The sequence below is a fragment of the Gopherus evgoodei genome, chromosome 6 (genome assembly GCF_007399415.2).
Source record: "Gopherus evgoodei ecotype Sinaloan lineage chromosome 6, rGopEvg1_v1.p, whole genome shotgun sequence".
In the NCBI taxonomy this organism is placed as follows: Eukaryota; Metazoa; Chordata; order Testudines; family Testudinidae; genus Gopherus; species Gopherus evgoodei.
The window spans coordinates 93,407,222-93,479,310 of NC_044327.1; the positions used below are offsets into that span (position 1 = coordinate 93,407,222).

Genomic DNA, 72,089 nt, shown 5'->3' on the forward strand with positions numbered 1-72,089 from the left:
AGGTGCATGCCAGTCTTTAGAAAGTGCTTGAGCACAATGGGTTTCAAACTTTTCTTCTGGTGGCCCAGCTGAAGAAAATGGTTAATGCCCGCAACCCAACAGAGCTGGGGATGAAAGGTTTAGGGCATGGGAGGGGCTCAGGGCTGGGGCAGAGGGTTGGGGTGCAGGAGAGGGTCAGGTCTATGGGCTGGGGGTGCAGGTTCTGTGGTGGAGCCAGGGATGAGGAGTTTGGGGGGCACAGGGCTAGGGCAGGGGATTGGAGTGTGGGGTTACCTCGGGCAGCTCCCTGTCAGCTGTGCAGCGGGGGTGCAGAGGCAGGCTTCCTGCCTGTCCTGGCACTGCAGCCTGTGCTGCACCCTAGAAGCAGCCAGCAGCAGGTCCGGCTCTTAGGCGGAAGCACGCAAGTGGCTCAGCGCAGCTCTCGCCTGCGGGCAAACCCCCAGCTCCCATTGCCTGGGTACTGGCCAATGGGAGTGTTGAGCTGGTGCTCAGGGAGGAGGCTGCACATGGAGCCCCGAGCCCCATGCCCCCCTCCGCCTAGGAACTGGACCTGCTGCTGGCCGCTTCCAGAGCGCAGTGTGATGTCAGAACAGGTAGGAACTAAGGAGGGGACGGGAAGAGGGGGGCGCAAGGTGGAAGTTTCACCTAGGCCACAAAACATCCTCGCGCCGGCCCAGCCTGCCCTGCACCTTCCTTCATCAGGACTCCCACTTCTCCAGAGTAACCTGCCTCGCCCTGTATGCTGGGCTTTGCTTAGTGAAGCTTGGAAGCACCACAGGAGTTACTTTTTGGCTTGCAGAGCTGCTAAGCTTCACAGGAGTGTGGCTATAGGTTATCTGAAGGCAGAGGCGATGCTTGGGGGGGGTGGGGACATGTGACCCCATGTGCCCCCCAGATTTCTGCCAGGGTTTATATGCCTCATCCTGAACCCTGCTTCATACCACCAGAACCTTTACATTGTGCCCCCACACACACACACACACATACACACCACCACCAACAATTAAATCTCTGTCTGAAGGTTTCAGCTATCCTTTTTGAGACCTTTGGAATATCAGGTCTTATAAAGATATTGAAAATCACTAAATTTTCAGAGTAACGTAGCCATGAACAGTAAGCAGCATAGGTTAATAAAGAATAAAACTTGCCAGACAAACATGATTCCTTTATTGATAGGATTAAAAAATTAGTGGGAAATGGGAACACAGCAGATGTAGCGTATAGCAATGTAGTGAGCTGGGTTTAAGTGCCTAGCAGCGTAACACAGGGCTTGTTATTATGCTCATCTTATTTAACATCTCCATTAATGATCTCAATTAAAGAATAAAGAACATTCTAATGAAATTTGCAGATAATACTAAATTGGGTTCAAAAAAGAACTAGCTAAGTTCACAGAGGATAGGTCCATCAGTGGCTATTAGCCAGGATTGTCAGGGATGCAAACCCAGGCTCAGGGTGTCCTGGGTGACAAGGGATGGATCACTCAAAAATTGCCCTGTTCTGTTCATACTGCTCAGAGGGACCGTTGGTCTGACGCAGTGTGGACATTTTTATGTTCTTATGGGAAGAGTTGCAAACAGCAACAAGACAAGAAAACAATGCAAAGGGACCTAGAAAAAAAGAGGTTTTCTTCTTCCTCTCTAATTTCTATGATTCAGAAACACTTGTTTCAAATGACTGAGCAAATCTTTTTCAGTAGATACATGGCAAAGGGTAACTGGCGCAGACGCCTGAAAACTGCAGGCATCACAATCCACAGGCCAAGAACCATTGTTCTGGAGCCTGATGCTGCAAAACTGGCTGATCAAGAGAACCGTGTCTGCTATTGCTACTCTTGTTATAAGGTCTTTATTTATTGTTCAGGAGAAGCTATTGGTTGTAAAGTTACCAGTTCACTCATTAAGTACAAGGAAGAAGTGGAAATAGCATGCGGCAACTAAACTAATCCTGTTCAGTACAATGAATAGTTTTGTCAGGTTTCAGAAATTCTGTCCTGTCTTTGAGGAAGTGTTCTTTGGCTAGATGCCACCCCAGTAATGGACAGAGCAATCTCAGCGGCAGCAATGGTAGAAGGCTCATCTACGTCAATCAGCTTTTATGCATGGCGGAGAAAAAAATAGCACAGACTTTACCATACTCAAGCGCTGAAGCACTAGTGTTTGGGCACAAGTGGAGCCTCGCCATAAAGCCTAACAAATGCCATGGCTGCCTCTTCTCCAGGCCATGCCCGAGACAGCAGTGTGGGGCAGCCCTAGGGCTGGGAATATGCCACCAGCACAGGAGGTAATGGACTGGGGCACCAGCATTCCCGCCCAATGGGGAAACCTCTGAAGAAGTCCCAGTGCTGTGGATTGGGAGGGGAAGCCCAGGCAGTTCCTACCTCAGGCAGGGCAGCAGCAGGAAGTGGGGGCTGCAGTCCAGATGCTGGGGTTTTCCATTGGAGAGAAAGAGTGCTGAGTGCCCTCATAGTTGCACTGTACCTCCTTCCAGGCTATGTCCTGCCTGGGCACTGGTGGCCTAGGCTCCCCATGCCTCAGTGTCTCCTTCCCCAGCTGCAGCCCTGGGAATCTGCTTGAACTGGCTCTGCCTTCAGCAAGCCACGTGCCAAGCCGTGGCATGCCCATGCAGCACTCTGCCACCCACCATCTTCTCCATCCTGGGACTGGTGCCCTGCTGGAGAGGGGTCTTGTCTCTGGGCCCCCTCCTTAGGAAAACTGTGGTTTTCTTATCCCAGAGTGAGCTGGAAGCACACCTGGAGACAGGAACCCTGCTGAGTGTCTGCCTGCCTAAACCTCTGAGTAAGGAGAGGAGAGTGCCAGCCCCTGGTCAGTGGGGTTGTTGGATCATAGGTGCTTGCGGTGAGGCATAGGGACAGATTACAGCAGCCAAGGTGAGCCTGTGAGGAAAAGGTGGCCTGCTGAGCCCAGTTGGGCTGAAGGTTTGATTTTGGGGGGTGGGGGAGGTTGGGGGGAGGACTTTGAAAAAAGACTCTGTTGCCCCAGAAGGGGTTGGACTGTGCAAAGTTTTCTGGCTGGAGCGCCAGGTTCTCCTACAGCTGGAGTAGGCCAAAGGACAGATAAGGGAAACAGACAGAGTTGCTGTAGCACTACATCTAACGGGAGGGCATGCAATTTTGCTACACTTCCAAGCAGAGCTGGACAGAGGACGGAAGTTCCATTTCACTAAGGATTCAGAGATTTTGAAATCAGACTTTCTTCCAGATTGGAGTGAAAACCAAAAATTTCACAATTCTTTATAAAGGAAAATTCTGGGAGAAGCAAAAGCTTTATTTTGATTTCTACATTTTTATTTTGTGCTATAATATATAATTAAATTAAAATCTTGGGGTTCTTTTTCTAAATGAAATTCTGGTGAAATCAAGCCAGTTTTGAAAAGCATTTGATTTTTGACAGACACACGACAAAATATGGTTCCTTCAAAGTGTCTCTGATCAGCATTACCTCCAAGTCCCTCAAAACACTGAGGCTTCCAAAGGTCCTGTAAAGAACCACCAGTGAAGTGAAATGAAATTAAGGTTGAGAGCCAAATATTTCAGACCAGTTTGCATATTTAATACTTTGCCTCAGCCGTAGCTAGAGGCCTATGTATGCACTGGAATGAAATCTTAAGACAAACAGTTCAGGAAAATATTATTCCTGAAAGAAATACCTGCTTCAATGAGAGTATGAACAAAGAAGTCTTTGGTGATTAAGAACCAGCAGCCACTGTGTGCGCACACATAGCAGATGGGCACCAGACTGCTAGAGCCAAGCTGGGCTTTATAAAATTCATCATCTACTCCTTGTTCTTTACAGGCTGGATCTTGCTAATGTACCTCTTTACTGAGAAAAACCACCAAAGCCACATTCTTTTTAGTGTTGTTTTCTGCCTCCTCTCCCAGCAACATCATGTCATTTCATATTTTACCATAAAACATCTGACAGAGGACTAATTACCAAACCAAGTAGCAGCACACATCAGGTTACCAAGAAGTACTGACTGATAGCTCCCTTTATTTGGCCATACTGCACACCACACAACCTGATACCACATCCTCCAACAACCACACTAAATATAGCACATAATTAAGCAAGGAGCAACAGCCAAGTTCAGAGCTGATGTTGAAAGCCTCTGATGTTGTGAGATTCCAACTTGTACTCAGTAATCCCAGATCTGAATCTGGCACTGTGTGGCTGGCTGCAGCAGCATTACCTTAACCCAGTACACAAGCTTCACTTCTCATTTCCCTTGAGTAGCCTGAGACCCAGAGAAGGACCTGTGAGAACAGCTGCTCTGAAAAGGCTCTGGGTGCCATGGGCTAGCTAAGTGTTTTAGGCTGAGCAAACCCCAGGTCAAGGACTCTTGTTGAATTTATTTTCCTCATGGTAAATGATTTTGAAGAATCCTGTGAAAGATTTGTTTCTGCTCGAAAATCCTGCTGATTACTGAGATTTTATTTCTGCTGAGTCACCCCATCAGTGATTTATGGTTGGGTTTTCATTCCACTGTGGAGTGAGAGTTAAAAATGGAAGCTAATATTGAGGCAGCAGTGGAGCAGAGATGTGCTCCAAACTCTCCTGGTTCACCTTGCCCAATTGGGCAGCTGCCGAGTATCATGCCCATGGACCCTAGCAGCTTACATTAAGAAAGAACCCAAAACCTCACATTAAATATCAATTACCATTTCAAAGGTTTTAGTTTGCTGAGCAGGGCATTTCAGTACAATTCATTGTCTGATGTAAAGTGCTAAGGCACCAGCAAAGTTCTTTGCCAGAGCAAGTTTCAGATACAGAAATCAATTAGGGGGAAGATAAAGTGGGCAATACAAGGTAGGGCTGCACTATGGTTATTCTCACGTCACTGTAACAAAAGCCCAGAAAGTAGCATTTGTAGCCTTCACAACAAGAAAAGTTTCAGTCCACTACTGTAGAGACAAGGTGGGTGAGGTCATGTCTGTCATTGGACCAACTTCTTTTGGTGAGAGAGAGACAAGCTTCCAAGCTACACAGAGCTCTTCTTCAGGTCTTGGAAAGATACTCAGGGCATGTCTACACTACAAAATTGGGTCAGCTTAGGTTAGTTTAACCTACAGCCACCACAGTAATTAAATTGGCTCTTCGTGTCACACTAGGCTCTTTCTGTCGGTGGTGTGCATCCTCACTAGAAGTGCTTGCAGTGACTTAAGTGGGGCATTATGGGGCACTGACAGCTGGAGCCCTATCAGGCTGATACCTGGAACTCCACTGCCTCTAGCTGACAGCTTTTGAAAGTGTTATGCAGGTTTCCTTTGAGGATGAGCACAGACAGGTCAGATACAGAGAGATCACTTTGTGAAAAGTTTCAAAGCGGTAGACATGTTAGTTTGTATCAGCAAAAACAACGAGGAGTCCTTGTGGCACCTTAGAAACTAGCAAATTTATTTGGGCATAAGCTTTCGTGGGCTAAGTGGGTTTTAGCCCACGAAAAGCTTATGCCCAGATAAATCTGTTAGGGTATGTCTACACTACGAAAATTAGGTCTATTTTATAGAAATAGATTTTGTACAGTCAATTGTGTGTGTCCCCACTAAGCGCATTAAGTCGGCGGAGTACGTCCACAGTACCGAGGCTAGCGTCGACTTACAGAGCATTGCGCTGTGGGTAGCTATCCCACAATTCCGGCAGTCTTCACCGTCCACTGGAATTCTAGGTTGAGCTCCCAATTCCTAATGGGGCAAAAACATTGTTGCAGGTGGTTTTGGGTACGTCGTCACGTCCCTCCTCACTCCTTCCCTCCATGAAAGCAATGGCAAACAATAGTTTCTCGCCTTTTTTCCTGGGTTACCCATGCAGACGACATACCATGGCAAGCATGGAGCCTGCTCAGCTCACAGTCATCGTACGTCTCCTGGGTGCTGCTGGCACACGCGGTACTGCATTGCTACACAGCAGTAGATCCTTGCCTTTGCAGCAGCAGATGGTGCAGTATGACTGCTAGCTGCCATCGTCATCTCCTAGGTGCTCCTGGCCAACCTCAGTGAGGTTGGTCAGGGGCATCTGGGCAGACATGGGAGTGACTCCAGGTCATTCTCCTCTTTAATTTACATCTCATGGAGATTCAGTCCTGCCTGGAATTTTATGCGAGCTGGAGGCTTCTGCCTCAGGCTGCTCTCCCAGCCGACAGCACCACATGGTCGCAGCGATCCCAGCCTGCCCCATGCTCCCATGGCTAATGAAGCCTGGACAGTAGTAAGGAGCAGTTCAACTATAAGCTGCACAAGTGCAAAATGGTGGTAGAATGTGCCTTTGGATGTTTAAAAGCTTGCTAGCACAGTTTGCTAATTAGGCTGTTTGTGATTAGAAGACCACAGCAGAGCGCACTGCATATCAAAGAAGCTTTGAAAACCAGTTTCATGACTGGCCAGGCTATGGTGTGACAGTTCTGTTTGTTTCTCCTTGATGAAAACCCACCCCCTCGGTTCACTCTATTTCCCTGTAAGCCAACCGCCCTCCTCTCCCCCCTTTGATCACCGCTTGCAGAGGCAATAAAGTCATTGTTGTTTCAAATTCATGCATTCTTTATTAATTTGTCACACTCATAGACTCTAGGACTGGAAGGGACCTCGAGAAGTCATCGAGTCCAGTCCCCTGCCCTCATGGCAGGACCAAATACTGTCTAGACCATTCCTAAAAGACATTTATCTAACCTACTCTTAAATATCTCCAGAGATGGAGATTCCACAACTTCCCTAGGCAATCTATTCCAGTGTTTAACTACCCTGACAGTTAGGAACTTTTTCCTAATGTCCAACCTAAATCTCCTTTGCTGCAGTTTAAGCCCATTACTTCTTGTTCTATCATTGGAGGCTAAGGTGAACAAGTTTTCTCCCTCCTCCTGATGACACCCTTTTAGATACCTGAAAACTGCTATCATGTCCCCTCTCAGTCTTCTCTTTTCCAAACTAAACAAACCCAATTCCTTCAGCCTTCCTTCATAGGTCATGTTCTCAAGACCTTTAATCATTCTTGTTGCTCTTCTCTGGACCCTCTCCAATTTCTCCACATCTTTCTTGAAATGCGGTGCCCAGAACTGGACACAATACTCCAGTTGAGGCCTAACCAGCGCAGAGTAAAGCGGAAGAATGACTTCTCGTGTCTTGTTTACAACACACCTGTTAATCCATCCCAGAATCACGTTTGCTTTTTTTGCAACAGTATCACACTGTTGACTCATATTAAGCTTGTGGTCCACTATGATCCCTAGATCTCTTTCTGCCATACTCCTTCCTACACAGTCTCTTCCCATTCTGTATCTGTGAAACTGATTGTTCCTTCCTAAGTGGAGCACTTTGCATTTATCTTTATTGAACTTCATCCTGTTTACCTCAGACCATTTCTCCAATTTGTCCAGATCATTTTGAATTTTGACCCTGTCCTCCAAAGCAGTTGCAATCCCTCCCAGTTTGGTATCGTCCGCAAACTTAATAAGCGTACTTTCTATGTCAACATCTAAATCGTTGATGAAGATATTGAACAGAACCGGTCCCAAAACAGAACCCTGCGGAACCCCACTTGTTATACCTTTCCAGCAGGATTGGGAGCCATTAACAACTACTCTCTGAGTACGGTTATCCAGCCAGTTATGCACCCACCTTATAGTAGCCCCATCTAAACTGTACTTTCCTAGCTTATCTATAAGAATATCATGCGAGACTGTATCAAATGCCTTACTAAAGTCTAGGTATATCACATCCACCGCTTCTCCCTTATCCACAAGGCTCGTTATCCTATCAAAGAACGCTATCAGATTAGTTTGACACGATTTGTTCTTTACAAATCCATGCTGGCTATTCCCTACCACCTTCCAAGTGTTTGCAGATTATTTCTTTGATTACCTGCTCCATTATCTTCCCTGGCACAGAAGTTAAACTAACTGGTCTGTAGTTTCCTGGGTTGTTTTTATTTCCCTTTTTATAGATGGGCACTATATTTGCCCCCTTCCAGTCTTCTGGAATCTCCCCCGTCTCCCATGATTTCCCAAAGATAATAGCTAGAGGCTCAGATACCTCTTCCATTAACTCCTTGAGTATTCTAGGATGCATTTCATCAGGCCCTGGTGACTTGCAGGCATCTAACTTTTCTAAGTGATTTTTTACTTGCTCTTTCCTTATTTTCTCTTCTAAACCTACCCTCTTCCCGTAAGCATTCACTATACTAGACATTCCTTCAGACTTCTCAGTGAAGACCGAAACAAAGAAGTCATTAAGCATCTCTGCCATTTCCAAGTCTCCCGTTACTGTTACCCGCTCCTCATTGAGCAGTGGGCCTACCCTGTCCTTAGTCTTCCTCTTGCTTCTAATGTATTGATAAAAAGTCTTCTTGTTTTCCTTTATTCCCATAGCTAGTTTGAGTTCATTTTGTGCCTTTGCTTTTCTAATCTTGCCTCTGCATTCCTGTGTTATTTGCCTATATTCATCCTTTGTGATCTGACCTCGTTTCCATTTTTTATATGATGCCTTTTTATTTTGTAGGTCACGCAAGATCTCAAGGGTAAGCCAAGGTGGTCTTTTGCCACATTTTCTATCTTTCCTAACCATCGGAATAGCTTTCTTTTGGGCCCTTAATAGCGTCCCTTTGAAAAACTGCCAACTTTCCTCAGTTGTTTTTCCCCTCAGTCTTAATTCCCATGGGACCTTGCCTATCAGCTCTCTGAGCTTACCAAAATCCACCTTCCTGAAATCCATTGTCTCTATTCTGCTGTACTCCCTTCTACCCTTCCTTAGAATTGCAAATTCTATGATTTCATGATCACTTTCACCCAAGCTTCCTTCTACTTTCAAATTCTCAACAAGTTCCTCCCTATTGGTTAAAATCAAATCTAGAACAGCTTCCCCCTTAGTAGCTTTTTCAACTTTCTGAAATAAAAAGTTATCTGCAATGTAGTCCAGGAACTTATTGGATAGTCTGTGCCCCGCGGTGTTATTTTCCCAACATATATCTGGATAGTTGAAGTCCCCCATCACCACCAAATCTTGGGCTTTGGATGATTTTGTTAGTTGTTTGAAAAAAGCCTCATCCACCTCTTCCGCCTGATTAGGTGGCCTGTAGTAGACTCCCAGCACGACCTCACCTGTGTTTTTTACCCCTTTTAGCCTAACCCAGAGACTCTCCACCCTTCCGTCTCCTATGTCCATCTCCACCTCAGTCCAAGTGGGTACATTTTTAATATATAAGGCAACACCTCCTCCCTTTTTCCCCTGTCTATCCTTCCTGAGCAAACTATACCCATCCACACCAACATTCCAGTCGTGTGTATTATCCCACCAAGTTTCAGTAATGCCAATAATGTCATAGTTGTATTCATTTATTAGCACTTCCAGTTCTTCCAGCTTATTACCCATACTTCTTGCATTTGTATAAAGGCATCTAAGATACTGGTTTGATCTTGCCTCCCAGCTATGACCTGACCCTCCTTCCTCTCTGCCATTATAGCCCGTGCTCCCTCTTGTTTCCAACCCATCTCCCAGGTCTTGTTCCCCACTTACCTGTGGGCTTTTCTCACCTGTCCCCGTCGAACCTAGTTTAAAGCCCTCCTTACTAGGTTAGCCAGTCTGTGCGCAAATAAGGCCTTTCCCCTCTTCGAAAGGTGAACGCCATCTGTTCCTAGCAGTCCTTCCTCAAATAGCATCCCGTGGTCGAGGAAGCCAAAGCCCTCCTGGCGACACCATCTTCGCAGCCAGGCATTCACCTCCACGATGCATCTGTCTCTGCCCGGACCCGTACCGTTAACAGGAAGAATCGAAGAGAATACCACTTGCGCTCCAAACTCCTTAACCCGTACTCCCAGAGCCCTGTAGTCACTCTTGATCTGCTCAGTGTCACACCTCGCAGTATCATTTGTGCCCACATGGATGAGTAGCATGGGATAGTAGTCAGAAGACCGGATAATCCTCAACAATGCCTCTAAAACATCTCGGATACGGGCCCCTGGCAGGCAGCATAACTCCCGGGATGAACGGTCAGGGCGACAGATGGGTGTCTCCATCCCCCTCAGCAGAGCGTCTCCAACCACCACTACCCTACGTTTCTTATCAGTGGTGGCAGCAGACCTCCCAGCCTTAGGGGTACGAGGCTTCACCCCCTTAACTGTTGGGGGTGATTTCTTCTCTCCTCTATCAAGAAGAGCATAATGGTTATCTTTTACCACAACAGGAGGGTTCGCAGCAGCGGTGGAGCACTGCGGGCTGCTAGAAGTAACCAGCTGGCTGTGTCCACCCTGAGCCTCCTCCTCCACTGGTGTGTCAGATACACCCTAAGGCATCTCCTCCTCCACTGGTGTGTCGGTAGTCCTGTCAACTGGGACAGCACCGTCAGCTGTCTCCACATGGATACTGTCCAGGAATTGCTCATGGACATGGATGTTCCTCAGCCTGGCGACCTCCTCCTGTAGCTCTCCCACCTGCTGCCTGAGAGATTCCACCAGTAGGCACCTTTCACATAGGATGCCACCCCCAGCCTGGATATCAGTAAGTGGAAATTGCAAATTACAGTCTTTGCAAGCCCACACCAGAATCTGGGTAAAAGCATCCATGCTTTGGTGCTCTGTCTGGCTACAGGCGCAGGTGGAGGAGACAGAAGCAGTGCTGGCACAGGTGTTGCGGGTCCTCCTCACCATTGTAAGCCTCCCTCTGTCAAACTCTCTCAAATTCCCGTCTACAGCTCCCTGTCCGCTCCTCTCTGCTGTAAACAGAAAGGTTTTCGATGTGGCTCAGGTTATGGGTTCAGGGGACCAATGGGTCACAGATGAGAATGACAAGGGACCCCCCCTCCCTTCCTACTCCCCTTCCAAAACTCCCTGTTAGCAGCTTCTGTTCGCTAAGCTCCCTGGTCGCTTGTGCGCAGCTTTATAAAGCCCTGGCCTGAGTGAATGCCCCGCCCACTGGTTAAGGCTCAGCCAATTACCAGAGGCTTCTAGCTTTCAAACCTTCCTAGTAGCTCCACCTCCAGGATAACTAACGTGAGGGATAACTGCCAAGGTAGCCCAGGAGGGGTGGGGGAGGAAGGAAGCACCAAGTGAGATGGTGGAGGAGGGGAGGTGGGAAGGACAAGGTCACACTGCATTTCAAAACTTATTGAATGCCAGCCTTCTTTTGCTTGGGCTCATCATAGAAGCAGCATGTCTGGGGCTCTGACCCTGAGTGGCCATTTGCCTCGCTGGTTCTTTGGTAGGCTTGCCTAAGCTCTAAGTTTCATGCAGCACTGCTGCGGGTCCCTGTTACAGCCTCTGTCCTTCGTTCCATTGGAGATTTTTTCAACTATTTGGGCATTTCATCTTTTGGAATGGAGTTCTGATAGCACGGATTCCTCTGCCCATACAGAGATCAGATCCAGTACCTCCCGTTCGGTCCATGCTGGAGCTCTTTTGTGATTCTGGGACTCCATGGTCACCTCTGCTGATGAGATCTGCATGGTCACCTCTGAGCTCACCACGCTGGCCAAACAGGAAATGAAATTCACGGGGCTTTTCCTGTCTACCTGGCCAGTGCATCTGAGTTAAGCATGCTGTCCAGAGTTGTCACAATGGAGCACTCTGGGAGAGCTTCCAGAGGCCAATACCATCGAATTGCATCCACACTACTCCAAATTCGACCCATCAAGTTCAATTTCAGCACTAATCCCATCGTCGGGGAGGAGTAAAGAAATCGATTTTAAGAGCCGTTTAAGTCGACAAAAATGGCTTGATGGGGACAGGTGCAGGATTAAATCGATCTAACGCTGCTAAATTCAAGCTAAACTCATAGCGTAGACCAGAGCTCAGTCTCTAAGGTGCCACAAGGACTCCTCGTTGTTTTTGTGAAAAAAGTGTTTACCCACAAGTGATATGGTGTTTTTGTCTTTTATCGTTTTCCTACGTGAGTTCATGCAAGAGCATAGCGATTGTTCAATTCCACCCACATAGCTGTTATTGGAGCATTTAGTGTACTGGAGATAGTACACCACATGTTGTGATAGGTGTGTGTAAGACGCAGGGGTCTTGAAAGATGTGTTGGGGGGGAAGGGTTTGATCATTGTAGCAGTGGAGATATGCCTGCAGGTTTTGCATCTGTTGTTCTGGCAAGGTTTGGTGCCACTTTCAGTTGGTGTGTCTTGCTCTGTGAGGAGCTTGCTTCTGATGAAGAACTTGGAGAAGTTGTGCAGGGGGCGGGGTTGTTTGAAGGCCATTACAACTATCTGTAACCCACTGTTTATCTATGACAACAGAGTTGTTAACAGGCCACTTCCTCTTCAATGGTCTCTTAGCATAAGTAGTTAGCACATTTTCTGAACTACCTGTTTGACCTTGTATTTAGCTGTGACACTGAGTACCTTTCCCAGAACTGAAGAAGAGATCTCTCTCTCTCTCTCCAACAGAAGTTGATCCAACAAACGATATTACCTCAGCCACTTTGTCTCTAATATCCTGGGATGGACACATCTACAACAACAATGCATAGTCAACTACTGTAGATCATTTGGTATTGTTCCCTGGGTGACATTTCTAGTTCACCTCTCTGCTTTATTCATAGTACAAGAAGTTTAAAGTATGATACTACTACAGGGACAGAGTCATTTCTTGTTAAGTAAGAGCTACCATAAATTCTTAGTGTGGCTTATTCCCTCAAGCATTAAAACACAATTAAAGCATTAAAAAATCAATACACATTTTTAAAGTGTAATCTCCATGGGTTCTCTCTGTCTCTGGTGTTTGCTGTGCGGATTCTATTGTGTATGTGAAATCTGACAATAACTCTGGTGCATTCACAAAAATGTCTTGAAGATCAGTCCGTCTGCAGAGAGTAATACAAACACACTTCCTGGACTCACCTTATGGACACGACTTGCAAACTTGGAGTTAAAACACACTTGAAATTACTCTGTGTTCACAAAAAGACAGCTAGTCACAGCTCCTGACAGAGATTCTGGTCAATTAATCACTAGGCCAACTGTTCAACCCTTCTTGGGAATTCCATCTGATTTAAAAGAATAATTTACAAGTGTTGTTTATATTGTGTGGCACTGTTATTTAGACACAATAAAGTGCCCAGTCAAGATTAAGGCTCCATTGCACTAACTGCTGTTCAAACACACATCATCTCTGCCCCCAAAAGGTTTACAATCTAATCTGAAATAAGATGCAATAAGTGAGTGCAAACAAACACTAGAAGGGAAGTAAGAAGGGGAGGAAAGGGGAGAGTCATGAAGATAAAAATTACATGATTATATAGGTTGGCCATTGCATAACTTGATGGCTACAAATCATCTGAATGATCAGATGACTTTCAAACAAGTCTTTACTAATTGGCTGTTTTCTTGTAACTGTCACAGCAGAAGTGGGTCCCTGAGGAGGTTTCTGAAGAAACAGAAAGTTTCTGGTTTATTTCATGAGTGGCAGCTTGGAAGAAAGAGTGGAGGTATTTGAGGGAGTAGCAGAGAAATGGGTATTTAAGGCTGCCATTTAAGGAGTCATGGAGTGAGCCAATAAGAGATGAGTCAATAAGAAAAGAAAGGATGGTCCAATGGTTAGGGAGCTAGTCTGTGACTTGGGAGACCCAGTTTCAGTTCTGACTTCCTGTACGACCTTGGGCAAGCCCATTAATTTATCTGTGCCTCAATTTCCCATCTGGGAAAAACAGGCCTTCTCTACCTCCTGGGGGTGTTGTGAGGCTAAACAAAACTTTTTAAGATGACATTTCAAAATGAAACAATGTCAAAACAAAATGTCAAAATAGTTCATTCTGAAAATATCAAAACCCAACATTTTGACCTTTTCCAAAAAAAATTCCTCATTTTTGATTCAGTCAAAACCATATACCAAATTCAACCTGAATCCATAAATAGTTTGTCACCCTGAAACTACATTTTTTAACAAACTTACAGTTTGACCAAAAATTTCCCCCAGCTCGAGTAAAGTCAAAAAGCTTGAATTTAATGTGGTGGTAAAAAGAGTTTCCAAGAGTAGGGTGACATGGTCAGGGTAACAGGCTCCAATAATTAACGATAATTGGATTAAGTGTTATAGAAAATGAAATGTTACAAAAGGATGAGGTTAGAGAAGCTGTAAACTGATCATATTTCATCATAAGCCACTATTTGAGAAAATTAAAGATTTAGCCTTTTTCATCGTACGGCTAATCCACTGAAATGTAATTGAGAAATTCAAATCTTTCAATTCAGCTTTTCTGAAGAGCTCACTGGACCATTAATGATGATTGTCAATAACTCTTGAAACAATGTGGAAGTTCCAGATGAAGGAAGAAAGGTAATATTGTGCCAATATTCAAAAAGGGTAAATGGGATGACCCAGGTAATTACAGACCTGTCAGTCTCACATCGATCCTGGGCACGATAATGCAGAAGCTGATACAGAATTCAAATAATAAAGAAATAAAGGAGGGTAATGTCATTAATGAAAATCAACATGGTTTACGGAAAATAAATCCGGTCAAACCAACTCAATCTCTTTTTTTGATGAGATTACAAGTTTGGTTGATAAAAGTAGTAGTGTTGATGTAGTACACTTAGACTCCAGTATGGAGTTTGACTTGGTACTGCATGACATTTTGATAAAAAAATAGAATAATATAAAATTAACATGGCACAAATTTAATGGATTGAAAACTGTCTAACTAATAGTCCTCAAAATGTAATTGTAAATGGGGAATCACCACCAATCAGGTGTGTTTCTAGTGGGGTCCTGCAGGGATAGATTCTTGGCCCTATGCTATTTAACATTTTTATCAATTAACTGGAAGAAAACATAAAATCTTCACTGATAAAGTCATCACTGATACATTGAGGAATAATAAATAATGAAGAAGACAGGTCACTGAAACAGAGCAATCTCGATTGCTTCCTAAACTGGGTACAAGCAAACAACCTACATTTCAATACAGTTTGATTTAAATGTATAAATCTAGGAATAAAGAATGTAGCCCACACTTACAGGATGGTAGACTATCCTGGGAAGCAGTGACTCTGAAAAAGATTTGGAGTCGTGGTGAATAATCAGATGAACATGAGCTCCCAGTGCGATGGTGTAGCCAAAGGACTACTGCAATCCTTGGGTGCATAAACATGGGAATCTTGAGTAAGAATAAAGTGTTTTTTTACCTCTGTATTTAGCACTGGAATCGCTGCTGAAGGAATACTGTGTCCAGTTCTGGTGTCCACAGTTCAAGAAGGAAGAGTCAGCGAAGAGCCACGAAAATGGTTAAAGGATTAGAAAACATGTTTTACAGTGACAGACTCAGGGAGCTCAATCTACTTAGCTTAACAAAGAGAAGATTATGGAGTGACTTGATCACAGTCTATAAATACCTACAAGGGGAACAAATACTTAATAATAGGCTCTTATATCTAACAAAGGTAAGTACAGCATGATCCAATGCCTGGAAGTTGAAGTTAGACAAATGTAGACTAGAAATAAGGTGAAAAATATTAACAGTGATGGCAATTAATCATTGGAACAATTTACCAAGGGCTGTGGTATATTCTCCATCCCTGGAAATTTTTTAATCAACGGATGTTTTTCTGAAAGATCTGCTCTAAGAATTATTTTGGGGAAGTTCTACAGCCTGTCTTATACAGGAAGTTAGACTAGATGATCACAATGGTCTCTTCTGACTTTGGAATCGATGATAAACTTGGTCTTCTGTCTGCTCTTGCTATCAAATCATATTATTCCAAATCTTTGGCTCCATTACTATTTGAGATAGATCACTGTTGTTTTACACACACCCACCATTTTTTTCTGGTCTTTGTTTTCTAGATTTTCTCCCATTATCTCCATAATCTATATATATACTAGAAATGCTCCCATGTTATTTAGTCTGCTCAAAAAAAGCATTTTATATTCATATGAGAAAAAATGGAGTGCCTGCACTTACACAACATTCAGTGAGACACTGTTCCTGATGGTTTAATACCAGTTTTATTTTTATCTATACTGCAAGGAACTTATAGCAGTGTAATTAACAAGGCTGTCAATATTACTACAACAAACATAATTAACCATGCCATTATGCTTGTACATCATTGTGACATGCCATCAGTAATACTAGCAATTATGTATATATGTGAAATGAGTCCCATGTCCCAAAGCCTTTGTACCAATGTACAGTACATGCTTGTAATACAATCTGGGCCTGCAATTGCCTTCCAAGCCTAGGAGCTTCTCAACTGGCACAGGCCTCCTCGAGGATGTTAGGGTGCTATTTCAATATCCATATGACTTTGTACCTGTCCCAAGTATCAAGATGTTATTCTGACAGGATGCTGTCTGATTAGAAAAACGTGATGGAGTCGAAAATATCTTCCTGTGATGGTGATGGAATTCGTCCCAAAACAGCTGAGCTATATTTTAAAGGCTATGGGTAAGGTTCTGTGCTGTGCCTCTAACTACAGAACTCCCAGTCTTGGTTGGGGAGGGTAAGGCCACAGCGGTTTTAAGACACCTTTGTGCACTCCTGATCCTTGAATGTTACAATGGCTGGAGAGTCCCCCAGTGTAAGTTAGACAGTCCAGAGACACTGTCTAGTTACAGTGCCTCCCTGGATTGCCCTATGCAGTCCTGACTAGCATCTCTGAAGCCCTGCATACTGAAACCTCACCCTAATATAACCCTCTCACACCCAGCCCCCACCTGAATACACCACCTGCCAGGGTTTATAAGGGGGTCTGAGGAAGCAGACATTCAGCTGTTTTTCATGGTGACAGATACAAGGCTTTCAGATCCATTCTATATTACTCCAGTCTTTTCACATGATGTAAAGGGCTGGAGTGGAGGTGAGGATCACATCCAATATATATATATATTTTTTTTTAAAGATCAGCTTTCATTTTTGCATCCACAAGATTGCAGGCACAATTTAGGTCATTGACATATCTAAGTAACTAACTGTCTCTGGAGATATCTAAATAGTGCCTGCTAAAAGGGAGGCTTGATTAAGACTGGGCTGAAAAGGTGGTCCTAAGATATCTCATCCCTAGCCCATCTATAACATCTTGTGAACTTATACCTAAAACTAGCACTCTGACAGAGAGATAAAAGAAATAAAATGTAAGCAAAAAAGGAGTTCAGGAGAGTTGGCAGTTTCTCAAAGACACAGTATTAAGGGTGCAACTGCAAACTACCCTGTCATGAAGAAAAGATAAGAAAAACAGTAAGAGGACAATGTGGCTCCATCAAAAGCATTCTGATAACCTGAAAAATCAAAGAGGAATTCTACAAAAATGGAAGCCTGGGTACAAAAGAATAGCTCACACGTGTGAAGACAAAATCTGAAAGGCTAAGGCACAAAATGAGTTACATCTACCAAAGGACATATATATAAAAGGCAATAAGAAGAGGAGCAAGAGGAAGAGGGAAAGCGTAGGTCTTCTGCTTAATGGGGAAGGACAGCTAATTGATGACATCCAGAAGACTAAGTTATTTAATGCTTAATTTGATTCAGTCTTCACTAAAAATGTTAATGGTAACCAGATACTCCACATAATTAATGGAGAAAGGAAAACAAGTCAAAATAGGGAAAGAACAGATTAAAGAACATTTAGGTAAATTAGAAGTATTCATGTGAGCTGGGCCTGTTGAAATTCACCCTAAGGTACTTAAGGAACTAGGTGAAGCTATCTCAGACCTTTTACCAGTTAGCTCTGAGAGTTATCAAGGATGCGTCAGGTTCCAGAGGACTGGAGAAAGGTAAACATAATTCTGGTCTTTTTTTTTTTTAAAAAAAGGGGGGGGGGCAGGGGGAGAAGACCTGGGGAATTATAGACCAATCCGCCTAATTTCAATACTTGGAAGGTGACAGGGTGCTGGGCAAGGAGAGCTTAAGCAGCCCCCTGCCACACCCGCCCAAGTAGGGGGTAGATTGGAGTAGGTTGAATAGACCTGTGCTTGCCTGACAACTAGAAACAGCTGCCAGTCTAATTAACCTGGGGTGATCAAGGCTGGGTGAGAGGGACAGATGAGGGGAGAGGCCAGAAGCTGAAAGGGACTGGTGCTTCTGGTCTGCTGCTCGGGAAGCCTGTCTGTAAAATCCCGTATATAGATAGTAAGGTGGTGGTGGGAAATAACTATAAATAAAGTACACTGGTGATTGCACCAACCTGAGGGATCCTTTACTGGTTTGTGAGGGCAGCAGGGACAGAAATAAGAGGGGTTCAACTGCGCTTCTCTACAACAGACACTAGAACTAATTATTAAACAATCAATTTGTAAGCACCTAGAGGGCAATAGAGTGATAAGGAATACCAGCATGGATTGTCGAGAACAAATCATACCAACCCAACTTAATTCCTTTCTTTGACAGGTTTGCTGACTTAGTGGATAGGAAGGAACCTGTAGACATGATATATATCTTGATTTTTGTAAGGTTGTTGACACAGTCCCACATCATATGCTTATAAGCAGATGTCATCTAGATGAAATTTCTTTAATGTGGGTGCAAACCTGGTTGAAAGACCATACTAAATTAGCAGTTATTAATAGATCACTGTCGAACTGGGGGATATACCTAGTAGAGTCCAGCAGTAGTCTTCCCTGGGTCTAGTACTATCAAATATTTTCATTAATGACTTGAATAATGGAGTAGAAAATCTGCTTATCAAATTTGCAGATGACATCAAGCTGGGAGGAGTTGCAAGCAAAACAACCTTGACAAATTGGTCTGAAATTAATAAGATGAAATTCAGTAAAAACAAGTACAAACTGTTACACCTGGGAAAGAAAAATCAAATGCACAACTACAAAATGGGGAATAGCTGTGTAGGCAGTAGCACTGCTGAAAAGGATCTGATGGTTATCGTGGATCACAAATTGAATGTGAGCCAACAATGTGATGCATTTGCAAAACAAAAAAAAAGGCTAATATTCTGGGATGTATTAATAGAAGTGTCATATGTAAGACATGAGAGGTACTGTCCTCACTCTACTCAGCACTGGTGAAACCTCAGCTGGAGTCATGTATCCTGTTCTAGGCATCACACTAGAAATGTGGACAAATTGAAGGGAGTCCAGAGGAGACCAAGAAAAGTGATAAAAGGTTTCAAAAACCTGACCTATGAGGGAATGTTTAAAAAAATTAGGCATGTTTAGTCTTGGAAAAAGGAAGACAGGAGAATGGTGATTGGGAGGGAAAACACCAGATAACAGTCTTCAAATACGTTAAGGGCTTTAATAAAGAGCGGAGTGATCAGTTGTTCTCCGTGTCCTCTGAGGGTAGGACAAGCAATAATCTACTCAATCTTCAGCAAGGGAGGTTTAGATTTTTGTTAGATATTGGGAATAACTTTCTAAAGATCGTTATGCTCTGAATTAGGCTTCCAAGGGAGGCTGTGGAAGCCCCATTACTGGAGGTTTTAAGAACAAATTAGACATCTGTCAGGGATGATCTAGTGCTACTTGCTCTACCAGTGCAGAGGACTGGACTAGATGACCTTTTGTGGTCCCTTCCAGCGCTACATTTCAATGATTCCATGATCTCAGCAAAACAAGGAGCTATTAGAATACAAAAGCCCTTTGGGGCCTGTTCTGATCTTACATGCAAACAGTCTTTAGCTCCAGCTAAATAGGAAGTTATGATTAGCTAAAAACGTATTTAGACAATAAAAGGGAGATTTTTAAAGACACAAAAGGTCCTGGTCTCATTGACTTTCCATGGGAGCAAGGCACCTAGCTGCGATTTGGAGAATCCCCCTCAAAAGTTTTATTGTTGACTCAGCTAACGCTGTATATCAATATATGCAGTATATGCATTCTGGTTGATTCATACTACACCAATCAGTGTCCCATAGCTGAAGTTGGCCAGAGCCTTCTGTTTAAGAGCTGATTTTTCAGTTGACCTAAGATGCTATATTTAGACTGCAAGCTCTTTGGGGAAGACACAATGTCTTTGTATGGCATTTAGTACAATATAATTATTAAATGGTAGTAATAATCCACAGACCCAAGAAAACAGATGATTTAATAAAAATGCTAAATACAGCTTTTACCCAGTTATTATGAATGGACGAGCTATAAGGAATCAAGTGTCTAGTTCTGAAACACAATCATTTGCGGAATTTGAAAAAAATATTTTAAAAGCTGGCAGCTCAGCCATTTGGTCAAGTAACCCCTGACGTTCTCTAGACAGAGGTTTTCAAACTGTGGGGTATGACTCCTTCAGAGGGCATGGAAGAACGTTCAGGGGACGAGCGGCAATGCCTGGCAGGGCTTGAGCCGGGAGCAGTGATGCCCAAAGGGGTCCAGCCAGCAGCACCCCTTCCACCTCCAATTCATCTCAGCAGGCCACCCAGCCTGTGGGTCAGTGTCAATTGCTACAGCTATGCTGATTTCCACTCCTGGCAGCCTCTCTGCTCACTGCTGGCTCTGTCCTTAAAAGACCATCACACATGCCTTCCCGCACCCTGAAAACCTGAGGCGGGAGGGGCAGGTATTGTGTCTATTTTTGTCTGGTTTGGGGGGTGGGCCACGCAACCAAAAATTGAAACTCAAAAGTTTGAAAACTGCAGCTTTAGACACTGCAAACCAGCAACCTTAACACAGATCTGTACACGAAACCCTATTAAAAACAGTGATATGTGTCATGATATACATCCACCATGTCAATCTCGGCATTCCAACAATACACCAAGGACACAGCCAGGGACCGAGAAACCTATATGCCAACACTTCATATACTTACCATTCAGAAATTTCTTCAACCACCTTCTTTTCCAGCACTGGCATAGTCCGTTCCACCTTCAGGGTATGTGAATTGTGTACCTAATGATGAGAAAAAGGGATGTTTTATAAATTCACTATACTGGTTATTGTCAAAAAGAGAGATCACATAGGCTTCAAATGGTACTTTTTCCTCTCCATCAGAGAATTCCTGATTCAGGAAAGCTTCCCTATCGAAATCAGTGGGGCTCAAGCATGGGATTAACGTTATGTGCATATATAAGTGCTTTCTTGAATACAGATGGACTTAAACACACGCTTAAGTGCTTTTTTGAATCAGAGCCAGTCCTCAATTCCAATGGAATAAAATGTCAGATCTACAGTAGATTTTATTTAATCCCTACTTTAAGTGCAAAACTCAATTCATGCTTAACCGTGGAGCTGTGGCTGGCATCTCCATACTATTTTCAATGGGAATAGGAAGTTCTAATATACATAGGACCACACTGACCTCAGAAATTGATGCCATGGAGAATAAGGAGGGCACTTGCCTTTATTTTGCTCTGCAATGTATAATACAAATTGTTCCAAATTACAGCAGGCATCAGCATATTTTAAAGTCTAATTTTCTCTAAAAACCACCATACCAAGAGCATTTGTTTGAAAGAATTCATGTAAATTAGTTTAAAAAACCAAAGCTATATGTCTGCAATACTTACCTCATTCTACAAACTAAGTGGGGATTTTACACATTCTGAACAAGTGTGCACACCATTATTCTATGAAATATGTGCAGGTGTCACATTCCATTGACTAAGTTTAAATACTGCAATAATAGCATATTTTTAAAGACATCTGCAAAACTATTTGAACATGCACAATTATTAGATAAGTCCAGGTAAATTATTTATTGATCAAATGATTCCAATATTTCCTCTCCCTTCCACCACCATTTTATGAACTGAAAATTAAAAAAACCAATGACTATGATTACATCTTATACAGTGCCAGTTAACAGGAATGAGCAGGCATAAGTAGTCAGGAACCAAAGCCGAGGGGTAACAGTGGAGGACAGGAATGGGATACCAGGGCCAATGGGTCTAGCTGGAATCTGTAGTCAGAATGCAAAGCCAAGAGTCAAATGGGAGAGCAAGAACTGGAACAAAGAGGTTATCAGGCAAGGAGGGGTTCAAGGCAGGGACAGGACAGAGGCAAGGCTAGGAGCAAGGCAGGACCAGGAGGAACAAGATCACGCAAGAGAAGTCAGAGGGATAGGAATGAGCATTAAGAAGCCAGCAAGCTGCTTCCTTTGGCTTAAGAGCCAGTCTGCTGGCCCCTGCAGCCAAACAGGTGACATGGTTAATCAGGCAGCCTGCTGCAGGCCAGCTGAATTGATGAGGGGACCTGGAGACTAGCTTTGTTGCAAGCCCCGATTCCTGGGGGAGGGGAAAGGAAAAGGAAGGTAGCAAACCACAGATACTAACATTCGAATGACAAAGACTTCTGAATAAATTCCAGCCACCAACCATGTGATGTGTGTAACATTTCCACTCTGAATCACATGTAGAAAAAACTGTTATGAAATCACAGGCATGAGCAAGTAGGCGCACACACACTCAATGGGCTTACAACACAAACAAAATGCTAGCTTTTTTTTTTAAGCATTAACCAAGTTTCAAGAAAGATTTTTCAAGTTTCACCTGAGATTGGGTCAAGCTGGCAATGTACTTCCCTTGCAGGGGCACCATAGTTTGGATATTTGAAAGGTACAGCCAAGGAAGGCATGGAGCCTGTCACAGCACATGAAACACCCACTTCACAAATGAGGGTAATCCTCTTGGATCCCGAACATCCAATCCCATTCTCTCTCCCTTAAATAATCATTAGCTTAAGCCACACATCCAATGTGAGACCAATAGAAAGTCCAAGCAGTCTCCAGCACAGACCTTTCAACCCATTGCATCATTTATATTGTAGTTTACCAGATTTTTTTTATCTTCCAATATAACATGAAAAAGTATCCACAGCACTGTTTATTACCAGTTACCACATGACTCATCTTCTCTTTGACCATGGCTTATGTGAAAGAGCTCCTTCTAGTCTGTGGCCATGAATAAAGGCTGTGAGTCTTTCATGGAGATCACAGAAGTCACAGATTCCACGACTTTCTAGGACCTCCGGGATTTCTGCAGTGGCCAGTGCAGCTGACCCCAGGGCTGCATGAGCAGCTGGGGTGACCCCAGGGCCAGTTACGCCAGCTGTTACTTTGGTGGCTCCAGGCAGCTGGCCCCAGGGACAGCTGGAGTAGCAGCAGTCCCAAGCACTGTCCCAGAACAGCCATCTCAAAACAGCGGTAGGACCTTGGGCCACCCACACACTCCCTCCCACTGGGGCAGCAGCAGCAGGTCTCTGGAAGGCCCCCCCCCCCGCTCCCCGAGCAGTAGCAGGAGTGCCAGAGCGCTTCCCCCCAGAGCACCTAAGATTTAGTCAGGAGTATTTATAGGGTTACAAATACTATAACAAAACTATATATTTATAGTCATGGACAGGTCATGGCCTGTGAATTTTTATCTATTGCCCGTGACCTGTCCATGACTTTTACTAAAAATACCCACGACCTAAGTTCCCTGTAAGCTGGTGGCTGCACAGCAACATATTTAACGCCATGCAGGAGCCCAGGGAACCTGTCCAGAGACCTGCCACAGCTGGAGGAGAGGTGCACCACTCCCCCAGCCCCAACCGAGCCCAGCCCCCAACCTGCCGGGATGGCGCAGCCCAGCCTAGACTCAGGCATGGCCGAGGTGCTTGGTCCCAGGCCTGGCCCGGACCCAGGCCCAGCCGCCACTGCCCCAGCCCTGAGCTGCCACGGCAGGGAGAGGTGCATCTCTCCCTCCATCCCCCCCAACACCCCAGGTGCTGCTGCGGGGAAAAAGAACTGGGGGGAGTCCTCCTGTCATAGTCCCGGAGCCAAAGGCAGATTTACAGTGAAACACAGGGTGCCTGGCATGGGGCCACCCAACGACGGGGGGTCCCAGGGCTGGGCAGTTGCGGGGGCAGAAGCTTGGTCCTGCCAGCTGCTGAGGCTCCTGCTGCAGGCTACACATCCACCGGCAGCCAAGCTCCTCCTTCCCCTGCTTCCTCCCCCGAGCTGTGTTCCCACCCCCTTCCAGAGCTTCTCCCGCTGCCAAACAGCTGTTTGCCAATGCTCAGGTCATTCCAGGAGGAGGAATAGGTGGAGAAGAGGCAGGGGCGGGGCCTTAGGGTAGGGGGTGGAACTGGGGCACCGTGAAGCAAAGGCAGGTCCCTTGCAATCCGCATACTCCTCCCCAACCCCCTGCCGTGAGCCGCTCAGGGCAGCCAGCCTACACCCCGACCCTGTGCTCTGACTTCTGCACCCCCTCACATACCCCCAGCCCCTGCCCTCCCTGACTCCTGCACCCCCCTCACCACCAGACCCCTGTTCACACTGACTCCTGCACACACACCCATAGTCCCACCTGCATACCTCCCACCAAACTGGAGCTGCCCCAGGTAAGCGCTCCACACCTCAACCTCCTGCCCCAACCCTGAGCCCCCTCCTGCATCCTAACTCCTGGCCAGACCCTGCACCCCAACATTTTTTTACATTTTTTTTTTATAAAGCGCTCTTATCCAAATCATTTTACAATAGTTAGCTAACAGTACAAATAATATTTAGAAAGGTCATTAACTGGTCCACCGACACCCCTCAGCGATTTTCAATTGGTCTGTGGAAAAATAAGTTAGCCTACATAAACAATCAAGGTATCTCACTTTATTTTCATTTACTTCCTACTAGTTATAGGAGGAGGATGAAGAAAAAAAGAATGAAAAATGGGGGTGTGAGGGAGATAAGAGACAATGCTCTTTTGCTTGGCAGGGTCCCAAGGAGGGGCCCCAAAAATGAATCTGAGCACAGGGCCCCACTAGCTCTAAATCTGCCACTGCCCAGAGCACTCTCCTGCACCTCAAACCCCTCATCCCCAGCCCCACCTCAGAGCCCTCACCACCAGCCAGAGCCCTCACAACCCTGCACCCCAACCCTTTGCCCAGCCCTGAACCTCTTCCCACACTCAGAACCCCTTAATAAAATTCATGTGGTAGGGATGGGGTTATGTGCACCAGTATGAAGGTGATATGTCACACATCACCTCCATACTGGTGCACATAAAATTCATTCCGCACATGGGTGGGAAAAATTAGAGGGAACGCTGCCCATGACTAAATCGAAGCCTGAGCTGTGAACAATCTCCCCTTACCAATCTTTTTGTGGCTGGCTACCTCAGGAGCTGATATACGAGTTGCTACCTCCCTTCCCTGCTTTGTTTTGGCCACCTGCCTGAGGCAGGGACCTGTACGGAAAGAAAATTATCCAGTTTGGCTCATCAATTTTTCACCTATCCCTTCATACTGGAGCTAACATTCTCTGTATTTCATTCTCACACAAAGTAATCAGTCTGTTCCCTACCATTATCTGGGCAGCTCTCCCAGAGGCAGATTAAGGCAGGTGCCTTGGAATCTGGCTAGGTGGTGTGAGGGAATTTATACCATAGTAAATCAAGGAAAAGCTAAGTAAGGACTGGATGCATGCACTTGTGTCTGCAAAAATGTGTGTGCAATCCTGAATTTAATTTTCCATGCACAACTGCACATGCACATTTGTATGTGGACATGCTGATTGTCATTATGCATCAACACTGCCATTTGTGTGTGTGTGTGTCTAATCCATATGTACAGTTGTGGTAATACTATATACAAATTTGGTACACAAATAAGTACGCACAATTGTGCACACATATTTCTAAAAATCAGGCCCTACTTAGGGAAGCTAAATAAAGGAAATGTAAACAGGGCCTGCTCTAGGTTTTTTGTTGCCCCAAGCAAAAAAAAAATCACCCCCCCCTTTTTTTTTTGGCTTTTACACGTTTGCACTTTTCAATGTCTTGTTTTTGACTGTTTAAAATTTTATAAAATGAAAACAGAGAATTTGTAGTTAGTGAAATAAAACAATTTCCTGCTAGTGTGCTCATTTACTCAGTGGGCCGGCCATGGAGTGAGCTGGGCTGTGTTTGCCTGGGCAGAGCTAGACCTGCCCCTGCGCCGGAGGCCTTGGCATAGGCAGGACATCAGCACCAACACCAGGGCTCATATGGTCCATTGCAGATGGAACCAAGTCACGCTGCTGGCAGGCTACCCAGCCTGGCTGTCGCTGCAGAGTAGCCGGAGGAGCCTGGAGCTGCATGGGAGACACCGAACAGCTCTCCCTCCCAGCAAGCATGCCCAGGGGATTGGCGCTGCCCTCCAGAGTTGAGCGTCACAGCCCCGTGCTGGTAGGAGCAAGCAGCGGACATTGGGCGGGAGCTGGTGGGGGCTGAAGGGGCTGCCCGGTCCCTCCAGCCAGGGCACAAGCACCTCCACTCCCCTGGCGCCAGTCCCAGTCTGAAATGGCTGTAGCAGCCCTGCCCGCAGTCCCACGTCTTGCTATGAGAAGGGAGGAGGGGAGCAGGCTCTGAGAGCAGGGTTCCGCCTGGCTCCCACACAGGCTAGGGCCCCCATGGCGAGAGGGGCAGTCAACCCCAGGGAGCCTGGCTTGGGGCAGCCTCAGCAACACCCCAGAGTCCCGGGCAGTCACCCCACGGCGAGGCCGGGGACACAACCAACCAGGCAGGGGGCACTGCCTATAGCTGTCACACGGAGTGAGCTGGGGTGGCTGCGGGATTCAGCTGCTGGGGCCCAGGGCAGAACAGCCAGCGGCTTGTGATCGCAGGGCAGCATGTCCAGGCCTCCCGCTCCCTGGGATCCCCATGAGCCAGCCACGGGCTCAGGCTGTGCAGCGGCACGAGTTCTGCTCAGTCCGGGCTGCCACTCCCAAGGCAGGAGGCGGCGAAGTAGGGAGGAGGAGGAGGAGAAGGAGAATGCAGGGACAAGCCAGAGGAGGAGCCTGTAGCTGGTGCTGGAGGAGCGGCCCGCCCAGCCTCCATGTTCCACCACCACCCCTTGCACTCCATAACCAGGGCAGGGCCACGCTACCAGCTCCTAAACTGAGGGGGGCTGGCCGCTGCCCGTGGGAGAGTGGCAGGGACACACTCCCCACTAAGCCGGCTCCCCCTGCCCTGCCCACACAGCCCTGGTGGCACCCGGTTAGAGAACAGGGCAGTCAGGATCCAGCCCAGGACACTGCCTCAGGTCAGAGCTGGGGCCCCAGCATTATGCCCCCTCTGGTAATTTGCCACCCCAAGCACCTGCTTGTTTTGCTGGTGCCTAGAGCCACCCCTGAATCTAAAGAGTCTGTTGGGAAAAGATAGGAAGAGTTTGTCCAGGGAGAAGGGCTTGGAGAAAGTCCATCTGAGGGCTTGACAAAGGAAGATCAAGGAGTTCAGCTGAGTGAGAAGGCTGGGGGCGGAGGAGGTTGCAACATTGCAATAATCAATCTGAGCCCTATGTAGCCTTTAGGGACTCCATGCAGCATTCCTCAGGCACTACAGGATGTTCTTAGGGTGGCATGCACTAAACATCCAGCCAACCTACCATTTTCCCAGTGAGAAGCAGGAGCCAAAGTGGCTGCTGAGCATAGATCTATGTGGCTAAAACAAATTCAAGACCACCACCACCCATGTTTCTTAAGAAAATGCAGAGATAAATGTTGACATTTATTGTGTCTGGGAGCTGTACCTCATCAGAGTATTACATTTCCACAATAGATTCTTCTATCATATGTCACTAGTTTTTTATTTTTTGGAAAAAACAATAATTATGGGCTGGGCTTTTTTAAGACGACTTGGAAAAAATGTTTATGGACAAATTAAAGCCCTTGCAAACTAAGATTTAAAATGGAAACTCTGGCAGATGCTGCTATGATCACACACTGTCCTAAATACCAGTCCCATTTATCCCCCATGATATCTATCATACCATCTTCTGCAACAAAATAGCATAAGTAGCTGTGATCAACTTTACTGCTGCTGGCAGTGGGGGCAAAGGGGGGAGCCAATAACCTTCCACCTTCCTGGCCTTTCCTCAAGCATGAGACCTTCTGTCCCACCTCTCAGTCCACTTACTGTACTATCACCACAGGAGCACAGCCACAGGCAGTTACGTATTTGCAATGTCAGCTTTTTACCCTGATAGTGTTTATCTTCTGGCAAACGCGTCCACTGGGTCTGGACGATATTAGCTCCTTGTGACAGTGTCAGCATCACACCAAACAGAGCACAATACAAACAATGAGTAATACATTTCTAGCAAAGCAAACTCCTTTTACAGCACTGTTGATATTAAACATTTCCATTGCAGTAGTGCTCCGACAGCCTGTTAAGCTGGGCCTTGTGGAAACTCCCAAAACATGGTTTCTACTCCAATGAATTTGCAGGCTAATTCAATACAAGACACAGCCAGTGTGTAACAAACCATAGAGATGGAGGAGGAGAGGAAAAGTTACAAGAATCTGTGTTGTGGTTACAAACGTGACTTGAGGGTGACAGATCATTCAAAAGAGGATCTTAAAATATATATTAGGGAAATGTTATTTTAAATGTTTTGCTGGCAATGTAACTATTTACAGTGAGGCCAAGCCTGGGTTTGCGGGGACAAAGCAGACAGGGAAGAGGCTGAGAGTTGGGGGGTGGGGGTGGGGTTGGGGTTGGGAAGAAAACAAGGGACAGGGAAAAGGATAAGACTTGTCAGAAACATACATAAGGGAGGTGCTATTTGGGAATTATGTCCATACCATCAGCAAAGCAGCTTTACGAAGGCAAGGCCGGAGAGGGTAGGGGGAGAGGTGTACTGCTAGTGCTAGGGCCTGCAACATCACCTGGAAGTGACTCTAACCTGAGCAGGCAACCATGCAGTCTCTCAGGGGCAGGCAGGTTTTATCTGTGTCAGGCTGGAAAGGGAGCAACTCACACTCACCCCTTTATTAATTATTATTATTAGTGATGCTGCAGTGAAACCCAAAGCTCTCAGTCAGAATCAGGGCCCCGTTGTTCTAGATTCTGTGGCTGCAGCAACAGTTGGAGACCAGCTTCACCACAGCCACCACCCACTCACAATCACATTTCTTGTAGGACCAAGATCGAACAACCCAAGTCCGTGTCAACTTCAGTTTTTAACCCTGCAGTGAATAGGGCCCCATCAATTTTCAAGCAAAACTAGACACTTCTCTTGAGAGACCAGACTTTGGACTCAGTCTGAAAGTTGATTGCACTGACAAACTTTACCAATCATTCTGCAATTAGGAATGGAGTATTGCTGAGCTGATCGCAAGAGATCTGGTTGGGATTCAGACTGCTAGTGGTTTCAGAAATGGACGGTTGATTTCATTCATTAGAAGCCTCTTTACAGTGCTACCTAAAAAAAAAAGCTTGCCTACGTTACATTGTTTTTCTGGATAATTATTTTGTGTGGAAGCATATCCAGTTAAAAAATATCTCCATAGAAATAGAATATGTAATAGTGTTCAGTTTTCATCTCTCTGAGTCTTTTTTAGGATACATGAAAAGCATAGGTCTGATATGTTAGAATAGCGCCATCTTGTGGAAATAAGTTGCAGAGGCCAGGGTAACCAACAGTAAACTGGAATTACAGCTGCAAAAAAGGGCGATTTTTCTTCTCGTGGATTTGTGCCAATATCTGATCTGGTTTCCATCTGCAGAAGTTGGAACAGCCCCTTCCTTCCCAGAATTTCACTTTGAGTAGCAGGTTTGAATTAAGACAAAAAAATCTCAAAGCAAAGCCCCACTAAAACAGCAAATGTTGCACAATTTCAATGTCACTCCGAAATTGAGCATGTTCACTCTGGAACCTACCTGGAGTTTGGCACAAAGATTTAAGAATGGGCTGGTTTCAGGTTTCAGGAAGAATATTCTACACAGCTTTCCCCAGCATTCTTCCAAAACCCAACCAGCACCACACCTATACACACTGCCTTCTCAGTTAATATACAGCTGCACCCTGTACCCATATTCAGCAGTATTTGGCTCTCTCTTTGCTTTGCAGCTTGCTGAATTTGAGGGATCAATGTTACAAAGGAGTTCTTAATCACAAATACAAGCATCTAAGTATCCCTGTGGCGGGGAGATGACTCACCGGCGCAGCGCCTCCTGCTAGTCATCCTGTGAATTAGCTTTTCCAGCCTCTGGAGCGCCCTCTGCAAGCCAGTGTCTTGTCTGCCGCTGGTTCCCCATGTCCTTCCTGGACCCCAGTGCCCTTTACCTCAGGGTTCTGCTCCCTAGCAACAACCCACAATCTGGGTCTTCCCACCTCAGGGAACCCTAAACCCCCTATCCCCACCTCGCCTCAGTGGCTACTGCCAGTCATCATCTAGCCCTCACTCCCTGGGGCAGACTGCAGTCTGTAAACCACTCATCATCGGTAAGGAGGGGTTGGACCAGCTGCCTCTGCCTATATCTGGGTTGCCCCTCTGCAGCCCTAGTACCCTTAACTCAGCCTGCAGCCTAGGGCTTTGCTAGGCTGGAGCTCCCCACCCAGGGCCGTAGCAACAAAGAACGTGGCCCCCTCCGAACATATGTCCGGGGCCCCTTACAATGCAGAAACGATAAAAAACTAAACAACTAAATTAATAACATTTATCCGCCTACCGCCATTATGAACGCAAATACACATTCTTTGAATGGGTCCAACTAAAATTCGAAACTGACCGACAGACAACTGATGTAGCCAATAGCATTATGATGTATCATAATGACTTCACGGTTTTGTCAGTAAAACCGACATGGATTGTGCAATAGCGTCAATAAATGTCACTTACCTAGTTATATCTTACATTTTTTTTGCCACTTTTAGGGGCCCCCTTCCTTGCGGGGCCCCCTCCGGTCGGAGGGTACAGAGGGCGCTCGCTACGCCTCTGTCCCCACCTCCCTCTGCCCTTCCCCAGCACTGCTCCACCCTAGGTGCCTTCCTCAGCTTCCTAAGCAGCCAGGTCCTTCTCTCTCAAAGACTAGAGAGTGTGTCTTCTACAGCCCCTGGCCCTCAGCCCTCTTATAGGATCAGCAGTGGCCAAATTGTGGAATAGCCCCAGCTGTGGCTGCTTCCCCCAGTCAGCCTAGCTTTACCAGCCACAGCCATCTCCAGGCTGCTTTAACCCCTTCAGGGCCTGAGCAGGGTGATCACCCCGCTGCACCCCCCAACAGGCATTTCCAGTTGGATACGTTACATAATGTAAATGGCTGAAAGGAATTAATCATACAGCCTTAGGCCATGGATAACACTTTAACACAATAATTAAGCCCCAAAATGGTATGAATAGCTTCAATACCTGGCAACAGAAGACTCTGTTCATTCATCTACCTCAAGCTTCTTCCCCCACTCCTAGGAGCAGCTGATAACATGATTCACACTGCAAGGCCTATCTAATCCATGTTCTGTTGGACAAGGGAGAAAAGCAAGTTTCAGAGAGAAGGACCTGTCCCCCCTTCTCTCTTTCAGACTAGGGGTTATTAGCTCAAACACCTCCATTTACCAGAACTCTGCAGAATCCACTAATAAAATAAGTGTTCTTGAGGGATTTATAGGTCAAAACCCAATCCTGTAAACTCTCCTAGGAAATAAACTGGCAGCCAGTGTAGATCACAGTGCACCGATGTAACGTGCATCGTGTATGAAAATTCATTCAGACTCTGAGTCAGCAAGATACTTAAGTATCTGCATAACTTTATGCACCTGAGTAGGCTCCTGGACTTCAGTGGAACTACTCAGGGTCTTGAAGGTACAAGTTACATGATGGAGTACCTTAGTGAATCTGAGCCTCAATGAGTGGGCTACAGCATTTTGCATGGCCTTTCATTTCTGAATGATCTTGAGGTGTAACCCTATGGCAGTGACACTGTACAACCTTGAGGTGCCAAAGACACGGCTGACTATGGTGAGGTTCACATCTTCATATTCTAAGAAAATGATGCTGTCTCCTTGCCAAGTGCAAATGATGGACTCATGGTAAATGCTGCTATTTGCACATCCAGCAGCAGCTAAGGAGCCAACCAGACCCTCAGGTGATGAGCCCCATAGCACCTGCCAAACATAGGCCTGCAACAATAGGCAATAATATAATCTTTGCCATATCCTCTAGCTGCTTCCCGAACCCTAGCATTGCCTGTCTTACCCATGCTGAGCTTTGGCAAGTGAGCCCTCCTCCATGCCACACTTACGGATAGATGCTGGAAAAGTCACCCAGCCACTCTAGGTAAATCAGAATTTGGGCCACTGATCACAGAACATGTTGCCGTTTGCACCATTCACGCAGCTGAAAACAGAAGAACAGAGTTAGTAAAAATAAACGATGGGCTGGAAGAGTAATTTATGGACAGTCTGTGGGAAAGCTCATCTGCAACACAGGCATTTCTTTTTGTACTTTATTTTTCAAACTGCTATTAATCACTAACTTCCACCTATGTGAAAGGCTTTTCCCTGTGGGGCTATTGTCCCTCCTTTCATTTAGTCACGGCAAGCCAACCCTGAGCTGGAAATGCTTACCACTCACAAACAACATATTAAAGGGCATTGATATTCCGTTCACATCAGCACCAGACAGCACAGAGGTACTCAAGGAATTGTTTGCTTGTTTATTAAATGAGATGTCCATCCCCCTAGCTCCTCTTGTATTTCCTTAAGAGCCACTTTTCATGCGATGTAGTTCTGGTGCCAAAATGTATTCAAATGGAGCTTTGCAGATTGACAGACACTTGTGTCTATTTGACTCAACTCCATGCTTCTGGCTTCTCTCCAGCTCTTCTGAGAATCAAGATAAGGCTTGTATTTGGTGAGAACTCATGCCTGACAATGTGTGTGCGCCCAGCTAATCAGCGTGACAGTGTAGCAAAATACAATTAATGCACCTGCTGGGGGACACTGCTTTAAGCATAGTTTTGTTTCTGTGAGCTGGAAACTCAGGCATATGAAGAACCGCTAAAAAGCTGAACATATAAGAATCTTGGAAAATACAGCTGATGGGAAAAGGGCCAGAGTAAGGATAGTACAAATACCTTACAGGATGTAACTCAGAGGAAAGGGTTAATTATTCTCACTAGTCAAGGATGACAGAACAAGGAATAACAGAATTAAACTGGAGCAAGGAAAATTTAGTTTAACCAATAGGACAAATTTTCTAGCTGACTGCAAGCATAATTAGATGATGGAACACACAGCCAAAGGAAATGCTGACATCAACAGATAGCATCCAGGCTAGACTTCATAATCATTTTGTTATAGGATATTGGAGGCCTGCCACAGCACAGCAAAATGAACTACATGACCCACTAGTAACCCTTTCCTTTTTCACTAGGGAGAATATCCACATAAGAAGGGTTCCCAGGCCATCCCTGCAATTTGGTATAATGTTCCAAACAGTACATCCATTGTATAACTACTATACATTCTGCAGGGAGAGATCTTGTGCAGTTCTAGAAATTTCTTGGGCATTCATGGGAGATAGCCTCAGTCGTTCTGCCAGCTGCTTCAAAATCACTGCCCAAAACCAAAAAGAAGAAAACAATATTGCTTGCCTGGTGCGCTAATTCAACATGAATATTAAATAAATGTCTAATCTCATCTTTGATAGCACATTTGATTATCCTTGGCTAAATATGTTCATAAATCAAAATTTATTATTTAAAATTGGAGGATATATATTTTTCAGGACACCTTAGGTGTCTTAGTAACAGAACTTCCTTTTAAGATACACCTCTCAAGAGACCTGTGCCAAAAATATTTTAAACAGACATAATTTTCAGTTGAGTTTCTTAAGCTTAATCCTTTTCTTTATCTAAATTTGATTTCGTGTAATCAAGAGTTTAATCTCCAAAGGCAACAGGAATAAGATAAAATACAACTTCAAGCCATCACTCCATGTTTCACTGTAAACCAGATCACAACAAAGGAAAACAGGATGCTCTTCTTTCACAAATGCACTGTTGGTCAATCTGCACCTGCAGAGTGGGAGAATGTTACTACTACTTCTTTTTTCTCCTGTGGGACCCACTCAGATCTCAGACAGACATACAAGTGTGACTCAAGCTTTCTTCCTGTCACTCCCCATTTCGCTGTGCAAGACTGGAGCAATCCTGCTCTTAGATTCTGTGTACACAGTTCCACCAGGCCTTATTAGCAATAATAAAAATCCCTATTTTATTACCGTTTTGCCATGTCAGAATGCTATGCACAATTCTGCTACTGCTCAATCTTGACTTTGGAATTAAGGAGAGTCCAGCATTACCTCACACAATAGCTAAAGGAATTCTATTCAAGGACTGCGGTATTCAAACATATTTTTAAATACGATTTTTGAAAGGCAACCGCATTCTCCTCATTGTCTCCCCAGCAGCTATCATGAATAATAAGAAGAAATAGTATTTGCAGGAAAAATTTAAAAAGAAACATAGTTTCCAGCTGAAATTTGAACGTTTAAGATGCCAGTAATGATGTGGCTACTAATCCCCATCAGCAGTTCCCATCCCACTCACCAGTTTTATTCTGGCTATTCTCAGTTCCCTTTTACAATTTTACACTTCAGTTCCTGTTGTTTGTTAGGAGGTCTTTCACTTCCCTGACGATGGTGCACTCTAACTTCCTGCTGACACACACTACAGGATGTGTGCTCAGTTGCTTTTGGATACAACATCTCTGAAGTTTCTGGCGAACTGCAAGTGTTAGCTGTAAACTATTGTCTTTTTGCTAGCTAATTGAATTGATTCCCCCTCCTTCCCTGTGCCTGAAAATGAGGCTTCAATGGCTAAATGTGCCTGCAGGGAGGCAGTGCCATCCAACTATAAATCCACATCAAAGCTGCCACTAAGTGAAGTTGAGTAATCCTGCTGGATGAGAGGAGTAAGAGCTCATTTTTATTACATGGAGATAATTACATGTAAAATGCTAGAGCCATATCACTCCCTGTGAAATTAATCACACAGAGGGAACAAAAAGACCTTGGGCTTTGACCATTATTCTGGGGCGGGTAAGAAGGCCTCACCCTGCTACCACATTGAACAGATGGGTATTGAGCCTGCAGAAACTGCAGATCCATGCAGAAGCCCTGTGAATATGCCCTACATTAACCTTTCTTCTATGTCAGTATGGCTCTAAAGAAATCACACGTCCACCAGCTTCTCAGGGAAGGGGAGCAAAAATAATGAATCCTAGTTATAGGAAAGGATGATCCAAGAAGTCCTCCAGCCCTACCGCTCCCCACCAGCAGATCCCAACCACTAGAGTGTTTGTGGAGGGGCTCCCACAGGGTCAAACCGAAAAAGCAGGAAGGATTTAGGGGAAATCGCACTTCAACCTTTTTTCTGCATCCCTCCCTAATCACAAGGTGGAAAAGGTGTTCGTCCCCATCTGCAGGAGGGACCATACTGGACGGTGGCAAGAGCACTCATATGATACCTGTAATTCTCAAACACTCTCCAAGCAATTCTGGACACCTTCAGTATCAGTGGCTCTGTGTACATGTTGAACCTCACTCTGCATTTCATTCCATACCTAATGTGACTGTTCATGGCAATTGCACCTGTCCCCTCAGTGATTCAGCAAGGGCACCCACTCTCGGCTTCCAGCTCCCCAGCCATTGCCTTTCTGGGATGGACACCCACATCTCTCTCTCTCCTGAGCAGGGTATTTCCAGGCTGAACAGTTTCCTGCCTTCTCTGTGTTATTCTCAGAAAAGGACAGTCTGCCTACACAGGCCTGCTTACTTTCTCTTCAGGGATTAACACCAGAGTAATAAGTTACCACTCAGCACTTCCTGTGCAAGCCTATTTTACTCTTAAGGTAAAAGCACTACAGAGAAAACATTAAAACAATAAAATAACCTACCAATGCATCAGATTCGCCACAAAATATCTTCAACATGGGTTCTGGCAGGTGACTCCTTCAAGCCCCCCTCTCGCCCCCAAAGGGAGGGGAGTTTCTTTGTGCTCCCAAGGTCATAGCAGCCTCAGCTCAGAATTAGCATCCAATCTTATTAACTCTCAGTAAGCCAAGTCCTTCTAACCCTTCCCTAAAGAGTGGGGCCCTCCATGGAGTAGAGGTCCTGTCTGTTTCCTTTCCATTTGCCTTGAGCCTGTTTGAAACCTGGTTAGTTATCCAAAAATATTTTCCCTGTCTGTTGGTCCCTGCAAAAATCCAGTTTGACCTAGTATATGCAAACCTCTCCAAGGGTTGGGGATTATAGCCAAAGGAATTACATTAGCATACCCAAAATTACATACAGTCTCACAGTAACAACAAACAATTGCATTTTAAATGCAATGGACCCTAAAGGCATTGGACTTAATTCAATAATGTTTATCTTAATTCCATAAGAGTTGCAGGATATTGTCATACCATTCACTCCTAATTATTTTATAGGAACAAAATAATACATTTAAAAAATAACCTGCTGTTAATAAAAATGTACACAATACAGCAATCTTGGCCTTAAGGGACCATCCAAACTTGGTTCCCTAGCATAATCAAGGCCAGAGTCATTCCAGGATCATCTGCAAATCTTCATTTAACAACATGCTCTCCACATTTTGTAGCAGTTTTTAGTATCAGGTGTGCTAGTAAATGCACCACTTTCCCTGAAAATTGTGTTGATATTCTAAATTTAAATGTGTTTTCTATCTTGCATGAAGATATAGAGCAGATTAATAAATACACCTTTTCTGGGGGAAAGACAGGGGGCCTTATTATTCCACCTTTGAAGGATTTGCTTGCCTAAAAAGTGGCAGCCCCCGTTCAGGCATCATTTCTGCAGGGAGGGTGATGGGGTAAGTTAGAAGTGTTGCCACCTTGCACAAATCACCCAGTTTGGACCCCACTTGGAGCCAGTCTGCTTCTGATGATAGAAGCCCCAGTTTTCAGGGGAATTCCAGACCTGCCTGGGAAAAGCCTCTTTTGAGTGGCTGTCTTCCACATTTCCTCACCTCCTATACAAGTGCAGTCAATCAGAGCTACCACAGGAGACAGTGCTCTCTATGTCCCTCCCGTCAGGAGCCAACAAAAGAGTTTGTGTAGTGAATGGGGAGAGGGAGCAGCCAACATCACTTTCACGATAGGGGCTGGGGACAGGAGGTGAAAGAACCCAGCAACTCAGGCCTCTCTGTGTTCCTCTCCCCTCCCCAGTACCACTGCAACCCCAGACTTGGGAAGGGGGCAAAGACCACCCTGCTGGAGCTGAACCCCAAGCTGAGGCCTAGAGGGAGGGTAAAGAGCCCTGAAAGCTGGCCCCCACCCATCCCCTCAGGTCTGGAGGCAGGGTGAAGAGCCCCTGAAGTTGCCACCCTGCCCATGGGAGGGTGAAGAACCACCACAGCAGCAGGTGGAACAGAACAGGGCAGATGTGGGGTTTGGGTGTGTGGGACTGTTGTGTAGCTGGGTGGGAAGAGTTGATATTGGCCTGGGGCAGATATGAGGGCTTGGGGCACAGAAATAATTGAAGTGGGGGATGATGGGTGGACAATTAATTGCTGGCCTGAATGGGTGTGGGGTCGGGAAGAGAGGATAGAGAATGAATTAACTGGAATTTGTGGGCTTGGGAGGAAGCTGGAAGCTCCATGCCATCAGGCAGCACTTTATACAAATTTGTGTCTTCTGGAAGGCGCTCCCACCATGGAGTCAAACCCACATGACTCACTATAGGTTAGTGAGAGCTGGTAACATTAACTGTCACACACAGATACTTGAGAGGGGCAGACTGTGCTCAAAATCCAGAACATGCTTCTTAAAACTTTCCCTCAAAACTCATGCTTTGGAGGTCTAGCTTATGATTTTTTAACTATTGGGGTTGGCAATACTAAATTAGGTACAACTACCACACTCCATCCCCTTTCCTGTACCGCACCATAACTCATTTAGGACTTTTTGGAACGCATTACACAGCATCAAGCCCCAGAGATACTGTATTGAAAGCCCTGTTTGTAGGTGCTTCATAGATAAAAGTCCCACATGTTTGCTTAGTCACAAAGAATTAATTCACAAATATTGTAAACCGTATTTGCAATACCTTTGAATAACTTTTATAGATTTCCTCCTTTCCACTTCAGTTACACATAGCACAAAGGAAGATTTCCACATAAATATTTGTGTTTCTGTATTTTAGAGAAACAAGGTGGGCGAGGTAATACATTTTATTGGACCAACTTCTGTTGGTGAAAGTTACAAGCTTTCAAGCTATACAGAAAACTCTGTAGTGTGACCTTAAAATGTGGCGAGTATATGTTACCTGGATTTTTCTTCAGAGCTTGAGAAGAATGGCAGCATCTTAGTTTTATTCCGTACACTTCAGCCTTGCCAGCGAACAAAAATGTAAGGTTCCTCAAAGGCTTTAGCATTTTAGGCCTCAGGTTTATAGTTGGCTGATGAGACAGGAAATATGTGGCCTGAATCCAAAGTAGTACAGGTATCTGGGAGTACTGGGATCAGCATAGAAAAGATCGATTTCCCTAGATTTTTGTAAGTCTTTCTTTGGAGAACTGTCTTTTTACCATAAGTTCAGCTAAGTCAGTTCTCTGAAAACGTCTGCTCAGTGTGAAGCAGCAGTCAAAAAATGAACAGAATGTTAAGAACCACTAAGAAAGGGATATAATGGCACCATATAAATCCATGGTACGCCCACATCTTGAATACTGTGTGCAGTTCTGGTTGCCCCATCTCAGAAAGAAATAAATTATAATCGGAAGAAGTACAGAGAAATGCAACAGCTTCCATACAAGAGGAGAGAAAAAGATTGGGACTGTTTAACTTAGAAAAGAGGCGACTAAGGGGAGGATATGATAAAGGTCTATAAAATCATGAATGGTGTGAAGAAAGGGAATAGGGAAGTGTCATTTACCCCCTCACATAACACAAGAACTAGAGGTCTCCCAATGAAATTAATAGTGAGCAGGTTTAAAACAAACAAAAGGAAGTATTTCTTCACACAATGCACAGTCAATCTGTGGAACTCGTTGCCACGGGATGTTCATAGACTCTAGGACTGGAAGGGACGTCGAGAGGTCATTGGGTCCAGTCCCCTGCCCTCATTGCAGGACCAAATACTGTCTAGACCATCCCGCATAGACATTTATCTAACCTACTCAAATATTTCCAGCGATGGAGACTCCACAACCTCCCTAGGCAATTTATTAGGCAGTTTAACTACCCTGACAGTTAGGAACTTTTTCCTAATGTCCAACCTAAATCTCCCTTGCTGCAGTTTAAGCCCATTGCTTCTTGTTCTATCATTAGAGGCTAAGGTGAACAAATTTTCTCCCTCCTCCTGATGACACCCTTTTAGATACCTGAAAACTGCTATCATGTCCCCTCTCAGTCTTCTCTTTTCCAAACTAAACAAACCCAATTCCTTCAGCCTTCCTTCATAGGTCATGTTCTCTAGACCTTTAATCATTCTTGTTGCTCTTCTCTGGACCCTCTCCAATTTCTCCACATCTTTCTTGAAATGCGGTGCCCAGAACTGGACACAATACTCCAGTTGAGGCCTAACCAGCGCAGAGTAGAGCAGAAGAATGACTTATCGTGTCTTGTTTACAACACACCTGTTAATGCATTCCAGAATCACGTTTGCTTTTTTTTGCAACAGTATCACAGCTTGTGGTCCACTATGACCCCTAGATCTCTTTCTGGCATACTCCTTCCTAGACAGTCTCTTCCCATTCTGTATCTGTGAAACTGATTGTTCCTTCCTAAGTGGAGCACTTTGCATTTATCTTTATTGAACTTCATCCAGTTTACCTCAGACCATTTCTCCAATTTGTCCAGATCATTTTGAATTTTGACCCTGTCCTCCAAAGCAGTTGTAATCCCTCCCAGTTTGGTATCATCTGAAAACTTAATAAGTGTACTTTCTATGCCAACATCTAAGTCGTTGATGAAGATATTGAACAGAGCCGGTCCCAAAACAGACCCTTGCGGAACCCCACTTGTTAAACCTTTCCAGCAGGATTGGGAGCCATTAATAACTACTCTCTGAGTACAGTTATCCAGCCAGTTATGCATCCACCTTATAGTAGCCCCATCTAACTTGTGTTGCCTAGTTTATCGATAAGGATATCATGCGAGACCATATCAAATGCCTTACTAAACTCGAGTTATACAACATCCACCACTTCTCCCTTATCCACAAGACTCTTTATCCTATCAGAGAAAGATATCAGATTGGTTTGACACAATTTGTTCTTTACAAATCCATGTTGACTATTCCCTATCACCTTACCGCCTTCCAAGTGTTTGCAGATGATTTCTTTAATTACTTGCTCCATTATCTTCCCCGGCACAGAAGTTAAACTAACTGGTCTGCAGTTTCCTGGGTTGTTTTTATTTCCCTTTTTATAGATGGGCACTATATTTGCCCTTTTCCAGTCTTCTGGAATCTCTCCCGTCTCCCATGGCTTTCCAAAGATAATAGCTAGAGGCTCAGATACCTCCTCTATTAACTCCTTGAGTATTCTAGGATGCATTTCATCAGGCCCTGGTGACTTGCAGGCATCTAACTTTTCTAAGTGATTTTTAACTTGCTCTTTTTTTATTTTATCTTCTAAACCTACCCCCTTCCCATAAGCATTCACTATGTTAGACATTCCTTCAGACTTCTCAGTGAAGACAGAAACAAAGAAGTCATTAAGCATCTCTGCCATTTCCAAGTTTCCTGTTACTGTTTCTCCCTCCTCACTGAGCAATGGGCCTACCCTGTCCTTAGTCTTCCTCTTGCTTCTAATGTATTGATAAAAAGTCTTCTTGTTTCCCTTTATTCCCATAGCTAGTTTGAGCTCATTTTGTGCCTTTGCCTTTCTAATCTTGCCCCTGCATTCCTGTGTTGTTTCCCTATATTCATCCTTTGTAATCTGACCTAGTTTCTATTTTTTATATGACTCCTTTTTATTTTGTAGGTCATGCAAGATCTCGTGGTTAAGCCAAGGTGGTCTTTTGCCACATTTTCTATATTTCCTACCCATCAGAATAGCTTGCTTTTGGGCCCTTACTAGTGTCCCTTTGAAAAACTGCCAACTCTCCTCAGTTGTTTTGCCTCTCAGTCTTGATTCCCATGGGACCTTACCTATCAGCTCTCTGAGCTTACCAAAATCCACCTTCCTGAAATCAATTGTCTCTATTTTGCTGTACTCCCTTCTACCCTTCCTTAGAGTTGCAAACTCTATGATTTCATGATCACTTTCACCCAAGCTTGTGAAAGCCAGAAGTATAACTGGGTTAAAAAAAGAATTAGATAAGTTCATGGACAATAGGGCCATCAATGGCTATTAGCCAAGCTGCTCTGGGTGTAGGGTGACCAGACAGCAAGTGTAAAAAATCGGGACGGGTGTGGGGGGTAATAGGAGCGTATATAAGAAAAAGCCCCAAATATCAGGACTGTCCCTATAAAATCGGGACATCTGGTCACCCTATCTGGGTGTCCCTAAGCCTCTGACTGCCAGAAGCTGGGACTGAATGACAGAGGATGGATCACTCAGCAAGTGCCCTATTCTGTTCATTCCCTCTGAACAGGAGCGGCTCTAGGTATTTTGCCGCCCCAAGCACAGCAGGTAGGCTGCCTTCAGCGGCTTGCCTGTGGGAAGTCCCCGGTCCCGTGGATTCGGCGGGACCAGCGGACCCTCTGCAGGCATGCCGCCGAAGGCAACCTGCCTGCCACCCTCGTGGCGACCAGCAGAGCACTCCCCGTGGCTTGCCACTCCAGGCACACGCTTGGCGTGCTGGTGCCTGGAGCCGCCCCTGCCTCTGAAGCATCTGGCACCAGCCACAGTCAGAAGATAGGATACTGGACTAGATGGACCACTGGTCTGATCCAGTATGACCATTCTTATGTTCTTAAGGATCTACTAATCCTCACCTCATCTGAGCCTCTGTTCTCTCTTTAGCAGAGATAAAATCTCAATTTAGGACAGTTAATAATTAAATGTAAATTACACAGGCTCTGTAGCCTTAGGGGCAACAAATTCTTTCTTTCCATCTCCCTCCCAAATACACTGCAGCAGACCAGACATTCTAACTGAGGGCTTCCCTAATAAGTAAAGATGAAATAAGTAAAGATGCCCTACTCCAGCAGAACGGGTTAAATGCAGCCCTGAAGAGGGCTACCGCTGGGATACAAGGAGTGAGGGCAGCTGAGGGAATAGCTGACCACAGGTGTGGCCAGCTCAATTAGGGGCCAACTGGCTCTGATAAGAGGGCTGGGGGCCAAAAACTGGAGGAGTCTCACTCTAGCCCTGGAGTGGGAAGGTCTCGCTGCCTGGATGCAAGGTACCTGAAGCAGAGCAGAGCAGTGCAGGGCTGTAGAAGGGCAAAGGGAGCTGGGGAGCTCCAGCCTGGTAAACCCCCAGACTGCAGGCTTTGTTGAAGGCCTATGAAAGGTATTGGGTCTGCAGAGGGGCAGTCCAGGGATAGGCAAAGGCAACAGGTCCTATTCCCTTGCCAATGATGAGTGGCCATGACAGACTGCAGTCTGACCCACAGAACGGGGGCTAGATGATGACTGGTAGTAGCCATTGAGGCAAGGTGGGCTTAGAGCAGGGGTGGGCAAACTTTTTGGGCTGCAGGCCGCATCTGGGTGTGGAAATTGTATGTGGGGCAGGGGGTTGGGGTATGGAAGGGAATGCAGGGTGTTGGAGGGGGTGCAGTGTGCAGGACGGGGCTCAGGACAAGGGATTGGGGCAGAGGAGGGGTGCAGGGTATCTGAGGGGGCTCAGGGAAGAGGGTTGGGGTGCAGGAACAGTGCGGGGTGCAGGAGGGGGCTCAGGGCAGGGGTGCAGACTGTGGGACGGGGCTCAGGGCAGGGCCTGGGGTGCAGGAGGGGTGCAGGAGGGGTGCAGGGTGTACAAGGGGGCTCAGGGCAGGGAGTTGGGTGCAGGAGGGGTTCAGGGTCCAGCCCAGCACCGCTTACTTAAAGTGGCTTTGGGGGGAGGAGGGCAGCAGCAGGCTCCCTGCATGCCTGCCTGGTCCCACGCCATGATGCTCCAGAAAGTGCTGCAGCCCCCGGGGAGGGAAAAGGGTGGAGGGTTCTGCATGCGCTGCTCTTACCGCACCTTCAGGTATCTCCCCCAAAGCTCCCATTGGCCCCTGTTCCCCATTCCCAGCCAATAGAAGCTGTGGGGGGTGGTGTCTAAAGGCAAGGGCAATGCATGGAGCCCTCTGCCCCCCTGCTTCTGAGAGCAGCGCGTGGCCCGCAGTGCCACAGGGGGCAATCGCATGGGCCGGATCCAAAGTGAGGGATTTTCACTGGAAAACTTCCAATCAGCACTAATGGAAACTTTCCATACAGCTTCAGAAACAGATACTCAGCATGTATAGTAACCAATAAACACAACCTTACTTCTGGATGGTTCTGTCTGAATTACCCTGTCCTGCTTTGCTATCTACATGAGTGCAGACACACACAGGCAGTGTTACCAACTCTCATGATTTCATCGTGAGTCTCATGGTAATTATTGTTTTCATTGAAGCCCCAGGTCCTGGAGTCAAGTGGATATGTGCTGTGTTCAGCCTTTGTGCTTAAAGAAAAAATGTTTCTAGCCCTCGTGGCTGTGGAGAAAGCTTCAAAATGTGACCCAAGTGCTCCCTAAATGCTCAAAAAGCAGAAGGCAAATAAACACCAAATCTGCTATTTTTACCTAATCTCATCATTTCAAAGCCAATCTCATGATTTTTGAATATTTGAGATAGCATTCATTGTTAAATTCAAACAAAAAATGTGTCTCTCCTGCTAATAATATTATCCCTTTCTTTGGGTTTAAAACAAATCAAAGGCTGCCGTTTAAAGCATGTGGCTTAAATTTCAAGTAAGTACATCTATCTTTCTTAAAAGGTGGAGGGCACAGTACCTTTTGCTTTCCCCAGTCTGATGTACATCTGCAGTGCCTCAGATTATATTTTAAATGTTTGCATAGCAGTATCCATTATAGTGTGTGACTTTCTACAGCATAGCACATATGTTGTTGTTTTTCCAGAACGACCAGAGATAGATGTTCCCAACACAGCACAGAGAAAAAACGAATTGATCACATAACACAATATGAAGCTCTGTAATTTCCCTGCCTCCTGCTATTCTAACTAGACACTGGGTGGCAGTATTGTATGAACATTAACATCCATACAGTCATGTCTGAGTTTAAAGAAATGTATTGGTACATGAAATCAAAAGCAAGCTTTTTGTTTGGTTATCCCATTTCCTGTGGTACCAGCTAATTCACCAAAGAAAACAGTCAAATTATTTCAGTTTCTAGATGATGCAGTTGTATGCAGCCTTCTTGTAGTCCTGTTGGTCCCAAGGTATTAGAGAAACAAGATGGATGAGATTATATCTTTTACTGCATCAACTTCTGTTGGTGAGCGAGACAAGCTTTCACGCTTACACAGAGCTCTTCTTCAGGTCTGGGAAATATATTCAGAATGTGACAGCTAAATGCAAGGTGGAACAAACTGTTTAGTATAAGTAATTAACGTATTTCAAGGGACAGATGAAATGGTCCATGAACACCTCTCCAGCCAGGAAGGGGGTGGGGGGGGGGAAGAAGGGAGGAAGCTGGCAGGAGCAGGGGCGGGGCTAGACAGTGTTGGTTTTAGATTGTTGCAATAAGCCATAAATCATGGGTGGTGTGTCCAATAGGCTGGCAAAGGCTGTGCCTCCCCAAGCAGCCCTAAGTGGCCCTGCCTATGCTCCTCCCCTGCTTGCTCTTTCCCCAGGCCAGGCTGCTCCTTTTCAGTTCTGCTGGGCTAGGGCGGCTGGGACTTGGGATGGGGACTGGGGCCACCAGGGCTGTGCCGCCCAGCACTGCAAGAGAGAGGGCTGGAAGCGCTGCCAACACTGTGCTTGGGGGAGTCTGGGGAAGGCCACTCTCCCTCCTTGCGCTTGGGGGCCAGAGGGGCCATGCACCACCTGCCCACCCTGTGCTTAGGAGCTGGGGGAGGAGAAGGGGCGGGGCCAGCCAGGGGCTAGCCTCCCCCTGCTGGCAGGGCATCTGCTGCCCATGCTATAAATCTAGCAAAGTTACAATATTTAAGCTCCCAGGGTCATCTTTGGAAGGTGTTGTGCTGGTTTCCTTTGAGGATGAGTATTTATCAGAACATTCTATAACCCACTAACCCCCAGCTCCACACACATATAGAGCTTTCCCACCCCCACTTTATGGCTGGAGAGGTGTTAACAGGCCATTTCACCTTGAAATAACTCCTTATGCTAAATAATCTGTTCCACCTTGTATTTTGCTGTGACACTCTGAGTACATTTGCCAGACCTGAAGAAGAGTTCTGTGTAAATTTGACTGTTTGTCTCTTTCACCAACAGAAGTTGGTTCAATAAAAGCTATTGCGTCACCTCTCTTGTCTCTCTAATATACCGGGACCAACACAGCTACAACACTGGAAGATACCAAATTTTGCTGTCTGAAATGGAAACAACATGAAGAAAAAGGAAGCAGAACTTAACAGTGACATCTACTTCCTGAGCAAATGCAAGAAACAAATCATCCCCAGAAGTCTCACCATCTATATCTTGCTGACCACTGCATACAACTGCAAATATGCTGAACAGCTCCGCAGAAGGACATGAGAAAAACTGAGGAACAACTTATTGTACCTCTCATACTCCAAAGGGGACCACCTCAAATAAGAAATCACCTCACGCTCCTACACACTGGAAAAAAAAGAATTAGGAAATTTACCTGGAAATCATGCACCACCTGACCCAAAACAACTATCAAAAAAACCTTATGACAGCCATCCAACACAGAAACAAAAAGTGGCATCAGCTATAACAGCTCCACAACCCACGAAACACCACCTCCGAGAGAAACCATGACATCCGGACCCACCGCATGGACCCTATATGACACTCCATCAGCTTATCAAGGCTACCCCTAACCAGGGCTGAATTATCTGTACTCTCCAAGGAACTGAACTTCTTCCCCACCACTGAACTGGGTACAGTTCTAACATAAGGAGAAATAAAAATTCCTCCGCCAACTCCACTTCAAAGAATTCTTTCACAGCAATGATTAAACTACCCACAATTACCACTTTCCCACCATCAGTCATAAGAAAAAAGAATCATCTAACTGGACACCACACAGCAGACAAAACTTCACTCTTGATCATGACATTGATTGCATCAGGAAAAAAAACTGACTGAATTTCTTATCAAACATCACAATCTCTCCACAACCAAGAGGACAGATATATCATCCCTGATATCTAGCCACCCAGTAGTGATCAAACCATCAGACAACGGGGGTGCCATTGTAGTCCTCAACTGTGCTGACTATGTTAATGAGGGCAACCAACAACTCTCCAACACCACATATTATAAAGAACTCAAAGAAAACCTCCAGCCACATTAAATCCTTCCCCAAACAACTCCAAGAGAAACTCCACAACCTCATCCCCCATGAACCCACCCCAGGGAACTTCTATATGCTTCCCAAAATACACAAACAAGGGAACCCAGGCAGACCCATCTTATCTGCCCACTGCACTCTTACTGAAGGAAAATTGGGACTCATAGAAACCATCCTCAAACCACTCACCAGACAAAGGGCCAGCTTCCTCCAGGATATTGCCAACTTCATCCAGAAACTCTGCAACATTAACAGCCTCCCTTAGAATACCATCCTTGCCATCATGGATGTCACAGCCCTATACACTAACATCCCTCTCAATGATGGCATCACTGCAAAATGTTTACAAGATAACGGACAATACACAGATATCCACCCCAAACATAGCCACACCCATGACAATTTTACATTCAACAAGAAACACTTTGCCCAAATCATGGGTAGTAGGATGGCTCCCCAGTATGCCAACCTCTTCCTGCACCACCTTAAAGAAGTCAATGATATACCTGAGATATATTGATGATATTTTCATTCTCTGCACAGCCAACCTAAATGCCTTCATAGATTTCCACCATAAGTTCAGCAATCACCATCCATCCATTGAACTCTCTTTAGAACACTCCCACGCTAGCACCAACTTCCTGGACATCACGATCAGCTTCAACAATGAAACCCTGCAGACAACTATATACAAGAAACCCACAGTTCACCACACCTACCTTCACAGATCCGGTAACCACCCCAAACACACCAAAAATCACTTATCTACAGCCAAGCACTCGGTTATCACACAATAGGCTCCTAGAAGAAAGCCTGGGATATACACTTTGTAGCGGTGCGGGACTCACCCCTGAGGCGCTTCCCACTTGTCATCTCTTGGAATTAGCTTGTCCAGCCATTGGAGTGCCCTCTGCAGGTTGGTGTCCCACTGCCGCTTGGCCCCCGCATCCCTCTCTGGTGCCCTGTTATCTGGGAGTGCTGCCCCCTGGAAGTAACCCCTCACTCTTGGGGTCTCCCCTCCACACAGAACCCCCATCCCCACCTCACCTCAGTCATAGGCTACTGCCAGTCACCAACTTGCCCCCACTCCCTGGGGAAGACTGCAGTATAAGCCACTCACTACAGGCAAGGCAGTTTTGGACCTGCTACCTTTCTCTGCAACCCAGTACCTCTTTGGGGCCTTGGACAAGGCCCTGCAGCCTGGGGAGTTGCCAGCCTGGAGCTCCCCAGCCCCTCTAGCCTTTCTCCAGCCCTGCCTCACTCTAGGCACCCTGAGCTTCCCAGCAGCCAGGATCTTCTCTCTCTGCCTGAGCTTCAGCCTAGCAGCCCCTTTACAGGGCCAGCTGCAGCCTGATCGGGCGTGACCCAGCTGCTGCTGTTTCCCCAATCAGCCTAGGGTTTTCTCTCTCAGGGCTGGCTTTTAATCCCTTCTTAGTCAGAGCGGGCTGACCGCCCCGCTACACACTTTAATACACTTGAAACTACCTTCACCAAACAAGGACAATCCATCAGAGAAGTAGATCACATCAAGAGAATGTGCTTCAATACAGAAATAAAATCCCGTCCAGCAGCACAACCCTAGTTGTCACCTACCATCCCATACTGGAACCCATAAGCGGCACCATCAAACAATTGTAACCCATACTCAATAGGGACCCCATCCTGAACCCCCTCTTCCGGCCTTCAATCAACCCACATAACCTCTCCAAGCTCATCAGAAAAAAGTTCCCCACAGACCAGGACACACCAACTCAGAGGCACCAGACCCTGCCAGAACAGATGCAAAACCTGCAGACGTATCTTCACTGCTACAATAAACACCACCCACAATACACCTTTCAAGATCCATCGATCCTATACCTGCCCTTCACAACATGTGGTTTGCCTCATCCAGTTCACTAAATGCCCCAACAACTATGTGGGTGAAACCAGACATTCACTATGCTCTCAAATAAATAAATGCAGAAAAATGATAAAGGACAAAAACATCATATCACTTGTGGGTGAACATTTTTCACTAAGCGACCATTGTAGATCTGGCTTCTCAGCCTTATCCTCAAAGGAAACCTGCACAATACCTTAAAAAGATGAGCCTGGGAGCTTATTAAATCCTTAACTTTGCTAGACACTAAAAATCATGGACCAAATAGAGACACTGGATTTATGGCTTATTACAACAATGTATAACCCGCTAACCCCCTCTCCACTTCCTCCCACTGCCACCGGCCTCCCCCCAGTGACTGGAGAGACATTAACGGGCTACTGCACCTTGAATGGTCCCTTGAAATAAATGTGAACTACATATGCTAAACCATCTGTTCCACCTTCTGTGTTAGCTGTCACACTCTGAGTATCTTTCCCAGACCTGAAAAAGAGCTCTGTGTAACTCAAAGGCTGGTCTCTTTCACTACTAGAAGCTGGTGCAATAAAAGACATTACCTCATCCACTTTGTCTTGCTAGATGTTTCAGTGACAAAAATCCCACTAGATTAGATAAGCATCACTCCCTGAACTCAGTCATTGCTATAGGACCAAAATGAATGGCGTGGTTTGGTTCTTGGACAGTAGAAAAAGTTAGTGCATCGTTGTAGGCTATTTTAAAATAGTTTTAAAAAAACTATATGGCATCCTTCTGTCTCAGCTAGGAAGGGCAAAGAGCCTAAACAGACTTATACTCCTTAAAACCCAAACCCTGCAGTCCTTACTCTTTGAAGTCAATGACAGTTAAAAAGTTAGTAGAGAATGAGGGCTGACATTTTCAAAAGTAACTGATCATTTTGGTCCTTTGTTTTTGGGTGCACAATTTGAGATAAAGGGGCTGAATTACCCCAAAATCCACAGTGCTGCAACCTCATCTGAGGCTCCTGGCAGGATGAGTCCTCACGAGAGTTTGGCTTAAGCAAGAATCGCAAGATTTTGATCTCTAGATCGATCCAAATTTCATTCATCACTGGCCTTGATGTGGAGCCGGAGGAGAGGAAGAAAGATGAGGCAACGGTGGCTGTTTATCATTTCCTGATTTTCAGGGCAATTAGGGAAAAATTCAGCCCCCTACATAGTCTTCAGTCTACTCCACATTATACTAGATTATAATGGCTCTTACTGTGGCTGGGGATTGCAGAGCCATAACCTGTGTTGGCCAGGCTCCAGTATGTCTCATACATTGGTGGGCCAGGAGTGATAGTGCTGTGCCAGGTATGCTGATTTTATATTAGACAGGGATTTCACAGGTGGGATGCTCTTTAACTGGAACAGAACAAAGAGGCCATTAGCAGGGCCAGAACTTGGTACCGAAAACAGAACCTGTCATATTTTTTTCACATGGGTACAGTCTGCAGATATGCCAATACAATTATGGTTAGTAATAATAATTTACATAGCTGTTTCCATCCAGGGGAAGAGTCATTAGCCCCATTTTACAGAGGGGGAGCTGTGTCACAGGCCTGTGAAATGAGTTGCCCTTGTTGCTCATTTCTGTTAGCCTCATGGATGGCGGTTCTATACAAACTCAAAATAAAAAAGTCAAAAAGGAACTTCAAAAGAATTTATAGTTCTTTTTATGCCATTTTTGATTGCAAGGAAAATGAGAGTTGTCTGTGAGAGTTGTCTTCAGTGCAGTGTTATAGTTACAATACAGGGCACTCTTCGGCATTCTTTAATCATGCAGCAAAGTTTAATTGTGATGACATCTTTCCTGAGTAAGGTTGGAATAAGAAGTGTTGAATATACTCTAGCAGAAATCTACTACTAGAAATACAGCATGTTTTAGAGCAGTGGTTTTCAACCAAAGGTACACAGAGGTCTTCCAGGGGTACATCAAGTCATCTAGATATTTGCCTAGTTTTACAAGAGTTTACATAGAAAGCACTAGTGAAATCAGTACAAACAAATTTCATACAGACAATGACTTGTTTATACTGCTCTATATACACTATACACTGAAATGTAAGTACAATATTTATATTTCAGTTGATTTATTCAATATTAATATGGTAAAATGAGAAAGTAATATTTTAGTAATAGTGTGCTGTGACACTTCTGTATTTTTATGTCTGATTTCGTGAGCAAGTAGTTTCTAAGTGAGGCGAAACTTGGAGATATGCAAGAAAAATCAGACAAAGGGGTACAGTAGCCTGGAAGGTTGAGAACCACTATTCTAGACTGAGCATGGGGCTGGTAGCTAGTAATGCCTATGTCCTAATCTCGTATTTGCTCGTGACCTTGGACAAGTCAATTAATCTTTTTCTGCCTCTGGCTCCCGCATCTTTGAAGAGGGGATAATATTTACTACACTAGGCTGTTGCGAGACTTAACTACACTAATATTGGTACAGCACTCTGGAAGTGTATGTTCTTAGTAGTTACAAATATTCTTGTTACTAAAACTTTACCTCACTGGTACTCTCAACCCATTTTGTTAAAAAGCATTTGCGGAGCAGGATTATACTCACAGGATGTTCACAGAAAACAAAAGCATTGGCAAGTATTATTGGGAGCAAATAAATATTCCCAAGAAGATCCTCACTAAAACTGTTCTTGTACATATAAAAACACGTCCATGAGAACAAGAAGATTCATCCAACAATTACAAATGGAAACCCAATTAATACAAATCAAAACATTCCAAAAAATGAGATTCTTCAGGTTTAGAAAGTCTACATCAGTCACTTAGGGAAAAAATGCCATGTAACCAATAGCATGCATAGGGGAGAGACCTCAATATTGATGCAAAAATGATATTAATAAAATTACTACAACTTCATGTTTGTAAGTTGTTACAAAAGTTGTTTACATTTTTACTGAATATTAAGGTAAAGGTACAAGAATATTATAACCAGGATCCTTGAAAACAATAGATAACATTTAGCTAGCCGTCTTCTTTTTCCTTTATGCTGCTTTTCCTGAGGTGAGGTTCGTGGCAGCAGCATGGATAGTAGAGAGGACCAGACCCTCTTTTCCTCCTCAACAGGTTCCAGCTCCCCCTGGGGGATTCCCCAGTGTTCCCAGACCAGCTGGGGGTTAAAATTCCTCCAGCATGTCCTGGGTTGGCCTCGGGGCTACTGCCCAGTGGGACTTGCCCAGTAGAGTTCCAATGGAAGCCTCCCAAGGGGTACCCTTATCAGGTGCCCAAACCACCTCAACTGACTCCTCTCGATCTGGAGGAGTAGTGGCTCTATGCCTAGGCCCTCCAAAATAGCCAAGCTCTGTTTAGCTAGTTATGTTACAAAATATTAAAGCTAATTAAAGATATTCCAGAAGGTTTCTACTTCTATCTCCCAAGAACAAGCAAACATCAAGAAACAGACCCTGTGAAACTTCCTTGTTTTAAGCAGAGGCCTAATTGTAAAAAGGAACATAGAGAGTGTTATCAGAGACAAATATCTAGGCAAACTGGGCTCTACCAAGACCCACCTTCTTGCAAGAAACCTGATTGTGTTCTTAAAAACTTTGGAGAAAAACACATCTAGTTGAAGATGTTTTACATTTTTGTTTATTTCTTAAATACTGACATGACAAACATCTTTGTGAAATGCAGACTTGCAAATATATTAGCTAAATGAAAAGGCCCTAATATCATTGCTGGGTAAATGGTAAAATGCTTTATATGCCAACATGAAAACTAATGACTTTGCTAAACTAGTGCAAGGAGGCAATTAAGCACAGGATATTTATATTGATGGATAATTAATTAAATACTAGCAATGCACAAGCAAACTCTCACCACTCCAGAAGACAAAAATCATCTCTACGAAGTCAACAAATTTGAATTATTTAAGCTAAAGGCTTTGTAAGAGTTATTTAATTTTAAAAGACTGTTTTGAGAACTAAATCCTTTTGTATAAAGAACAAGAATGGTTGGACTTTTTGAAAACAGAATTTCGTTTCCCATCAAACTCTAATAAAATTGAAGAAACTTGCAGAACCTGGACTGCATTAAAAGGAAAATGTCACAACTAACTTTAAAAGTTATTTGGATCTTTCCTGACACAAGAAAAACAAAGACAATTACAGAAATGTAGCATATTCAATTAAACTGATTGCATGTTCAGGAGCTGAGAGCGTCACTTAAACCAACATTGGAAGGGTGACATCAACCAACTTTGAAACTAAACAAGCCTGAAAGATGTGTGTTTTCCTGCAATTTCATGACAGTCGGAAGAGGGGTATAAAAACTCTGAAATGAGCCCCCTCACACTCACTTTGTGCTATACCAGGGGTCGGCAACTTTCAGAAGTGTTGTGCTGAGTCTTCATTTATTCACTCTAACTTAAAGTTTCACATGCCAGTAATACATTTTAACATTTTTAGAAGGTCTCTTTGTAAAGTCTATAATATAACACTAAACTATTGTTGTATATAAAGTAAATAAGGTTTTGAAAATGTTTAAGAAGCTTCATTTAAAATTAAATTAAAATGCAGAGCCCCCCGGACCAGTGGCCAGGACCTGGGCAGTGTGAGTGCCATTGAAAATCAGTTCGCGTCCTGCCTTCAGCACACATGCCATAGGTTGCCCACCCCTGTGCTATACTCAACAAGCAAGTTGCCATAGGCAGATGCTAGAAACAACAAAGACTCAATAAGAAACCAGACCATGCAAAACCTTCCTAAGTCCTCATCGTGGATTAGTGAAATGATGTTAACTAAGACACTGCCAAGGGATTTGATTTACAACGCTTGTAGTGATTTTGTCGGAGGATTGAAATGCTGTTGTAATTTAACGAACTAACAGTTTCTCCTGTTAATCAGCAAGTGGTTTGACCATGTATTCCTGGAAAAGAGACAGGGGCTAAATATTGGTAAATGAGGAAATAGTGGTATGTAACTGGATTTAAGTTTCTTAATATTTGTAATTGGCCTGTCTTAAGACAGTTCCTTAAACGGCTCTTTCAAAGTAACTAATTTTAAGTCTTCCTCTAATTTCACAAGACTTAGTTAAGATTGTTTTCTTTGTCAATCTATAAACTGTTTAAGTAACTAGACAGGCTTCATTGCCACAGAACAATTTTTCCTGATACATAAACAGTTTTAAGTACCTAATAATGTACTAAAACTGAATTCACAATAATTTTGGAAAAATAATATATTTTGGTCTTAACTTCCCCATGAGAAAAGTGACCTCAGAGCTCACTCTCAAAGATACCAGCTCTGTTAAAAGCTCTCCACAGAGACATACAGAAGAGATTGTAATCGAAGTAACCAGTGTATCTTCGTGTTTGTCATAAACAGATAGCTAAGGGTTAATGTTCTTTTACCTGTAAAAGGGGTAACACTAGTAACCTGAAACACCTGATCAGAGGACCAATCAGGAAACAAGACTTTTTCAAATCTGGGTGGAGGGAAGTTTGTGTGTGAGTTCTTTGTTTTTTGTCTTGGGTCTGACCCTCTCGGCTCTGAGAGTGATCTTTCTATCTCCTGGCTTTCTAATCTCTGTTTCCAAGTTGTAAGTACAAGAATAGTAAGACAATAATAGGTTTATATTGTTTTCTTTTGTATTTACATGTGCGTAGTTGCTGGAATGTTTTGAATTGTATTCTTTTTGAATAAGGCTGTTTATTCATTTTTTTCTTTTAAGCAAATGACCCTGTATTTGTCACCTTAATACAGAGACACCATTTTTATGTCCTTTTCTTTCTTTTTTATATAAAGCCTTTTTAAGACTTGTTGGAGTTTTTTCTTTAGTGGGGACTCGGGAATTGAGTCTGCAGCTCACTAGGGAATTGGTGGGAGGAAGAAGTCGGGGGAAAATCTCTTTGTGTTAGATTTACTAACCTGACTTTGCATACCCTCTGGGTGAGGGGGGAAGTACTTATGTTTCCAGGACTGGAAACCGGGAGGGTTGAGTCCCTCTGTTTAGATTCACGGAGCTTGCTTCTGTATATCTCTCCAGGAACCCAGGGAGGGAACACCCAGAGGGGGGAAGGGAAATGGTTTATTCCCCTTTGTTGTGAGACTCAAGGAATCTGTGTCTGGGGGTCCCCCAGGGAAGGTTTTGGGGAGACCACAGTGCGCCAGGCACTGTATAGATTCCTGGCTGGTGGCAGCTTTACCAGGTCCAAGCTGGTAACTAAGCTTGGAGGTTTTCATGCTAACACCCATATTTTGGACGCTAAGGTCCAGATCTGGGAAAAATGTTATGACAGTGTTGTGTTGTTTTGTCTAATGTTTTCTCTTCCTTTTCTTAATAATCAAAGAGCCCTGATTAATAATTGTGATTATTTTGCTTGATCGTGCTGTTCCCCTAAGATATGTAAATGAACCCTTCTGACTAAACTGTGGGAGCTACACCCGTATTTTGATGGTAAGCACACCACCAGTTAATAAGAGCTGGCCTAACATTTCTCTAAACTAAATATTTTTAGTAATTTTAAAAATAAAAATAGATGGCGTTCAACAATTTGAAACTAACCCTTTCCAACCCGCACATGGCATCAACATCAAATAGCAACAAGCCTTGAAACAAGCTAGCAGCTAAAATTCATTCACAAACACTGTTCAAACAGTGAATAACTCATACAAATCATGACTTTCCCATGGATAATTTGTGAAAACAAAATTTATCAGAGAAATAGACACAGTGAATAATTAAAACACCTCCAATTATAAACACACAGTTTTACTAAACTCAGCATTTACTCGTGCTTATGTACAGGTCAATCTTGTAACTAGAAATAGATCTTCAATTATCCAATACCCTTTTATATTGAAATATCCATTCACCAAAATTGGGCAGGTCCTGGAATGCATAATTTGCATTGTAAAGGTCCCCTTTTCCTCAAAAATCCACTTGGTTAGGTAAATTCCATTAGTTATCTCTTTGGATTAATGGGGTTCTGTCATATGGTCTGTAATAAATCCACTGCTAGAATGTAATAGCCTATTTGGGATGTATAAAGGGGCGAATGGCCTCAATCTCATATTCCTCACTCATTTAAAAGTCACTTATTACAAACTTCAGAGATCCAAGTTTTCGAGTTGGCTGAATTTAGTTTGAGAAGGAAGTAGCTCTACCTTTCTATTCCTATTCCCATTCTAAGTCTTGTGTGCATCTCAGCAGGATTTCACTCCTTGCTTTGAATTATAATTGATTTAGAAACACATTATTTGCATATAAAGCAGTGACTGTCTTCACAATGTTGCTTGGCTTCTGTTATGGGCAGATTAAGGAAGAATCCATGCATCAGGCTGCAAGAAACATGGTTGAACTTGCACAAAGCTTGGATTAATGAGTTACAGGAAAAACACAAGGCCAAAATATACTGGGGATGCCAGGAGAACTGCGGAGCAGAGGGTTACTAAGGCTGAGAGCCAGAAGTGACATGAGCATTTTTGGGAGCTGCCTTTTGTTTAGATTGGATCCTGGCCCTCATCGTTGCCACACAATCCCCCTCCGCACCAGCCCTTTTTGGGCTGGGTGAGGGAATAGGAGAGATACAGGAGAAATTGCGTGCCTACTGCTTTACCAGCCCATTGTCAGTGTTTTGTGTGGGGAAACAAGCACATAGCTGCCATTAGTGATGAGAATTGCATGTTGCCAGATTTAGAATTCATTTCTAAGTGGCTGCCAATATCAGTCTTTATACCTTCATAAAACCACCTTTCTGGTTCTCGTACAGTAGTACAGCACGGACAGCCATCCTACGCAGAGGCATACTGAAAGTTTTCCCACATAATGAACAAAAAACCCATGGATCAAGGTATTGGCCAGTGACTGAGAATACCTAAATTCTGTTCCCGGCTCTGCCACTTAGCTGCTGCATGACCATGAGCAAATCACTTTGCCTTTCTCTTGCCCTTTGTCTGTCTTGTCTCTTTAAACTGGGGAAGGATGTAGGTGTGTCTGGAGAGGTGCAAATAGCTAGATTCTCATAATACTGTTAGATCACAAGATTATGGCTACAGGTCAGTTATACAGACTGGCCTGGAATGCTTGGTAAGGCGAACACATTTGAACAACATGCATTTTACTACAGCCAAATGCAAGGTCGTATATATGGAAACATATATACGGTATCTAGAATGTAGGTCACATTTATATGATGGGAGACAGTATCCGAGAAGGCAGAAAAGGACTTGGAAGTAATGGTAGATAACCAGTTGAACAGGAGCTCCCAATGCAACACTGTAGCTAACAAAGTGAACACAATCCTTGGATGCATAAGTAGGGGGAACATCAAGTAGGAGTGAGGAGATGGTATTACCTCTGTAAATGGCATTAGTGAGCCCATTACTAGAATACCATGTCCAGATGTCCTTTTAAAAGGCAATTGAAAAAGAAAGGATTCAGAAAAGAGTTCCAAGAATTGAGGTCTTCAAAAACATGCTTCATAGAAAAGATCTTAAGAAGCTTAATCTGTTTAGTTTACCCAAGAGAAGATTAAGAGATGACAATCAGAATTTCCAAATGCCTCCAAGGAAAAGAGATTTTTGATAATCAGACAGTGTCACAGTTCAGGTCAATTGCTCCTGTATCCCCCCCTCCGTGTCCCTTGAGGACTCCCATTTAAGCTCCCAGTGCCTCAGCTTTCACCTCTCTTGGGTAGAGTCCTACATCCCTTTCCCTCCTGACTTGGGTTTTTCCAGGCTGCACAGTTCCTGCCTACACTGTGATATCCCCAGCAAACCAGCCTGCCAAAATAGGACAGCATCTGCATTTTGCTTTCTCTCTGAAGGCTATGAACAGCACCACACTACCTTTTCTGGCAAGCTCATTTATTAAGGTGAAAGCATTACAGAGAAAACACATTAAAAACAGAAAAAGAACCTACACACATGCTAAAAAGCTTACCAGAGGTGACCCCGACTTTAACCTCAGGCTCTGGCAGATGTTAGTCTTTCCAAGCCCACAGCTAGGTTTTCCCCATGGTTACAAGCTCATAACAGTCTCAGATTCAGAACCAGAAAAAACTATGAGTAGGTTAGTCTTTCCTTTTATATATCTTGGACCTTTGATTTTGAGACTCTGGGAAGAGGTAATCAGCATATAATGATCCTTTCCCCAGAGAATATCTTCAAAAATCTAGGTTGTTGCATAACCAGAGGTGGTAATTTGCATTCACTTCCCCCTAGAGATTTCTCCAGGCAAACCACTTGACACTGTTTGGCCCAAAAGTTCATTCTTGTCAGGCACATTGTTCAGTGGAGTCCTTGGAAGTTTGTAACACTTCCAGGCTTCACATCACATTCCCCCTTTCCCTCCACTTCACTCTCCCCAGAAAGATTACAGACAATCCCAGCTCACAATAATATGTAAATTTTGCATTTAGTACAGCGAACTCCAGAGATATTTAAACTCAATTCAGCAAGCTCTTCCAATATTATGGTAATTATTGCCATATCTGTCACAGATGGCTCCTCAATCAAACACACAAAGACACAACACAAGCCAATGGTTAGAAGTTGAAGCTATATAAATTTAGAGAAAAATGTAACAATTTTTAAACAGTGAAGGTAGGGTGACCAGATGTCCCAATTTTATAGGAGCAGTCACAATTTTTTGAGTTTTTTCTTACATAGGTACCTATTACCCCCTACCCCCTGTCCTGATTTTTCAAACTTGCTGTCTGGTCACCCTAAGTCAGTGTTCCCCAACCTTTTCATCTGGCAGGTGCCAGATGAAGGACAATGGCGGCTGTGGAGCATCCACCAAAACGCCGCCGAATTTCTGTGGCATTTTGGCAACGACGCCTCTCGATGACATCTCTTGTTTGCAGCAAGTGGCATCATCGAGAGGCGTCGCCACCGAAACTCTGCAGAAATTTGGTGGCATTTCGGCAGATGCTCCACCGCCAGGCAGGACGCAGGCACATTTAGATGCCCCCATAGGTGCCATGGTGCCCATGGGCACTGTGTTGGGAACCCCTGCCCTAAGTGAAGGTAATTAACCACTAGAACAATTTACCAAGGGATGTGGTGGATTCTTCATCACCTGAAGTTTTATATCAAGACTGTGTAGCTTAAACGGAAGTTATGGGCTTGTTGCAGCAATTCTGGGTGAAGGTCCATGGCCTTAGTTGTGCAGGAGGCCAGACTAGATGATCACACTGGACCCTCTTCTGGCTTAAAATTTATGATTAAGGCCCTAGTGGAGAACTGGCAAATGAGACAGGTGAGGAGCGAGATAAAGACAAAAATTAAGGTGGAAAGATAGAAGTTGAATAGTGGAGAAAAGATTATAGGACAAAAACAACATGAAGGAGAAACAGAAAGAGGAAAATTCCCTTCTACAGACGCAGCACCAATTGTCAGGGAACATAACTTTTTGTGCTTTAGTTTACAGAATTACTGGGTGTAATTGTAAATAAGGACACCTTTCCAGTCCTTTCATAAGATATAAATATAAACATAAATGTAGGAGTAAGACAGACAGCTGAAAATATAAGAGCACATATGGCAATGGTATGCATCCTCCCATGAAACAGCTGAATGATCCTTGAGTCCTACCTACCATTCCTGTCCAGATAAATCCTCTCCAGGAAGAGCTTTAGTTTCTTGATGTTTATCTGCGTAAGAATAAGAAACAACCAACCAAGTCAGGAAAGCACAAAAACAGCCAATAAAAATACAGAGCTGCAAATCCAAGGTTTCCTGACCCCAAGCTACTGCTCAATATGTTTGGAACTCCCAAGATCCTGCAAGTGGTTTAGGCTGCGTTGGATTTTTAACCTTAGCTCTGCACATTAACCACCCCTTCCCCCCATTCATTTTTATGTATTACTTTAGGCTTGTGCTGCAGGCAGCCATCCAATTGACTTGTCCAGCCCCAGTTAATGGAGCAGCGAAATGATGTAATCCAGAGACGGAGGCTATAAAAGGGACTAGCAGCAACACACTGTAGGGCCATTAATCAAGAAGAGATGTGTTCAGTCCAGTAGGTGCTTTATCATCATTTGGGGTTACCCTTCTTTATACTGCATCTAAAACCTGAGAAGCTGATTGTGATGCTTGGAAACCATACTGAGGGTTTTTTCCCTGCATGTGAAACGTAAAGCCTCTAGCCTTCAGCAACAGAGGGTGCTTGTGTTCAGCACTGTATTTTCCGCATAATTAAGAAAACTGTGTCAGTGTGCGGCTGGCTGCAGCCTGCAGGCCCAGGAATTAAGTATGCATGTCCTTGGCATTTAGAAAGTCCAGATGTCTTTATCTTCTTGGGCATCGAGTTAGAGTTTATCCAGATGGCATCTTGATTGCTGGAAGCTCAACTGATTGAATTACTGGGGCTGTTATCTGCGCAGCAGTTTAGGCACCTAATGCTTTCACCATCATGTTAAAATGTGTTTGCCAAGTGCCAGGTAGGAGGCCAGATCACTAACAAGTCTGTAGCATTTCTAAGCGTGTGTAGTTAACGCTCCAGCCCAGGCCCATATTCATATTGTTTCCACTGATCTACATCTAGTAACTAGGCAGATACTTTGGAAGTTCCTGAACCAGAATGTAGGCTCTAGTTACATCTACACTGGAAAATCCCCGCAACAGCACACCTCAGAGTCTGGGCCAACTGACTCAGGCTCACTCTACAGGGCTAAAACTAGCAACGTAGACGTTCCTATTCAAGCTGAAGCTCTGACTATGAAACCCGGCAAGAGGAGGGGTCTCAAGAGCCTGGGCCTAGCCCAGTTGGGGATCTCTACACTGCTATGTTTAGCTTCGTAATGCAAGTCTGAATCAGCTGACCCAGGCTCTTTGATTCGCTGCCACAAGCTTGGGTTTTCTTTATGCAGTGTACATGTATCATAGAATTGCAGAACTGGAAGGGACCTCGATAGGTCATCTAGTCCAGTCCCCTGCACTCAAGGCAGGACTAAATATTATTTAGACCATCCCTGACAGGTGTTTGTCCAACCTGCTCTTAAAAATCTCCAACGATGGAGATTCCACAACCTCCCTAGGAAATTTATTCCAGTGCTTAACCACCCTGACCGTTACTAAGGTTTTCCTAATGTCCAACCTAAACCACCTTTGCTGCAATGTTAGCCCATTGCTTCTTGTCTTATCCTTAGAAGTTAAGAACCATTTTTCTCCCTCCTCCTTGTAACAACCTATTATGTACTTGAAAACTGTTATGTTCCCTATCAACCTTGTCTTCTCCAGACTAAACAAACTCAATTTTTCAGTTTTCCCTCATACGTCATATTTTCTAGACCTTTAATCATTTTTGTTGCTCTTGTTTGGACTTTCTCTACATCTTTCCTGAACTGTGGCACCCACAACTGGACACAATACTTCAGTTGAAGATTAATCAGCATGGAGTAGAGCAGAAGAATTACTTCTTGTATCTTGCTTACAATACTCCTGCTAATACATCCCAGAATGATTTTCTCCTTTTTTTGCAACAGTGTTACACTGTTTACTCATATTTAGCTTGTGATCCACTATAACCCCCAGACCCCTTTTCACTGTACTCCTTCCCAGGCAGTCATTTCCCATTTTGTATGTGTGCAACTGATTGTTCCTTCCTAAGTGGAGTACTTTGCATTTGCCCTTATTGAATTTCATCCTACTTACTTCAGACCATTTCAGATTTTAATCCTATCCTCCAAAGCACTTGCAAGTGCCTGTGTAATGCCGACAGATCCTGGTAGGTAGGATTGAACTGGGGACCTCTGGAGCATAGTGCATGAGCCTCTACCGCATGAGCTAAAAGCCAACTGGCTGTTAGCTAAGGCTGTAGTGCAGACTCATTTTCTCTCGGTGCCACTAGATGGGACAAAATACCACACCCAGGAAGTGTGTGGGTTACACCTGTTCTGGATTTCAGCCTCATTTAGCTAAGCCCTCTGTGTGGAACACCTGGTAGTACCTTTGGCTACCCCCATAGCCACTGAATGGGGAGGCTTTGGTGTTCTACCTGTTGCATTAGTTTCACTTTAAGAAAGAAACAGCTGTGTCTGCTACCAGGCACAGCTAACAGAACAGATTGTGCTGCACGGAGGCATTTTCTAAAGCACTCAGCACTGGCCTAACGTTGCTCCCATTTCTTAATAAAGCCAAACTGTCCATCTTGGATTTGTTTTTACAGTGGCCTGCTCCCAGTCCCCCCAATATGCCTGAAATTCCCTTCCGAGAGCATCCACCCTCTCTATGTTCAAATCCCTCTTCCAAGCTCACAAACACTGACTTCATGTTAGCAAAATTACTGAAAGAAAGGCCCTTCTCCTTTGGGTCTCCTAGCATGTTCGATGTTGTCCATTTATTCAGAAGCTGCAAAGTCCTCGGGGCAGGGACTGTGACATCTCCTGTGTCTTGTGAAGCACCAACTGCACTGTTGGCTTTAACACAGAAATAACCACCGAGGGAGAGCATGAGGATTTCAAAAGGAGGAAGGGCTCCTTTCCAAGAGGATGTCTCATCCACAACTTGCTTACGTTTGTCACACGTTACTTCTCATGCTGCAGCTCTCCCCAGTCACCTCTTCACCCTCTCTCCTCTTCCCCTTTCCAGCCGAGTAGGGTTTGATCACATTGTTCCTGGGCTGACTGACTGCTAATGAAACACTGGCTACAATTCTCTTGAATGCCGGCTTGGTTACTTTTTCTTAAAGAACAATAGGGAACATATTTTGTTCTAATTGCCCATAACCACAGTCAGGTGGAACAGTGAAGTGGTAATTCAAAGCAACTCAATTCCATTTGCTAAGCCAGAGAACTTGCGTCTCAAATGTACTGTACATGTTTCAACTGAGAGCAGGACAATTTGGGTATAAAGATTAGATCCAACTTAGATATAAGGGTTTTTTTTCCCACTACAGTTATTAGACCAAATCTGTCCCTCACGCCCCGTGCAACCTCAGTGAAAGAAATGGGCCCAGGTTAGCTTTGTGTGAACAAAGTCAGTTGGGCCCCATGGGGTTGCACAGGGTGTAAAGCCAGAAGATCAGGCAATGTTGCAGGGACTAATGTCAGTAAATTTGGGTTTGTTTTTTTTTTCCTATTTGCATTCTTGGATTTTTTATATGTAATCACAAAATGTTATGAATCTCAAGTCCTGCTATTTTGTTTTCAGCTGTGGCTGTACAGTGAGAAACACTATTAAAAGGGGAAATGCTTCAGCTTTTCAGCCAAGCAGCAGGCAACAGCAGAGGACAACTGGGGGCCAGCCTGCTGGTTCAGCAATAGTAAAATGTGCAAAATCTCAAACTGACTCCTCAGAAGGCTCTGTCCTTCACTCCTCAGAAGGCAAGGGCTGGGGGACAATACTGCACGTTCATTTTATTTTAAATGCAGCCACCCTGTCCCTTCTCTCAATGAATTTCATCCCAGCTTCTTCCCCCACCCCCACTAATCTTTATCCCTTCTTCCAAACTGCCCAGGACCCCTGTAGCCCTTTTTCTATTCCACTGAGCCTCAGCAGTGTTCCTCATGGGAGATGAGAGATTTAGACCTGGTTGTACTAAATGCAAAGCAGATTGTTAACTGTAGTTCCTGCTCTGTTACTCTCTCTGGCTTGCCAGCAGACAGGCTGAACGTATTCAGTCTGGACTGTCTAGTAGCAACACACAAGGTCCGCCTACTGTGAGTAATCATGGAAGAAATGGCTGACAACAGTACAGAAGTCACCATTTTGATTGGCAATGCTTCCTCAAATTCAGTTCTGCAATACCCAGCAATGCTGCGCAATGAAAGTGAAGCACTGTCACACCACTCTATAAAACAGCCAAAATTTCTCTCAGATAAAACCTTCTGCTAGATCTCTCTGTGCATTCAGGTCTGATAGATGTTATCTGGCTGGTTAGACTGTAAACTCCTTGGCAGCAACCATTCTGCACCTTGTACATGTTGTCTTGTACAGAGCGTCTTGTACAGGGCTGAGTATTGTTCCCTCCTAACAAACAAACAGCAGCAATCATTCAAATAATCTACCAACTCAGTCCCGTGCAGCTCAGATTGGAGATGATTTTTTCCATAGTCACAGATTTGTTTCTAAAGCCCAGAGGCTGAGATTTTTAAATGCTGTGTAGGGGGCTTAGATGCTCAATTCCCATAAAAATGTACTATGAATCAGGTATCTAAATCCCAGTTCAAAAATATCAGCCATACTGTACAAAGAGCCTCAACATACTGTAAATATATCCTATATCTAAGGCAACAGTCCTCTATAAACTCATGGTCTGGTGTCCCTGTTTGCAGATCACGGATATTCTGTCTACATCAAGTAATGATGGGTAACTAAAGCATCAGGTGCAAAGATGAATGTTCCTATAAAAGCCAGCAAGGAGGGAATAAGGCATTTGGAGAAGAATTAGAAGGTAATTCAATGTATAAACGCTCTCTTAATTGGCCAGAGTGCTGCTAAGTACAAACACATTGCTTTGGCTAGGGAATCCTGCTTGGCTAGATAGGTCACATGGCTACAGTATTATAATTTTAAAAATATATACATTATGGCTGATTTAACCTTATATGGCAGCATGACCTCCACAGCACCCTTTCTGGCCCAGAGTTCTGCCTTCATTGCCCCAAATTCATGACTGCCTCCTCTGCCCTTATTTTGGGGGTCAATCGAGAAGCGCACATTCTCCCCCCTTTGGGATAGCCTCATCACACAGCACCCTCCATGGCAAGACTCAACCCTGCAATGACTCTGCCACACACTCCTCCTTGGGACTTCCATGGTCTGCGGTGGTGAGTTGGCACTCTTGCCAGGTCCCTAACTAAAGGCTCACCCCTTCTAAGGTACCCAAAGTCCAAATTAAGTGCATAGGAACAGGGCCACCGAGAGCGGGTTTGGGCCCCAGTGAAAAAAATTTTTGGGCCCCCCAGCAGGGGTGGACCAGCTAAACAGGGCCAATGAAGCCAGGCCCCGAGCCCCATTCTGGACCGCCGGGCCCTGGTAATTTGTACTAGCTTCTGCCCCCCTCTCGTCAACCCTACATAGGAATACAAATTCTTCTGAGCTCAGTCCTTGAGAGACTCTTCACCTCTTCCTAGGCTCTGCAGAGCTTTTTCCCACGGCTTTCTCCCTAGATGTCTAGCTCCTGCCATACCACTGACCTTCAGATCTTCTCCCTGGGAGTCCATCTCCTAGCCTGATTCCTCCAGGCTGGGTCTGATCTTGTCCCTGGTCTATCCCTGGGCTGTCTGGCTGTGGTGTTGGTCTTCTCTCTGACCTGCTTCAGGAGTGTCCTTTGCCCCTGTTACAATTTACCTCAGGGCCAGTCCCAGGATACAAGTCACCTCCCCCAGCTCCTCCATGGTTCCTTTCCTAGGGAGACCAGAGACTCCAAAGCTACCTCTCTCAAGGGTTGGTTCCCCATCTGCCTTAGCATCTCCCTGGTAAGTTCTGCTCCTCCCCTCCTGAGCATGCCCTCTCCAGGTGTAAGCAATAGGCCCACTCCAGCTGTTCATTAAAACCTTTTCAGTCTCTAACTCCACTGTAAGGAATTTAAATAACAATGATCTGAATTTCAAAGGCGCTGCGCACCTGCAGCTCCCCATTGATTTCAGCGCTGAGTATGTGGCTGTGCTCAGCACTTCTGTAAATCAGGCCTCTCATAGTGAAGAGTTTAAATAGTGATTTAGAAGTCTAATTTTAGGCATCCAGGTTTCAATATTTTAGTTCATACTAGAGCAGATTTGAAAATCTGGGTAGGGGTTCTTGCAGAAAGTGTGAGGGAGATCAGGGGGTTGGCAGAAATTCAAATACCAAACAATTTCATCCTTTCATAGACTTCCCTGACCCTCATAACTGATACAGTGCCCTTTATCGGATATGGAAGACACACAAGATCTCTGGAAGGTTAAAATAAAAGAACCTCACTTGAGAAATTATTTATTGGTGAAAAACACAATCCTAAACCTCCTGATTCCTTTTTTTAGGATATTATTTCTGCTCTGATGCCTCCTTTACTTTGGTGTAACACCACTGACTTCAGTGCAGCTATTCCTGATTTATAGAATGGTCTTGTCGATAGCACACTGGACAAGGACATGGAAGATTTGGGTTCTGACAGTGCCTCTGGCCTGTTGTGCAGCCACAGGCAGTCACTCACACTCTGTGCCTCAGTTTTCTCCTTTGTAAAATGGGAATAAAGATACTGACCTTTGTAAAATGTTTTGAGCGCTGCTGATGCAAAGTACTCTATAAGAGCTAATTGTTATTATTTATACCCATATAAACAAGATCAGTATCAGTCATAGGTTTGTCCTGACTGGATCCCTCCATTTTCATTTTCTAGATAAGCTCTGGGCCCACAAGCCATCACTGCTGTATCAGTCATTTGAAGGACTATATTTAAAACAGGGAACTTCCCCTTTCAAGCTGTGATTGTGATTTCACCATGCTAAGCCTGAGAGGTTTATCAAACTTTTTTCTTTCTTTTTCTGCCTTTGCCATTTAATTAAATTTCTAGCAGGCTGTTTCAGTTTATTTTGGTTTTGCTGTCCTGTTTTGCTTCCATTAAGAGAAGATACCACAAGATCATCTGAGTTTAGAAGCCATCTAATTCCTTAATGGCTTGCAAGATATATTGGTTGATTTTGATGGGGCTTTTCTGTGTTAGCTGCGAAGAATATGAGCCTGTAGATACGATGTGCACTGAGGTGAGTGATAGTTATTTCTTTCTCTTGAGGCAAGGATGTTATATATATATGCAGAAAATCAATAATGAAGCTTTGGTGATTATTTGCGTGCTAACATCTGATCACTTTGAAGTGCAGGGAGATTTTTTTTTTTTTTGGCTGGTGTGGGGGGTGGGGTGGGGGGTGCCCGGAAGCCTCAGACTGGGAAAGTAAGGCAGGTCTTTTCAGACACACTCCATGATACTGCTCAGGCACTAATATGACCGTTTTATATGGGATTCTTCTGTATCTGCCAGAAACTGACAGTGTTTTATACATTTCATAATGCTGCAGGCATATTGAAATCTCACATGCATGACTACAGCAAGACATCAGAGCTAAAAAGAGAACAGGTTTTAAGGGGTTTCTTTCCTACCATTTGGGTCCAAGAATTTGTATACACTAGTACAAATAGGCAAGATGATGATTCTCTTTCATGTAGTGGGCAGTTGAGGCTGAGCAGATTTATGATTCCAAACCAAAACAATAATAAAAGGAAATACCAGGCACTCCTCAGTTCTTTTTGCCTGGTTTGGTTCGTTTTAAATTAAAAGGACAGGGGAAGGGGGTGGAGAGGAAAAATGAAGGCAAGATGCTTCTCAGGGTTCTTTTGGTTGCAGCGGGGAGGGGTGAGGCAGACGGGTTGGGAGGGGACAGAGGGAAGAGACTCATAGGATTTGCCCTCATATATTATGTGCCACAGAGGCCTATAATAGATTCTTTGCTTTATTGAAGTTGTATGACTCCCATAATCCTCCTAATTGTGCAAAACTGTACCGTGAGGGGAATTTCTTCCTCTGCTTCATCTGGAGACCAGTTTCTGCCCTGAAGCGTGAGGGCTGATCGCTCTTGTAATTTTATTTGAATGACATAATGCAGGCACGCTTCTCAGTTACATCAGCAGCTAAACCTCTCTTTTCTTTCTTAAATCTTACTCAGCCATTTGCCCCAACAACAAGCTATGGCAGCGAGGTCTACAGGTTAATTATAAAGTGCATAAAAGCAGTGTTTTTCTCTCATCAGTCTGGAATGTATTGGTTTTTCTTAGGTCTGTATTTGACATTTTCCTTAAGTGATCATTTAGGAACTTCTGAATTAGTACTTCTCTTCTTATTTAATCTGAGGATAGAGCACATGGGAGCTACGCATTTGCTGTCACTCTGCGGTTATTTTATGTACTTCTTTATTTCTCCCATTATTCATAACTCCTGTTTGTGCTTCTACCGTCCTTATTTGTATTACCTGCAAGATTTCTACAGAGTAATGAAAATTTTGAGTGACCTAGGAATAATTGGACCCACTACTTGTAAAGAAACGGAATTATTTTGTTACAAGTCAGTTTGCATCAATAGCTTTCTGTCATAGATCCTAGTGAGCATGGCCTGTCGGCCACCCACTAGGATTGCTCTGGGGGGAATACAAGCCTTTCTGCACTGGATCTCCTAGGGTGTTAAGCTTTTAATGCCTAGGAAATGTGGCAGAGAGGCCAAGGGAGGAACCAGTGCTGTAGCCTACCAAAGCTCAGGCTATTATCCTCTCTCAGAAATGGGGCTCCTCAGCCCACCTGTCCTAGACGCCCCCAGGACCAGACTCCTAAGATACCCCAGTTATTCAAACACACCCTTCTCCCAGAACTCCACCCCCGAAGATGCATAGCTTCGGATCCACAGCTTACCGCTCTCAGGGGCACGCGGTAGTTGTGCAGTGGTTACAGAGACACACTTTGTTCAGAGTTTTTTAAGGTCAGGCTTGACAAATCCCTGGCTGGTATGATTTAGTTGGGAATTGGTCCTGTTTGAGCAGGGAGTTGGACTAGATGACCTCCTGAGATCCCTTTCCAACCCTGATATTCTATGATTCTACCTTTATGCCCTTTTACACTTATGTAATGCACAGGAGAGTACAGATCATACAAAACAATAAGCACTGAATGCACGTCCCTGTCCAGTGGGGCTGGAACTAGGAGTGATGGGGGTGCAGCCACACCCCCTGGCTTGAAGGAGTAATATCAAACATCAATTATATGGTTTTCATCATCAGCACCACCACTCTAAAAATTGTTGCAGCACCCCTGTCCCTGCCTCAGTTTCCTCACTGCTCCAGGACCTTGTTTAGGCTGGGGTCCAAGGCCCTTCAGTTGTCCAGAGTCGCTGGGACCATATGGGCCCAGAAAAGCAGGCAAGGTCCCCTAGTCCCATGAGGCTGCCATATTGTGTATAACGTAGCTGTAGTCGACGTACCTTGGGCTGAGTTACCGCTGAGGAGAAACTCTCCTGTAGACTTACCTTACTCTTCTCGTTGCAGGTAGAGTACAGGGGTTGACTGGAGAGCGATCAACTGTTGATTTGGCAGGTCTTCACTAGATCTGATAAATCGACCGCCGGTGGATTGATCTCAGAACGTTGATCCAAACTGTAGTGTAGACATAGCCTTAGTTTCTCCTCAGCTTTGAGTTCTGTGCTGCACCTCTTAGAGACTTGTCCATTTGAGCTGGCCCAGATGTTTTGTCACCCATGGCAGAAAATGTGTATGCCACTCCCGATGCAGCTACATAAAAGGCACAAGCAAAACACACACATACACACACACACAAAAAAACCCCAACCGCCCAAAAAATGGGGATTTTTGGCACACTGAACATTGATGCCCTGAGTGATCACCCAGCCACCTCTGTTGCTCCCAGTTTCATAATCAAATGTAATGAAAAAAAGTGTTAGTTTAGTTCTCCATTTGCCAAAATGGTGCAATTCTCAGCGCCGCTGCATAGCAATACAATAGTCCATAGTTTATTAGAGGACACCATTAAAATTATTCACTAATGCAAGGTGAAGTTCACACACTCCTTGCATCACCCATTTATGGGATGATCAAAAAACAGTAATGGTTTATAAATGGAAGTGTGTAGATTATCAGCTACGAATAGACTGATACCTGCTCTTAAGTCTGGTTGGCTTCTCTTGGAGTCTGGGGTTGTTACATTAGCACAAGTTTCCAATGAGTATATTACTGTCTAGTAATAGAAATTCTCTATTAAAGAACAGAATAGGGTTGGTTCAAATATTTTTATACCCAAAATTTCAATGAAAAACTGGGAAAAAGTTAAAGTGTTCACAACTTTTTCTTTCTGTTTTGGACCAGCACTTGTACAGCTATATTCCTCCTTCAAAGCTTAGCTGTGTTTTCTGTAGCATGTTGAGAGTTATTCTGTTTAAGACTTTAGACAACGCCAGTTATATTTAATCTCACCATCTGAGAATCTGTAGAGTAGACTGGGAAATCTTCAAAGGATTTCTTCTCTCCTTGGAGCTAATTTCAGCAGTAAATAAGAGTCTTTGAGGAGACAACCTAGTATTTTTCTGAAGATTCCTTTAAGAATCAAGGCCCTGTTTTACTTAAAGGAAGGCTTGAAGTCCTCTGGTGAGTGGCTGCCTCTTCCCTGTGCTCTTGGGGGGAAGTGATAGCTCAATATTTTGAGCATTGGCCTGCTAAACCCAGGTTTGTGAGTTCAATCCTTGAGGGGGCCACATAGGGATCTGGGGCAAAATCTGTATTTGGTCTTGCTAGTGAAGGCAGGGGGCTGGACCTCTATGGCCTTTCAGGGTCCCTTCCAGCTCTATGAGATAGGTATATCTCCAAATATTATTATTCCATTGTTTCTGATTGGCAGCCATTCCTTAGGCATTGATTCCACTGCACTTGTGAATGTCAGCCTGTTTGCTTAGGTGGTGATCATGGGTTTGAAGCCTGAAATAAAGTTGGACTTTTCATGCATCTATTTTTCACACAGGACTGTGTGAGGACTGTGCGTGAGAGTGCATAACACCCTTGTGTTTTGATTGACAATATAGTCTCCTATGAAGTCAGAGGCAGATCTGGTATATTATAATCAATCCCCCTGTTTTAACTTTGGAGAGGTGAATATATTTTCATAAGAGACAGATTATTCCATTCCCCTTAGACTGAAAAGTCTTTTAAAAGAATTTAAAAGACTCAGTTTCTCAGATACTAATTTTTGTCCAGTTTCAGCTGAATGTGCAGAGCAATCCTTTGCTGTGAGTATAAACACAGCTCAGCTCCTTTTTATCTGAGCAGACATTTTCTGTTATAACACAGTATTTTCGCACTCTGAGCCAAGCTCTCTTTGCGAGATCTTCATAACTCCCTAGGACTTATTTTACAGCAAGTCTTGTTACAAGACCCACGGCTTATTTACTGGGGATTAATAATTCATACTGTCCTTGGTTAATGAAACACAGAAGGATGTGCACGCAATATTAGCATAAAGATTGAAGCCTGTGCTTTAAAAACTGCATTCCATGAAGTCCCAGGATTGCATATTTTAGGTTAATATTAAGATTTCAAAAAACACTCTCCTATGTTGTGATAGGCTCCTGTTCTGCTTTCCTGCTGCTGATCCACCCCACTCCCCCCTCCGTCCTTGCAGAATCCAGCAGCTTAGGGTTTTTTAATTGAACTTAGTTTCCTCACCATCAGGCATCTGGGTTTCTGTGGATTAATAGCTTTTTCTCCACTCACTTCACTGCTATCCAGGCGTTTAATCTTTAAGTGATGGGGGGTTGTTTGTTTTTAAATACAATTCTACATTAGGTTTTTGCATTGTTCTAATTCAAGGTTTTGGAATACAGTGGGATGTGATCAGGTATTGTAAGTGCTATAAGATATGTTTTGACTTATGTTTTTAATTGATTTATTTCTAAGGCAGCTGCTTGGTAGAATGTGCATGTCAGAGCTTCATGTTTACATTCACAGTATGCCTGTATATTTAATTTCCATAGATTATAGCCAACAAAAGCTATAGCTGTGAAGATTTAGGACTGAGAGAGATTCCTGAAAGACTTCCAACCACAACAGAAATCCTTGACTTCAGCTTTAATTTGCTTTCTTCCCTTCACAATTCAACCTTCAGCAAGCTAAAGAATCTGGTATACTTGGACTTAACAAGGTATTGGAAATCTTTGTCACTTCCACTGATCACACAAGTCATAACTTATTTTGAATCTGCCATTGCTTAGATGCCCTTATTTCAACCTTTTGCAATACTAATAAAGAACTGAAGGCTTCCATAGTATACCATGGCAACCATCTTCACAGTAGAACCTTCAGAGACCCTTGCAGACAACTGTTGCGTTGTCTTGCCAGTTAAGAATGCCTAGTTATTTGGAAATGGCTTTTTTCTGGGCTCTCTCCTGTTAAGGCCTGGAGTTATTGGACCATTTGCAGGAATGGGTGAAACCTTCACATCCTATTATTTATGTTAGCACCAACACATTTGCTGTAGGAAACATCTCACCTGCTTTTCCATGAAATGTGGGGAGAAGGAGATTCTAGCCTTGTAAGAAGTGCCCTTATTATAGGGATAAGATTTTGATTGTGTTGATTAGGGAAGGCAATGGGAAACTCCCCTTACTTAGCAGGTCTCTGTGTGACTTTCATAAACAATGTCACAGTCAGGACCTCTACACCCAATCAGCCCTAGACAGTTTTCACTTCCCATTATGGCCTCTTCTTATCTGAGTTTAAAACACAGGGGCTTCTGAATATCAGCTATATGCTGCCAGCAAAGAATAATAGCTTTTAAGTCAAAGAAGACCATAGTTCATTGGGCTTTCTTTGTATGTGAGATTGCATTTTGACTGTTGTTTTTAAATGACCATGTAATAGTGGGAAAATTTTATCAGATTGATTTATTAGTAATGTCATTGGTTTATTCTGTTCTTTTCAAGGTGTCAAATTAACTGGGTGTATGAAGGTGCCTTTCAAAGCAATGCTCATCTGAATATTATTGTCTTGACTGGAAATCTACTCATGTTTCTGGCTGACACAGCATTTGTTGGCCCGCAGTCTCTGAAGCATCTTGTCTTAACTCAGACAGGTCTAACCAACTTAGCATTTATTCCAATGCAGAATCTGGATAATTTAGAGACTTTTGACTTGGGCAGCAATCACATTTCCTCACTGCAGCTCCCTCCAAGCTTTCCCACCAGAAACCTCAAATACCTTGATTTTCAAATGAACAACATACAAAGAATAGCAGCAAAAGACATAGATATTCTGCTGCAGACAAAGAATTTAACTCTGATCTTGAAGGGCAATGATATTATGCACATTGAAGCTGGGGCGTTCCAGTACAACTTATTTTACAGCTTGGATTTTGGAGGTTGCATTGACATTTCTGTGGTTTTAGCAGGGATGCAGGATACCAGAACCCATACTCTTTGGTTGGGGACATTTGAGGATGCAGAAGATGGCATTCCCATAAACTCTACTATGCTACTGAACCTGTGCAATATCTCTGTGGTGGATATCAGTCTGCAAAAGCGGCATTTCCTTCATTTGACTGCTGCCACATTTCAGTGTTTGAACAAACTCCAAAGGCTGGATCTGACTCACACCTACATCAGCATGTTGCCTCCTGACATCAGTGGCATGAACATGTTGGAAGAATTAATTCTCAATAGGAATGCCTTTAAGCACATTTGCAACATTAGCTC

General features: G+C 44.3%; 1 protein-coding gene and 1 long non-coding RNA gene across 2 annotated transcripts in view; one reads left to right on the forward strand and one right to left on the reverse strand.

The window, feature by feature from the left end:
- Positions 1–20,700: 20,700 nt before the first annotated feature.
- Positions 20,701–58,526, reverse strand: LOC115654014. Its single transcript, XR_004001071.1, has 3 exons — positions 58,470–58,526; positions 31,860–31,954; positions 20,701–20,781 (listed from the first exon to the last, which is right to left on the reverse strand). It is a non-coding gene; the product is annotated as an uncharacterized LOC115654014 (long non-coding RNA).
- Positions 58,527–65,308: 6,782 nt separating this feature from the next.
- Positions 65,309–72,089, forward strand: part of CD180 (CD180 molecule) — a 9,696-nt gene continuing 2,915 nt past the window's right edge. The window contains exons 1-3 of the mRNA XM_030567548.1: positions 65,309–65,559; positions 70,374–70,540; positions 71,322–72,089. The exon at positions 71,322–72,089 is cut by the window's right edge and continues 2,915 nt beyond it. Coding sequence (XP_030423408.1) covers positions 65,470–65,559; positions 70,374–70,540; positions 71,322–72,089 — 1,025 coding nt within the window. The 5' untranslated portion in view covers positions 65,309–65,469. The remainder of the gene's footprint in view (positions 65,560–70,373; positions 70,541–71,321) is intronic.